Consider the following 55,000-nt stretch of genomic DNA (forward strand, 5'->3'; position numbering starts at 1 on the left):
CTTCCTCCCACGTCGTGGAAGGGGCTCCAAATCGGGGCGAGGCGCGTCTGAACTCCACCCAACTGGTCTGACCCTGAACCTCAGTTTCCCCTTTTGTAAAGTGAGAAGGATCACAAGGGACGTCCGCACTGAGCATTAAGTCTGCAAGCGCTTTTCCCGCTCAAACTTTGTGGCGCCCCCTCGGTCCCTGCCCCTCCCCCGCCTGCGCCCAGAGCGCCCTTCTCCTCACTCAGAGGGCGCCCCCCCCGCAGGGAAGGCTGGCGGAGATCCAGCCACAGTCACGCACAACCTCCGCACGGTCCCGGAGGGGGGGGGGGGGGGCGGAGGCGGAACTCCCTCCTGCAGCGGAGGGCGGGGCCACGGGCACGCGCACGCGGGGGGGCGGGGGCGGAACTCCCTCCTGCAGCGGAGGGCGGGGCCACGGGCACGCGCACGGAGGGGGGGCGCCCCGCCACTGAAGGGGAAGCGGCCGACGCGCTTATTCTCCCACGCGCACTGTCCGAGGAAGACGGGCCGCGGCTGTCACCCTCACGTGCGCTCCCCGTGCGCGTCTAACGGGTGTGTGATGTGGCTGAGCTAGACTGTGCGTAGCAGGCCCGGGCAGGCCCCGCGTGTCTCTAACATAATGTGTACTACATATAAACACATACGTGTATAGGCGTGTGTAGTACCCGTCCCCATGCACCTGCACACACACACACAGGCACATGCGTGTGTATGTAAATGTGTGCGTACCGATGCCCAGACAGGGGCACACAGAGGCCCCGCATAGAGACTCCTAAGTATGTACATGCATTGCACAGACAGCGTGGCCCTGGCGCCAGCACTTACCTACAGATACACTGATACTTAGGCACGCGTGCGCATCATGCGGGTGCGCGTTTTCCATTCATTCTAGCAGCGCGTTTACTTGTTTTTCACAATCTACCTTGACTAGTTACACCCATGCCCGATAATTAGCGTGTATAAATGTATGTGTACAGAGACACACACACTTTAAAAAATAAGTTACATTTGTTCATAATGAACAGAACTTTTTTTTTTTTTGCTCTCCTACTCCTCCTGTCTTTGGGTGGGAATCCTTGGAATCAATATGTATAATTAAGCAAGATCTGTGTCCTCCACCGGCTTTACCCAAAAGGGTCTGTTTCATTCTGCATCTTGAGCCTGTCCCCGCCCCAGTCAGGAGGTGGGGAGCATGCGCATTATCCGCCCTCTGAAATCGGCCTTAGAGATAATTTCACCCACCTGTCCAGCCCAACGCCCCTGCATACACACTCACTCTCACTCACTCACACTCACACACACTCACTCTCACTCACACACTCACACTCACACACACTCACTCTCACACACACACTCACTCTCACACACTCACACTCACACACACTCATACTCTCACATACACACATATACACTCACTCACACTCATACATACTCACACTCACACCCTCACTCACATACACTCACACTCACTCACACATTCATGCACACACTCTCTCACACACTCTCACTCACACTCACACCCTCACTCACTCACACACTCACTCTCACACACACACTCACTCTCACTCACTCTCACACTCTCACTCACTCTCACACACACACTCACTCTCACTCACACTCACACACTCACTCTCTCACACACTCACACTCCACACACTCACACACACACTCACTCTCACTCTCTCACTCACACACACTCACTCTCTCACACTCACACTCACACCCTCACTCACACACTCACTCTCACTCTCTCACACTCACATACACTCACACTCACATACACTCACTCACACTCACACACTCACACTCATTCTCTCACACACTCACACTCTCACACTCACACACTCACTCTCACACACACACTCACTCTCACACACTCACACTCACACACACTCATACTCTCACATACACACATATACACTCACTCACACTCATACATACTCACACTCACACCCTCACTCACATACACTCACACTCACTCACACATTCATGCACACACTCTCTCACACACTCACACTCACACACACACACTCATACTCTCACACACTCACACTCACACACACTCATACTCTCACATACACACATATACACTCACGCTCACTCACACTCATACATACTCACACTCACACTTACACTCTCACACACACTCATACTCTCACACACACTCATACTCACATACACTCTCACACTCACTCACACACACACATACACACTCACGCTCACTCACACACTCATACTCACATACACTCTCACACTCACTCTCACACACATACACACTCACGCTCACTCACACTCTCATACACACTCACACTCACTCACACTCTCATACACACTCACACTTACACTTACACTCTCACACACACTCATACTCACATACACACTCACACTCTCACACTCTCACATACACTCATACTCTCACATACACACATATACACTCACACTCACACTCATACATACTCACACTCACACTTACACTCTCACACACACACTCATACTCTCACTCACACTCTCATACACACTCACACTTACACTTACACTCTCACACACACTCATACTCACATACACACTCACACTCTCACACTCTCACATACACTCATACTCTCACATACACACATATACACTCACTCACACTCACACTCATACATACTCACACTCACACTTACACTCTCACACACACACTCATACTCTCACTCACACTCTCATACACACTCACACTTACACTTACACTCTCACACACACTCATACTCACATACACACTCACACTCTCACACTCACTCACACTCTCACATACACTCATACTCTCACACACACACACTCACATACACACATACTCACACACATACTCACACACACACTCTCATACACACTCACTCACACACTCACACACAGCCTGTCCCGTCAGTGACAGTCCCCTCCTGTTTCCCCACTCCCACCCCACCCCCGAGGAAGGCAGAGATGGGAGCTCCAGGCTCTCTCTGCTCATCCTCTCCCTACCCTCCTGCCCCTCTGACTGATGAATGATGCTGTTTGAAGGTATTCTTGAAATTTCTGATGGAGACAAGTTTCTTAAGTGCTTTTAGAGGAGGACTGTACTTTGTAATACTTGTCATAGCCGGGCTAGTAAACTCCAGCCCTTTAAAAGCCGGAACCTCACTCTGTTTCCTGAAGAAGAGGGAATAGGTCATTAACTGTGAATTTCAAATGAAGTAGATTTACAGTATATATCACAGAAATCTGCTCCCGCGGGCGGGCGGCCTGTACCAAGTGCTCCGAGGGCAGGCAAGCCCAGTGGGGGTCCGGCCGGTTCCAGAAGCCAGCTCGCTGATTTTCTTGGCTGAGCCGACTGAAGCCCAGGCATCCCGTCCCAGGAGTCTGAGGTGAACGTGTTGGATTTGCAGCTTAACACCGTCCCCAGAGCCAAAGCTGGCCGCCAGGAGGGCTGTCGGTGCCAGAGAGCCCACCGGCTAGGGCGCCCACCCTGTGGGCAGCTGGCGAGAGGGGCGGCGAGAGCTCTGGAGGAAGGGCGAGAGGCCAGAGGATGATGGATTTCTGTTCAACTCAATTCAATTCGACCAACATTCGCCCACTTAGACACAGACACATAGTTATACATAGAGCTTCCTTCCCTCTCCCTGATATCACAGAAGAGGGAAGCGGAACCCTGACGAGTGATGAGTTGGGAATGAATCCCAGTTCCTCTGGCTCCAGGGCCAAACTCCGGCCATGTTTGTTAGGCCCCTACTATGTGCCAGACACCAAGGATTGCTGCTATTTGTCCTTTGTTCTCGGGAAGGACCCTGACATCCGGGAGGGGACGCCCTGACGTGCAAGTGAATTAGATGTAAGTCGGGGAGGGCTGTGCAAAGTCACCTGCCTCACCTTCCCTCCAGAGCCGACGGGGTCCAGTGGCAAGATCCGGATAGCAGGAGGTGGCCCCCAGACGCGGAGAACACACACACACACACACACACACACACACACACACACACTCCCTCCCGTTTTACTAAGAGGTAGTGGTGGTGTGGGGAACACTCGTACAAGGAAGGCAAAGAACGTTTATTAAGCACTTAGCTGTCAGGAATTGTGCTGAGAGCGGGGATACAAAAACGAGCCAGAATAAGAAAGATGAGGTCTGCCCCTCAGGAAGCTCACATTTTATTGGGGAAGGACAACCTCCAGAAGGGAAGCTGGAAAGGGGAGAGGGAAACTGTCCTTGGTCCTTTCCTGAAAAGGACACCCCAAGAAACTCCCCAGTGGGATAAGGGGGGGAGACCATGAGAGAAGTAGTAGGGTGAGACTGCAGCTGAAGCATCTTACACAGGTAAGGAAACTCTCCACAAAGTAAATATGACATAGTTTTAGGGGTTTGTATCAAGAGAGACACACAGACATTATATATGTGAGTCTTGGAATAGCCTCGAAGTGGGGAAATCCTGGGCGCCTGCTCCTGACTCATGTGGGGTTCTGGGGGAGTTATTGAACTCTCAGTGCCCCAGAAATCTCTCAGACTATGATGATCTGTGATGATGGAAGGATCTTCTTCACCCTGAAATTCTCTACACAGTGAAATCACACGACAAAATGGAACAAAACCTAATTGTGGGTTTTAATCCTAGATTTATCACTTGGTAACTAGGTTACCTTAATGAATTCCTTTCTAGATACCATTTTCCTCGTCTTTTAAGTGCCTGGGAAGGAATTTGGAACCAAGGGTTAATATACAGCCCAATCCATTTCTAATATTCTTAATACCTAGAGAGGCATTGTACCCTGGGGAGTAGAATGCTTAGCTCTGAATTCAAATCCCACTTCAAACATTGATTCCTTGTGGGGCCCCGGGTAAATTACTTAGTTCTTCTGAATCTTAGTTGCTCATTTACAAAACCAGGCTGAGAATAATAGCACTAAATCACAGGGCTGCTTTGAGGATGAAAGGAGATAAGGTACACTGAGCACTTTGTAAACCATAGTGTTATTTAAATATGAGCTGTTATTACTAAGACTATGACTCCTCCTCCTCCTCCTCCTCCTCCTCTTATTCTTATTATTATCTACCTGGAATAGGAAACAGCTTTTGGCTAGGGACTGCCGTGTATAGTACTCTAACCCAAAGCCCTATGGGATCAGTAACTGAATGTGAGGGTCATGAGATTATGATTTATCATTAATAAATGTTTGCTTTATATAACTATTTTATATACCTATAGATCTAGGCCTGTGGAGAAAAAATTTCAGGTGAAAAGGAGTCATGAATGAAAAAAGTTTAAGAAGCCCTGAAAATCCTATTCCCTACATTTGATTGGTTAAAACAAACATCTGTTGACCCTCTAGATGAGGGCTAGGGAGTGAGGGGGGGAATCTTGAGCCTGAATATTAAGGTTTTGCCCAGGGGCTGTGGGGCTAAGAACACAGGGAAGAGTGGATACCAAGGAAACTGGAGAGTCAGGATGTTACTAAATAGAGCCCCAAAGAAATCTTTTGCTTGGATCTGGCCTGCAGTGTGCATGACATGAGTGGAAGCATCCTAGTACCCAGGCAAGGGAAAAATGTAGGAGATATGACATAATCAAAGGAGAGTGTACAGAGATTTCTCTGCAGCTGGGGAGAAAACGTTTGTTCCTCAAAAGATTAATGGGAATCATCTGTTTTTCAAGTCAGCCTCATCTCCTAGGACTTAAGAGCCTCAGCTGCTACGGGAGGCTCTTAGGATCAGGGATACAAGAGACATTAAGGGTCATCTTGTAGACTGAGTTTAGAGTTGGAAGAGATCCTAGTTTAACCATCCCCATTTTATGGATGAGGAAACAAAGCCAGAGAAGTCGACTTGCCACATAGTAGGACTCCATATATCCTTGTTGGTTGATTGCCCCAAACTACACAAGGAGTAAATTGGGCCAGGATGGGAAGTGAGATCCCTGATTCCAAAGCCAGCACTTTCCATTGTGTCATGAATCTGAAGCAGATAGTGTGGGAGCCTTTAACCCCAGTGCTGGATGGGGTGATGGATTGAGCCTGATTATATCTAGGGGGCTTTTTAATGTTTTTTAAACAATAATTTGGCATGAAGAGGAAAGGAGAGGGATTAGACTGTGAGAGAAGCCTGCTCCCTGGGTCATTCTCTGACTATTTCTTTAAGGAGCTCAGGGGGCAAAGTGTCTAGCTTCTTGATTTCTGACTCAGATATACCTTAAAGTAGGTGGTGAAATTCATAAGGGACTATCAGGGATTTAGCTTCTGTTGAACCACAGTTATCAAAGCATATGGATCCTGGAAGACTAGAGCACCTTGATGTGCTCATTTGTAAAATGGGAATAGTAGCATGTGCCTCAAAGGAGTGCTTCGAGAAACAAATGAGACAATGTATGGAAAAATGCTCTGTTAAATGACATTTGCAAAGCATTATAAAGACAACAATTTACAAATAAATTATTATAATTAAATGTGAATAATCCTGGTTATTGATAAATTCCGTTATTATTCTCCAAGTCCAGATATATTAGCAGTGGAGTCTGATGTACAGACAGTCCAACAGTCAGAAAGGGAAAGACTTGTACGACCTTTCCTCCTACCAATCCTGCCCAGCTGTATTGAATATCCCAGTCTCAGTTTCCCTCCTCCACACACTATAATATTCTAGAACTAGCTTCCAAATATCAGCAGAGGGTCCCCAGCTTCTCTGTTTTTAGTGTTGCCTGGAAGTAGCCCCAATATGGGAAAGGGGTTGGCGGCTTCCTTGGGGTTATACTCTTCAACTGCTTCTTTCCTACCCCTTTGGTTCAACTGCCCTGCCTTCTCTGCTATGCTAACACCACGAAGGCTCAGGCTACAAGGGCATCTTTCCTAGTCATTTTTTGTCATCTTCAACAAGGAATATTTGTTGAGCACTTTTTATTTTAGGATACCCTATATGTATGCACAGCTTACAATTTTTAAAAAAAATAAAGCTTTTTATTTTCAAAACATATGCGTAGATAATTTACAATATTCACCCTTGGAAAACCTTGTATTTCAAAAATTTCCCCTTCACTTCCACCCACCTCCTCCTCCAGATGGCAAGCAATCTAATTTATGTTAAACATGTACAATTCTTCTATATGTATTTCCACAGTTATCATCCTGGGCAAGAAAAATCTAATCAAAAAGGGAAAAAAGTGAGAAAGAAAACAAAGTGCAAGGAAACAACAATTTAAAAAGTGAAAATACTATGTTGTGATCCACACTCAGTCCCCATAATTCTCTATCTGGCTGCAGATGGCTCTCTTCATCACAAGAACATTTACAAAATGTTTCAAGACATGATTACCACCACCTTTGATTCTGTCTAGATTGTCTCGGGCAGTTTTGTTTAGATGGGAGAGAGAGGACATAAAGCTGTTAGAATTGGAGGGAGGCTGTGGAGGTCAAGTTCAAAACTTAATTGAGGTTGACACTTTTTCTCAAGACTCTCATTGTAAATAATAGATAAAGAATGGTGCAAGATGGAGTTCTGGGTATAATGTCTGGCTCTCAATCCTAGTTCTGACATTAAAGACATTAATGAGTTCAGCTGAGTTAACAACCTCTTTGGATCTAAATTTTCTATAAAATAGGGTTTTTATTTGAGGTTGACAGGAAAGATCAGCCTATTATTGCTATTTTATGCTGGATCATGAGGAAAAGCAAGTTGGCTGAGCAAGCAGAAAAGACAGGGGATATAACTTCTCTACCAACAGTGAGCTGTGTGGTGGATCCCTGGCCCTTCCTGAGCCTCAGGTGCATAGCAGCAGATGGAAGAACCCACTCTTTTTTATATTTTAATTTTTTTTTTTTTTTACAGAGAAACAAATTGAGGCCGGTTGAGGTCAGGTGACTTGTTTAAGGTCATACAGATGGAAAATAGCTGAGTTAGGAGCTAAACCCAGACCCCATCGTTTTCTCATTGATATCCTCCTCTGCTAAATGAGGGATTTGGCCCAGATAATCTCAAAAAGCCCCTTTTGTCTCTAAATTCTCTGTTCTGAGGATCCCTTTACATTCTAAATGAGATCACAGAAGAGAGAGGTCACAGAGAACTGACTGATTGAGGAATGTCTAGCTCCAGCTAAGTGTTCACCTTTAGGAACTGTCCAAGGCTCACAGGGGATCAGACATCCCTGGGGGGCTCTAGGAGCCCCTAGGGGCTTGCCACAGCTGGTGAGTACTGGCAGGCTGGCCACCTCCTAGAGTTTAAATCTGGGCTAGAAGTTGCTGTTAGAATTAAAATTTAGTTATAAGAATCTGGGCTAGAAGTTGCTGTTAGAATTAAAATTTAGTTATAAGAATCTGGGCTAGAAGTTGCTGTTAGAATTAAAATTTGGTTAGAATTCACTTCCTCCTCCTTCTCCTCGGGGAGGTCTCAGAGCCCCAGGAATGTGTAATGAGATTAGGACTTCCAGCATCTCCCCCCCTGAGGGCCTTTGGCAGTCACGGTGCCCGCCGAGAGCCAAGTTAGTCAGGAAGTCAGGTTCTGGGTCTCGGATCCCTCGCATGGGAGGTGACTTCTTTTCACCTCTCCCGCAGGCCCCAGATCTCAGCTCCAAGTATCGCTTCTCAGCACTTTTTGGGGACCTCCAGGGTCACTTACACAGCACAGGCCCTGGCCTTGTCCTGTAGATCTCCGGTGGGCCAGCTACCCAGCACATTCTGGCCTCTGGCCTTCATTTATAAAGGCCCTTCTCACTCTCTTGGTGGGGGGGGGGGGGTCCCCTGCTGTCTACTCTGGCTAGAAGAAATCTGTAGGTTTTTACAGTTGCCCCAAGGAGCTGGGGGTGGGGAACCTCCATGGGAATGAGAACTCCTGGTTCCTTTGGTGGTTGGCTCTGATTACTTCCTAGCAAGCAATTTAACTACGCTGAATTAGTCAGACAGTTGGTCCACATGAATTTTTAAAGGTTTTACTAAGTGCCATGAATTGTGTTAAGCTCCTAGAGACAGTTGTGACATAGTGGGTAAGAGCCCTGGACTTGGGAGTCAGGAAAATCTGAGCTGGAATCCTGTTTTAGACCTGCCTCTCCTAAACCCAAATCACTTGCAAGTCATGGCATCATCTTCCCAATGTCATGATCCTCTTTGAGAACAACAAAAAAAGAACAAACAATAGTCGACAATCTGTGAGTAAGACTTGATGATCCACTGGGTTCCAACAGGCTAGTTCTCTAATTGGCTAATGCAGCTCCCTCCCTCCCTCCCTCCCTTATTCCCTTCCTCCCTTCTTTCATTTCTTCTTTCATCCCTCCCTCTTTCCTTCCTTCCTTCCTTCCTCTTCTTTCCTTCCTTCCTTCCCTTCTTCCTTCTCTTCTCTGTCTCTTTCCACATATTTGAGGGTGCTATGCCCAAAGTAATATAAATTTTGATCAATGAAACCTCATAAGATATTACAAGTGAGTTTTTTTTGAAGACATACTTTAAATCCAAATCACTCAGACTCTCATTGATAGGCTAATAATAAGTCCTAGCCCAAGCCCCATTTGTTCATTGTTTAGGTCCTGTTTGACTCATAGTGAATGTAAATTTTCTGTTTTGGCTAGAAATCCTAAGGATCTTCCCTTCCCAGATTGATTTTGCTTTTGGAATAGATAAAACGATCATTCTTTGTCTCATTTCTTACCTAGTCTTAATCTGACTGAGAGTTGCCTTGACTCTTAAAGGTCAAGGTCTTTCACTACATCTGAAGCATCTCTAGTCTTTTCAAATTTACCACTGAACCTAGATGGCTCCAGAAGAAAGAGTAAGGCGGGTGACTGCCCAGCCCTACCTCACTTAAACCCAATTCACTTACAAGTCATGATACTGCCTTCCCAACATCATGATCCTCTGATTTTTTAAAATATCTTTTTATTGATAGAACGCATGCCAGGGTAATTTTTTACAGCATTATCCCTAACACTCACTTCTGTTCCGATGTTTCCCCTCCCTCCCTCCACCCCCTCCCCCAGATGACAAGCAGTCCTTTACATGTTGAATAGGTTACAGTATATCCTAGATACAATATACGTGTGCAGAACCGAACAGTTTTCTTGTTGCACAGGGAGAATTGAATTCAGAAGGTATAAATAATCCGGGAAGAAAAACAAAAATGCTAGCAGTTTATATTCATTTCCCAGTGTTCTTTCTCTGGGTGTAGCTGCTTCTGTCCATCATTTATCAATTGAAACTGAGTTAGGTCTCTTTGTCAAAGAAATCCACTTCCATCAGAATACATCCTCAAACAGTATCGTTGTTGAGGTATATAATGATCTCCTGGTTCTGCTCATTTCACTTAGCATCAGTTCATGTAAGTCTCGCCAGTCCTCTCTGTATTCATCCTGCTGGTCATTTCTTACAGAACAATAATATTCCATAACGTTCATATACATGGTCCTCTGATAACGAAGAACAAACATCTTCTCTCTCTGTCTCTCTTTTTTCCCCTCTCTTTCTCTTTCCCTATCTATGTCTGTCTTGTCTGTATTTATCTACTTGTCTATCTGTTTGTCTCCCCTTTTCTGCCTATCATCTATCTATGTCTGTCTTACTATCTGTCTGTTTAGCTATCTTTTGTCTATCTACTTATCTCTGTCTGTGTTGTTTCTTTACCTACCCACACCACATATTCATACATTTATATAACTTACATTTAGCACATAGTAATATAGTACAGCATATAATAATAAAATACTATAGTATATAGTTTAATAATTTATATAGTACTATAGTATATAATAATACTGTGCTATAGTATATAATATAGTTTATAGTATATATTAATATACTTATATTACATATACTATATATAACATACTTAATATATTTATATGCTACATATATCAATTACTATAATGATTAATCCATAGTAATATAGTACAGTATATAGTGTATTATAATAATATAGCATATAGTATAACACTAACTTCTATAGGAATATAGTAGAATAGTATATATTTATATACATGGGAGGGAAGGAAGGAAAGAAGGAAAGGAGGGAAGAGGAAGGAAGGAAGGAAGGAAAAAAGGAAAGAAGAAAGGAAGGAAGGAATGGAGGGAGGGAGGGAGGAAGAAAAGAAAGAGAGGGAGAGAGGAAAGAAGGGAGAGAGAAGAAAGGAAAACAAGAGAAGGAGGGAGAAAGAAAGGAAGGACAGAAGGAAGGAAGGAAAACAAGAGGGAGGGAGGAAGGGAAAGAGAAAGGAAAGAAGGGGTGAAGAAAGGGAAGGAAGGAGGAGGAAGGAAGAAAGTGAAGGGAGAAGGAAGAAAGGGAAACAAAGGAGAGAGGGAGAAGAAGCAAGGAAAGGAGGGGGGAAGGAGGGAAGGAGACAAGGAGGAAGGAAGGAAAAAAAGAAGGGAGGAAAGAAAAAAAATTTTAAAAGTTTTTTTTTCTATGTGCCAGGCACTATATTGGGAATATAAAGAGAGAGAGAGAGAGAGAGAGGAAGGAGAAGAGAGAAGAAGAAAGAAAAAGAGAGATCTTCTAAAAGGAAGTTGAAAGAAGGGAAGGGGGATAAAGGTACTCAGGATCAGAAGGTCAGGCCTGGAACAGGACCAGGAAGGGATTGCAGGCAGGCTGTCCTGGGCACCAGGGAGTGGAGGTGGGGCAGGTCTTTCAGGAAGATGTATTAGGGGAAGCAGAGCAGCCTCAGTGGGGTGATAGGCTGTGCTAGGGCAGGAAGATCCCAGGAGCTGAGAAAAGTTCCATGTGGAAGCTGGTGCTGTTCACTTGTTTTTCAGTCATGTCCAACTCTTCATGATCCCATTTGGGATTTTCTTGGAGTGGTTGGCCATTTCCTTCTCCAACTCATTTTAGGGGGTTATAGGTTAAGGTATCACAAGGTACCACAATAAGTAAGTATCAGATATAAGATTCAAACCTTGACTCTGTATGACCTTTTCCCCTATACCAGGTAAAGAGAGGGAAGGGGAGTAAGCATTTAGTAAAGCACCTACTCTGTGCCAGACAGTGTGCTAAGTGCTTTCCAAATAGCATTTCGTTTGACACCAATTCTGGGAAGGAGGTACTGTTATTATCTTTATTTTACAAATGAAGAAACTGAGGCAGGCAGTTCAATTTAAACTGAGATTAAGTGATTTACCACATAGTAAGTATCTGAGGCTGGATTCGAATCCAGATCTTCATGCCTCCAGGTCCAGTGCTCTATCCCTTCTACCACCAGCTGCTTCTAGAGGCACTACAGCAAATCTACTATTTCTGAATCTCTCCTGTCATTAAACCCTCAACTCTCCATTAATCTGAGATCTCTGAGTAGCTTTGTATCAGAAGAATGAGAGTTGTTACTGTTGTTGTTATCATCATCATGAGCATCATAATGATCTCTCTGATTTTTCTTGTGCAGTATGATAATTGTGGAAATACATTTAGAAGAATTGCACATGTTTAACATATATTGGATTACTTGCCATCTAGGGGAAGGGGTTGGGGGAAGGGAGAGAAAAAATCTGGAACACAAGGTTTTGTAAGGGTGAATGTTAAAAACTACATTTGCATATGTTTTGAAGATAAGAAGCTTTAATAAAAAGAAAATAAAATTAGAAAAAATCATAATCATCTCTCTGACTCCATAGAGTGCCGCCCAGTGATGGACTTAAATTCTGATAATACAGATCACTCTCCAGCCGTTGTCGTGACTATAGAGCCCACAGATCATCATTCAACAAGGAATGTAGCCTTTGACCTCACCAACTACCAGTCAGCAATGGAAGTAACGAGTGACCCCTTAGAACATCTTCTGAAGGCTATACCTTCTGATCTCTCTACCTGTTCCTCCAGCTGTTATATCTCCAGCCCTAGTTCTGCAGTGGATTTAAGTACCGATATTTCATCCTCCTCATCTGCCATGGATATAGCCACAGAACCCATAGACAATCATTTCACCATATTGCTACCCTCTACGTCCCAGCCCTCACTGATGGTTATAGAGCAAAGCATTGATCCCACAACCCTTTACTTAAAGTTTGATACAACTGAGGTCACGCCTCGGGACTCAGACATGGATGTAAATGAGATTGCAGGCCACTGCTCAGTCATGGATGTAACTAGCAGCACCAACCTACGGAAGAATTAGAGAAGAGGTGTGCTATGGGGGTAGTATGGGGTGGGTAGGAATTTGGCATTGATTGTAGGAGCTTTGTGCCTTTCTGTCTGTTTTACATCTTTTTCAATAGTATTTTATTTTTCCAAATACATGTAAATATAGTTTTCAACATTCATTTTTGTAAGACTTTGTGTTCCAAAATTTTCTCTTTCCATCCTTTATCTAATCCTTTCCCGAGACAGCAAGCAATCTGATATAGGCTGAATATGTGCAGTCCTTATAAATATAATTCCATATTTATCATGTTGTACAAAAAACCTTTGTTTTCTGCTTTCCTTTTAATTTTTGTTGCATTGGTTTTGCTTGTGCAAAAATTTTTACATTTAATTCAAGCAAAATCATCCATTTTAAATCTTGTGATCATTTCTTCTTTCTCTTTCTTTTCTCCTTCCTTTTCTCATTTCTTATTTGTTCATAAATTCTCTCACAGTCATAGATCGATGAAAATGTCCATACTCCCATAATTTGCTTATGATATTATATCTAAATCATGCAACCATGTTGACTTTTTCTTAGTATATGGTGTGAGATGCTGGTCTATTATCTAGTTTCTATCAGACTTGTTTTGCATCTTCTTAAAATCTGCTTTGAACTTTCCAGTTACAATCCAAGAGTTTTCTTGTCCTAAAGGCACTCCAGCTCAGTGCTTCAGCAATCACACTGCATTACTCCTCAGCACACTAGGAGAATAATGATAGGTCTTATCTTTACTGAGAGATCCTTCTATGGAAAAAGATAATGTCTTATTTAGAGACTTTAACATATGATCCTAGTATTTCTCTATGAGTGTTGCCCCATGATAATCCTCCATTCCACCATCCTTATTTCCATGGATAGATGAAATCAATGGAGGTCTAAAGAGTCTGTGCTTCTAAAATATTATTTATTAAGTGCCTACTGTGTATCAAGCATTGTACTAAGGCTGAGACTACAAAAAAAAAGTTAAAAAAAACACAGACCTTGCTCACAAGCATCTTATAATCTAATGGTGAGTGGGGGTGGATAGAGACAACTATATACAAGCAAACTATATACTGTATAGAATTAGTTGGAGACAGCAAGAGAAGGCACTTGCATTAAAATGGATCAATAAAGGCTTCTTGGAGAAGGGATCTGGGCTGAGACTTCATATTCCCAATTATTGGGAGATAGATGGTGTCAGCCTTATTAATCCTATTTTGCCGATGAGTAAACTGAGATTTAGATTAAATGACTGATCCATTGTTATACAGTAAATATCAGAGATCTTAAACTTGGGTCTTCTGACTCACAATACAGTGCTCTTTTCCCTATTCCACTCAGAAAACAGGTTTCGCTCCTTGAGTGGCCAATGGAATCCCAAGAGAAGTCATAAAAACTCCCACAGTAGAATAGGGTTAGGGCCTGGACATTCCTAATGTCCATTCCAACTGAACTAAGGACTTTCCAGCATTCCTTAGTTCATAGCTCCCAAATGATATTTTCTCCCTAGAGAACCTCAGTGGTCTGTCTAATTTCCAGCAATGTTGTATGGCTAAACTTTATCTTCTCTACACAAGCAATTATCACCTTTTTTCCATGGGTACCTTGGCTTAGTATCCACCTGCCCTCTCCCAGCAAGTTTTTCCTTTCATTAACAAGACATGGTCAACTCTTCTCCCTTACTGCTGGTAGAGGTCTAGAATGAGACATCTAATTATAGGGATACAATGACCTTCTATCCTCTCTTAGGGGATGGGAACACCTAACCTTGGGTCTTGAGGTGAATGTTCATTTCCCTACTGAACCCATTCCTTCCCCAAATAATCTCTTGCTTATCATGAATTTCTTACCTTGCACTTATTACCTTGTCTATAAAATGTTGTTTTGCCCATATTGATGTGTGTGTGAAAGAAAGAGACAGAGAGAAAGAGAAAGACAGAGAGAGATACAGCAACAGAGACAGACAGACATACACACAAAAAATGGTACATTTGTGAAATGGAAGAGAATACCAATAAGAAAACATCTTTCATAGCAAAAGATTTCTATGTTTAGATATTCTTGTGGACAAGATAAACTCTAGCCAAGAAACGAAGACAACATGGTATTCATACTAGCTACTTCCTAGCCCCTGCAATGCCCACCCCAATCCTGACTCAGTTTCTCTTGTTGGGAACATAATAGCTCCCCTATCTGCAACTCATGGTCTTAGAGCATTCCCTCAAGGGGCACAGGGATGTTGTGATTGGCTCATAGCTACATGTTCTTAGATCATAGATTTATAGCTGGAGGGAATAGTTCTGGGTCTTATTACCAGGAATGAGCAGCCTTGGGCTCCAGGTATGATAGAGTGGACATATTCTTATAGAGATTGGAGATCCCCCAAACCTGATTTTGAATCATGACTGCCCCTTATAAATTGTGTGACTGACTAAGAGACCCTTTCCCCTCCTAGACGCTTGTTATCATCATCTGTAAAAGGAGGAGAAGCTTGAATCCATTGACCTCTGAGGGACCCTTCCAGTTCCAGCTGTATGATGCTGTGGGCAGATGGTCCCTCAAGGGCAGTCCCCTTCTAGAATTTAGGAAGTACTTATATTGTCATTTTCTTTATATTATTTCTCCTTGTGTTGTGTCTGTCCCCTTCCAGTACTTATGAATTGTTAATTGATTAACTTCCTGGGGGCCTGGCTCCCCTAATTCACACTGCCCTCTCCTCCCATCTCTGAAAGGAACAATCACCCTCCTTGGCTCCAGAGAATGGGCTGGGCTTCCTTGTGGTCCAGCGGCGTGAAGCTTTGATACTCCTGGCTTTGATGCTCAGACCTGTGGCAGCAGGGTGGGAAGAGGGGGGGCCCATCCTGTCTGGCTGGTAGAGGAGAAGTCCTAGACAATTCTGCCTTTGTGAGCCCCACCCCAAGGCACCCTCCCACCGAAACCTGCCTCCTCTGAATGGCATGTGGGGATGGCAAAATCCCTTTGGGGAGAGGAGTAAGAGAATGCCAGATCTCGGTGGATCCAGGGGAATGTGAGAAGGTTTGAGATCCCCTTCGAGTTTTCATCTTTTAAAAAACTGCTTTTGGTCTGGATCTGTAGGGTTTTTGTTTTGTTTTGTTCTTTTGTTTTGGTGTAGGGAACTTCTAGCATGGAAATTCCCATCACCAAGCCAGAACAACTTTTCCTTAATTTAAAGTCTTATAGAATTGCTTTAGGAATTTAAAGGTTAAGGGATTTGCCCAGCTAATGTGTCTCAAAGACAGGACTTGAATTCAATTATCTGTGGGATCCTAGCTGTAGAAACCTTGGAAGCCATTGAGTCCATTCATTTAACAGATAAAGGAACCGAGGCCCACAGAGATTAAATGGCTTGCTCAAGGTTTATAGGCAATAAGCACCAGGGGCAAGATTTGAACCCAGGTCCCTGAACCATGCTCTTTTGACTGTCCACCTTGCCTTGTCTCCATCTTCCTGACTCCAAGGCCAGCCCTCCATCAACTGGAACAGAGAAGATGGAATTCAGACAGGAAGATTTTTCAAGGTTGAGAAACATGGAACGTGTTTCCAGGGAGCTGAGTTCAAATCCCACCTCTGACCCTGGCTTTGATGCCCTACTTCCCTGGTTTCTCCATCTGTAAAATGGAGGTTGGACTCGATAGTCTCTGAGGTCTACTCTTCACCTGTGATCCCGATTTTGGGTCTGAACCTTGGCTCCATATTTACAACAGGAACACAAGTGTGATCATGGGTAAGCCAACAGGCCTCAGTTTCCCCCTCTGTAAAAGGGGAAGGGAGGGGGGTACCAGATGACCTTGCAGCCCCAAAATTGGTTCTTTCAAGCCTATGAAATGGGTAGACTATTTACCTACAGTAGCTCCGGGTCCAGAGAGATGGATTAATTGATCTCTTGCTGTTGTTCTTTCCAGCTCAGGATCTCTGATCTCGGACCTGAGAAGAAAGTGAACATGAATAACAGAGAGAAAAAGAGAGAGAGGAAGGACTGGGGCTTGGCCAGTGGCCACGGTGAGTCTATGGCATGGTCATAAATGGGACCCAATTTCCAGCCTTGGTTTCTGGTCCAGATGCTGTGAAACTCCGCTAGAGATGTAAAAGACCTAAGAATCAGAACTACAAGGGAGACTAGAGACCATTCAATCCAACCCCACATCTCTTCCTCTCCTCCTACAGATGAGGAAGCTGGGGCAGACACAGGTACAGGATCACATAGCCAGTCTGGGACCAGATTCCTGGTTTCTGATGTACCTTATCAACTACACCATACTGCTCCTTGACTGAGTGACAAGATCGCTAAAGACTTCACTAACAGGTGGATCATCTTCCAACCTCCATCTTCTACCCTTTTGCTTCCCCCATTCCCTTTCTTGTCCCGCAATCCTTCCTCCTCCAACCTCAACCCACTCATACTTCTAGGGGACACAGTATGATGTATAAGTAAGAGGTGGAAGGGACACTGTTAGTTGTTATGGAAGTTTAGGGGTGAAATCTCAGGATACTCGTGTTGTTGTATTGATAGGAAGATTTTTTTTAAAGAATTAATAATATATTTTGTTTTCACCTTAATTTCTTAATTTATTCCTCCTACTCCTTGACCTAGCAAATGAACCCTTTTAACAAGTAAAAGAAAAGAAAGGGGAAAAAATAGTTCAGCTAAACAAACCAACATATTAACTGAGTCTGACAGTATGTGTGGGACTTCTCTTTTTTAGTTTATAACTTATTTATTTTTAACATTCTTTTTTTAAAAATTGAGTTTCAAATTCTCTTCCTCCTTCCTGCCCCCTCCCTTACCCACTGAAAAGGCAAGCAATATGATATCAATTATACGTGTGAAATCTTGCAAAACATATTTCTGTATTAACCATATCACAAAAAGCAAGGAAAAATAAAGAAAAGAAGAAAATTATACTACAATTTTTATCCAGTGTTCATAATTTCTCTCTCTCTAGAGGTTGAGAGCATTTCTTAAAATCATGAGTCCTTTGAAATTATCTTGGATCATTGTATTGATTGATAAGAGCAGCCAATTCTTTCACATTTGATCATCATTATAATGTTGCTGTTACCATGTACAATGATCTCTTGGTTCTGCTCATTTCACTTTGCTTCAGTTCAAATAATTCTAAACCTGACTGTGGCTCCACAGTATTTGAATTGTTTCTTTCTGGCTGCTTTCAATAGTTTCTCCTTAACCTGGGAACTATGTTTCTCCTTAACCTGGGAACTATGAAATTTGGTTATAACATTCCTGAGATTTTTCATCTTGGGATCTTTTTCAGGAGGTGATTGGTGTATTCCTTCAATTTTAATCTTACTCTTTGGATATAAAATAGCAGGATAGTGTCTTGAAATATAATATCTAGGTTTTTAGGTGGTCCAATAATTCTTAGATTAGTTCTCCTTGATCTATTTTCCAGGTAAGTTGTGTTTTTTTTTCCTGATGAGATATTTCATGTTTTCTTCTATTTTTTCCCTTCTTTTGACTTGTTTTATTGTTTCTTGATGTCTTACACAATTACTAATATCCATTTGCTCAATTTTAATATTTAAAGAATTATTTTCTTCTGTGAGCTTTTGTACTTTCTTTTTCAGTTTGGTCAATCATGCTTTTAAAGTAATTCTTTTCTTCAGTGAATTGTTGTGCCTCTTATCATTAGGCCAATTCTGTTTTAAGGTATTATTTTCTTTCTTTATTTATTTAATTTTTTATATCTCTTACCAAGATGTTGCTTCTCTTTTCACAATTTTTGAGCCATCTTATTTCTTTCTCTATTTTTTCCTCTACCACTTTTATTTCCTTCTTTAATTTTTCCAGGTATTCTTGTTGGGCCTGGTTCCAACTGGTATTTTAATTTAAGGTTTTCTTTCTAGTTGTTTTCATTCTTGTCTTCTTCTTCTTAGGTTGTTTTGGTCTTCCCAACCACTGTAGTAGATTTCATGGTCAATTTTTTTTTGTTTTTTGTTATTGTTGTTTGCTCATTTCAAATCTGTTTCTTGACTTTAAACTTTATGTTTAAAATTGGGCTCTGATCTCCTGGGGGTGGCAGCTATCCCACTATCTCAAGCTTCAGGCTTTTTAGTATTGCTGTTTTCTTCTTTTTTTTTTTTAAATAGCTTTTTATTTTCAAAATACATGCAAAGATAGTTTTCAACATTCACCCTTGGAAAACCTTGTATTTCACATTTTTTTCTCTCTCTCTTCCTTCCACTCCCTCCACTAGACAGCAAATAATCCAATATATGTTAAACATGTGAAATTCTTCTATATATATTTCCACACTTATCATGCTGCACAAGAAAAATCAGATCAAAAAATGAGAAAGAATAAAAAGCAAGCAAACAACAACAAAAAGGTAAAAATACTATATTGTGATCCATACTCAATCCCCACAGTCCTCTCTCTGGATGCAGATGGCTCTCTCCATCCCAAGTCTATTGGAATTGAATCACTTCATTGTTGAAAAGAGCCATATCCATTAGAATTGATCATTGTATAATCTTGCTGTTGCCATGAACAATGACCTCCTGGTTCTGCTTATTTCATGTAGCATCACTTCATGTAGGTCTTTCCAGGCCTCTCTGAAATCATCCTGCTGGTCATTTCTTATAGAACAATAATGTTCCATAATATTCATATGTCATAACTTATTCAACCATTCTCCAACTAATGGGCATCAATCAAATTTATTCAATTTCCAGTTCCTTGCAATTACAAAAAGGGCTGCTACAAACATTTTAGCACATGTGGGTCCCTTTCCCTTCTTTAAGATCTCTTTGGCATGTAAGCCCAGTAGAAACACTGCTGGAATTTCAGAATTTTAAAGCTGAGAAGGATCTTCATACCATAGAATGTTCTTTTCCCTTTTTTATGACCTCTTTGGGATGCATTCCCAGTAGAAACACTGCTAGACCAAGGGGTATGCACAGTTTGACAACCCTTTGAGTATAGTTCCAAATTGCTCTCCAGAATGGTTGGATCAGTTCACAACTCCACCAACAGTGCATTAGTGTCTCAGTTTTCCCACATCCCCTTCAACATTATCTTTTATTTTTTTATGATGATATCTTTTTATGATGATAACATCATCATTATCTTATCCTGTCATCTTAGCCAATCTGAGAAGTGTGAAGTGATACCTCAGAGTTGTCTTAATTTAGTTACTATTTTCTGTGTTAGTTCTAGGAATTTGCTAGTTTTCCGTGCTTACAAGGTATGATCTGAAGAGATCTGGTCTTCTGGTCTGTGTTCTGGTCTTTACCTAGGAAGGGCCCCTATTTCCCTGTATCCACAAGCCCTAACATACCTCTTGGCTTCAGAACTGGGACCAGATCCCTTGTTCTACAGCCAAAAGTTTGAGTGCTCCTTTCTGCCCTAGAACTGTGATCAGGGCCTCTCCTCCCTTGTCACCAAACAGAAACATTCCTCTCCACCCTGGAACTACAATGTAGAAGTTTGTGTAGTATGCCTATATTGGATTTAACATAAATTTTTTTTTACCATGTTTAAACATATACTGGATTACATGCCATCTAGGGGAGGTGGTGAAGGGAAAGGGGAGGAAATTAGAACATAAGATTTTTTAAGGGCCAATGTTGAAAAATTATCCTTGCATATATATGTTTTGAAAATAAAAAACTTCAATAAAAATACATGCTTATAAAAAAAGTACACATAGACAATAAATTTGGTGGTGGTACTGCACCCAGTGTCAGCAAAGGGCTCCCTTTGTTGTCCGACCCCCTTCCTGTCTTTAGGTTGAGAGCTCCCAAAGCTGCTACTGCTGCTGTTACTGTTGTGGCTGCCTCTAAGGCATTGTGTGTGTTCCAGACTGGTCCCCACCACAGTGTCACACACTCTCCTGCCAACCTCCTAAGTCATCTTGGGCTAGAATAATGTCTCATTCTGAACTTTTATTGGTTCTACTGTTCCAAAATTTGGTTTGAGAAGTTCTTTTAAAATTATTTGGAAGAAAATGTTGGGAGAGTTCAGCTGAGGTGCTGCCCTTCCTCTGCTGCTTGGTTCTACTCCAACATGGGGGACTGCTAATGAATCTGAGAGGGAAGGGGCCCCTCAACCAACTCACTTGCTGCCTAACAACCCCTTGTTTCTAGAGAATGGTGCCTGTAGGAACAATGAAGCTAGATGTCAGGACAACTCATAACAAGGGAATGGTATAGGACTAGAGTTGAGATTTCATTGATATGAGGAACCACCAAGTGAAGAATCTCCTTCTACTCATGCAAATGATACCTTCTTATACTCAATAGTCTCATGCTATACAATCTTCTCAATTTAAAGAGTTACTTAGCGTGCTGAGAGATTGTGACTTCCCACGCCTAGTCAGCATGTATTAAAGGCAAGACTTGAAAGTGGGTCTTCCTGGTTCTCTCATTTGACAACAAAACAATAATGTTCATTTCTATTACTTACAGCGATCCCATGAAATAGACAGTGAAAACATTATCATCTCCATTCAGCTGATGAGGAACATCGAGACCCAGAAAGGGAAAAGGGACATAAATATGGTCAGATGGCTAGTCAGTGCAAGAGCAAGTTGGAGTTGGATCTAGTTCAGGGCTCTCCCTACCCCACCACACAGGGATTATTAGCAGAGATGATGCCAAGCAAGGGCAGGCAGTGTTGGGCAATCCAGAGGAGGACATTATCACTTCAGAAAAAGCATTTTGGATTTGGAAGCGAGACCTACCTTGGTGTTACAGGCATTGGCTTTTGACATGGCTCAACCCCTTGAGCCCTATATTTTATGAGAGAAGTAAAAGAGAAATGGCTTGGCTTAAGTGGCATAGCAGATAGAATTCTGAGCTTAGAGCTAGTAAGACCTGAGTTCAGATCCTACCCAAGAGAGCACTTACTAGCTTATGACCCTAGGCAAATCACTCCATCTTTCTGGGCCTCTGTCTTCTCATCTGTAAAATGAAAAGATTGAAATCAATAGCTTCTAAAGTACTTTCTAGCTCTAAATCTATGATACCATGAGTAGAGAGGTCAGCATTTGAACCCAATACTTCTGATTTTTGAATCAATGCTCTTTCCATTGTTGAAAGCTGAGTTTTAAATCTGCCACTTATTAGATAATTTGACTTTGATCAAATTATTTTGTTTCTCTAAGCCTCAGTTTCCCTGGGCAAATTACTTAGCCTTTCCAAACTTCATTTTCCTCTTCTGTAAAATGGGGGATACTTTGATTAGCTCTTTCCCTGAGATTTTGTGAAGATCAACAGAGCCTTTTATTACTGTATAGAGCTGGATAAATGTGAACCGTGAACTCTTGTTCTGATTGTCTTACTTGGAATTCTAGAGCTGGAAAGACACTTTATTATTTTTAATAGTATTTTATTTTTTTCCAAACACATGCAAGGATAGTTTTCAACATTCACCTTTGAAAAACCTTGTGTTCCAATTTTTTTTTCTCCCTGTGACAGCAAGCAATATGAATCAGATTAAATATATGCAATTCTTCTAAACATATTTCCATATATTTCATGTTGCACAAAAAAAAAATTAAAAGAAAAAACATTAAAAAAGGAAAGAAAAACCAAACAAACAACAACAAAAAAGTGAAAAGACTATGCTTTGATCCATATTTAGTCTCCATAGTTCTCTCTCTGGATGTGGTTGGCATTTTCCATCCCAAACCTATTGGAATTGCCTTGAATCACTTCATTGCTGAAAAGTCCATCACAGTTGATCATTATAAAATCTTCTTGTTACTGTGTACAACAATCTCTTGGTTCTGCCCATTTCACTTAGCAATTGTGTTCAATTGTGTTCATGTTAAGTCTGGAAAGATACTTTAAAGGTTATCTAGACATAGTTTCATGGATCGACCATTTTATTTTTACAGATTAGAAAACTGAATCTTAGTAAAGGGCTCATGTTAGTGTTGAAAGGACATGTCCAACATCAAGGCGATCTTTCCTGACAGTGCTAGTATTTAAATCCCACAACCCCAATTTCATATCCAATACTCACTTCACTGCATTCATACTGAGAGGCTGAGCTGGTCTGAAGACCTTATACTAATTGTTTTCTTCCCAAATTTCTAGGACACCCTGTTCTAATGAGATGTTATGTTTTCTGTAGGACTCCAAGTAATTGTCTACAAAGTTGCTGCAGTTCTTTGCACCAATGATGGGTGGCAGAGGGTGCTACTGGATACCAAGGGAAGAAGGAAGCAGTAACATCTGGAATGGTGTCTTATGGTTGGGATGCTTGAAGCTGAAGCTGTCTCCTCTTCTGAACATCCAAAGTCTTCTGCCCACCTGTAACCCAAACTCCTCTCCTCCTTCTTGCTCCATAGAAGGATCCTTTGCCAGTGTGTCTCTTCTGTGACTCAGAAAAGAATGGGAAATCTTTCTTTCCCATTTTTCCTCCCACCTTGCAGACTTCAGAAGCCACAGGGAGGAATGTCCATCATACTAGCTGCCAAGTCCATGGATTTTCAGCCTCTTCTGGAGAGAGAGAAGCTAGGTTCTGGGTGGCCAAGCGGCAGAGAACGACCTCCAACATAATGGAATAGAGTCATATGTTGGCCTTGGGTACAGGACTTGGTTTATGAAGTCTAGAGTGCTTCATTAACAGGGGAATGGTAATTAGTCGGCTTGTTATGAAAAAGCAAAGGGGTGCCAAAGTTTGCAGGGGGGGAATCTCACTGCTGATCCATTGAGAATATAGGAACTCAGACTCAGGGGTCTCCTTGAAGGCATTCCACAGGTATGGGGAAGGCTCCCATCTGTCCAGTTGGCCATTTGGCTTTTTTCCGAAACCAGCAAAGCACATTTAATGGGGGGAGGAAAAAAGGGGGGCTGCTATTTTGTCTCAGTAATCCTGTTACACAAATCAACATTCCAATCCACCCACATGCTTTAAAACTTCCTGGTTATAATAAGAACCATCTCTAAGTTCTCGGACATTCACGGAGGGGCTTGGTGACGGCTAAGCCTAGAGGCTTGGAGTGGAGCACAAGGGCATGGGGACAGAGCAGAAGTTTGGAAATTCTGATTGCCTGGGTTCCTGATGTGGTGCCTTGTCAGCTGTTCATACTTAGGAAAGAGCCCTAGCAGTCAAGTGATGGTTCCTCCTTCAATTAAACTCAAATCCACAAGCATTTATTATGCACCTACTATGTGCCAGTCATATCTACTTTATAAAAGAGAGACAATTGATCAAAAGAAAGGTTCTTGATCTCCAGGAACTTTTAAGGGAAGAAGGTGGGAAAGAACTTCTTGATTAGAAGTCAGGGGCACCTAGTATCAAATTCAGATATTTGAGAGATGAGGTCATTTCTTGGGGCCTCAGTTTCCTCATTTGCAAAATTAAGGGGTTGAACTAGACAGTTTCTGAGATCCCTAAGGTATGATTTTCTTTGTCATGTGACATTAGGCAAGTCACTTCACTCGTAGCACTCTGGGAACTCTAAAATGTAGTCTCCCAGAAACTAAGGTGCACATTCTGTAACAGAAGTTCCTCCCTGGGAGCTTTTCCTTCCACCAATGAAGGCACAGATACAGCCCCATGCCTGCTCTAAGACTTCCTTTCAAAGTCCTCTGGGATGATGGAGAGGGCCCTGTATTTGCTGAGTGACCTTAAGTAAATCCTTTACCTCTGTGCCTCAGTTTCCTCATCTGTACAATGAGATGATTGGAATCAGGGGCTTTTAAGATCCCTTCTGCTTCTAAGAAGTGGGGAAGAGTCACGCTGAATTGTAGATTTCCCTATTTTTTAAAAAATATAACAGCTGTATTTAAATATCCCTTTAAGATTTATAAAGCGCTTTACATTTATCTCACAGTATCCTTAACAACCATCTTGGAAAATGCTATTATTCCCATTTTACAGATGATGAAACTGAGGCAGATAAAGATTTAAATGACTTGCCCAAAGTCATGCAATTTGAACTCAATTCTTCCTGATTCTAGGTCCAGTGCTCCATTCACTGCTTTATGTACCTGCCTCAAAAGCAGCATAATTTTATGAAAATAATGATAATAATTGGCACTTTATCTAGCACTTTATGGCTTGCAGAACACTGTACATATGTAATCTTTTTTTATCCTCTCAGTAATCCTGGGATTTTGGTGATATTCCCATCTTACAGATGAGGAAACAAGCCAGAGAGCAGATCTTGTCCAGGATCTCAGAATTAGTTCTGAGGCCAGATTAATAATTTTTAAAAAAAAAAAAACTCTTGTTATGGGCAGCTAGACAATGTAATGGAGTCAGTTTTGGAGTCAGACCTGAGTTCAAATGTGACATCAGCCACTTATTAGCTGCGTGATCCTATGCAAGTCACCTCACCCTGTTTGCTTTAGTTTACCCATCTGTAAAACAAACTGGAGAAAGAAATGGCAAAAAAAAAAAAAAAAAAAAACTTGCTAGGAATCTTTGCTAGGAAAACTACAAGTGGGGTCATGAAGACCCCATGAAGGGAACATGACTGAACAGTGACCAAAAAAGCCCATTTTTTATAAAATATAAAAATGTAAACTTTAATCCAGTTCAAATCCAAAGTCTGGGGTTCTGAATTTGGGATTCATAATATCTTGGGATATTATCAGTGTATTTTATTTGACCTTGAAAGACCCTTCTGGAGGTCTGGTGAGCACCAGAGGACATGTAGCCATTTGGATATTTTTCCACCATTGGCAAAGAAGAGTGTGAGGTCTCCTTGCTGAAGACCCTTGGAACCTTCGCCTTTGGTGTTCTCTTATTCCAGTTAGCAATTTGCCCCCTCCTCATCTCATTCTGGGCCTGGACAAGGCAAGTTGTTATGGCTGAAAAAACCCAAGATTTGGGTCCAGATGACCTGGGGGCATCAGATGGTGTAATGGAGAGAATGTTGGACTTCAAAGTCTTAATAGTTGTGGGATTCTAGGTAAATCTCAGTTTCTTTAGCTATAAAATGAGGAAGTTGGATTCAGTAGCCTTTAAGATCTTTTCCAACTCTACATCTATGAACCTATGACCTGGATTCAAATCCTAGCTGCTTGGCTACTTATTTATTTTTTAGGAAATTGGGGTTAAATGACTTGTCCAGAATCATACAGCTCAATAAATGTTAATTGTCCGAGAGGTCCTTCTGATTGCAGAACTAGTGCACTATCTACTGTACATACTATCTACTGCTACTTTCACTGAGTGTGTGATTTTGAGTCATAGCCTAAGCCTCTGCTGTCTCATCTGTCAAAAATAAAAGGATCTAATAAAGGCTATCTTCAGGATCCATTTAGACCCTAAATCTTGTGAGCTCCAAGTCTTGGAGATTCAGAGGCACACATTTCCTGACCCAGTGACCCATCTGAGAGATTTTTTCTCTTAGGGGTCTCCCTGCATCTAAGCCACATTCAGGTTGTGCCTTCTCCATGGAACCCTCCTTATTAGAATGGAAAAAATAAGAGTGCCTTATGTTTTTTACTACAGTAATAGCAATATTGTAGAGGGGTTTTTTGGATGGAAAGTGTTATTTTGTATATATGCATATATATATATTTTTTTTCCAGTTACATGTAAAACAATTTTAACATTTGTTTTTAAAACTTTGAGTTCCAGATTCTCTCCCTTCCTCCCTCCCTCACCCCTCATTGACAAGGCACATGTGCAATTATATAAAACATTCCCAAAAAAGTCATGGTTGTGAAGAAAACAAATTCCCCCCCTTGAAAAAAATCTGAAGAAAAAGTTTTTAAGTGTGTTTCAATCTGAAGCCAGACACAATGTTTTTTCTCTGGGTATGGATAGCGTTTTTCATAAGTCCTTCAGAGTAGAGACTGCCTCTTTAGAAAAATACCTCCTTGGATAAGATTATATAGTAGGGAAGGGGTTGGCTGATTTATTTTTTCAAGCTCCCCCATCCCATTCCTTCCATAGGTGTGAATGTCTGGATAACAGCTTCTCAAATTAAGCAAAAACAGAAAGAGAGGGGCTCTTTGGGTCAGAAGGAGTTTGAGAGGTCAGCTTGTCCAACTCCCTGTGCTACTCAGTGGACTGCGACATCAGTTCTGGGTACCACATATAAGCAATATCTCGTCGCATCCCCAGCTTGCTTGTGAGGGATATGAAAAATAAAAGGAGACATTTCTTTTGGTAATGTGGAGGACTAGAAAGCAGCTCTTGCCTGAAGTCAGGAGATCTCTTATTGTCTGGGCTGTGTCACTAATCTTGTGATCTTGGGGTGGTCCTGATCTCTGTGAGCTTTGCAAAAAGCTTTTATGGGCACGAGCAAAACAATCCTGGAAGGAAGGGTGGCCATTATCTCCATTATACAGATTAAGAAACTAAGGTTATTGTGGCACAGCCAAAGAAACAGAGCATTTATATAGCACCTACTAGGTGCCAAGTGCTTTACAATTAGTCTCATTTGATCCCCATAACAACCCTGGGAGGTAGGCACTATTACCCCCATTTTATAGATAGGAAATTAAAGTAGAGAGCAGTTAAGTGACTTGCCACAGGTTAATGTATCTGAGGTTGGATTTGAATTTGGATCTTTTTGAATCTAGACCAATACTTTAGCCACCATACCACCGAGCTGCTCCATAAATTTTACTTCCACTTTGGCAGGGGTTCTAGGTTCAAATTCCAGCTCTGCCACTTACATGACCTAGAACAAAATTCTTCCTTTTGGGACCTCAAGTTTTTTTTTTCTCTGAAAAATAAGAGATCATAAATTTGGAGCCAGAAGGGACTTGAGGGGTCATTTGGTCTGACCAGGTGCTCCTGCCTCTGACCTGTGTCATCCTGGACAAGTCACTTTTAAGCTCTCAGTGGCCCCAGGGGAGGTGCTGACTTGCTTGGAATTTCCTAAGGTGGGAGTTAAAATACTGATAAAATGTCAGACCTGATCCCTATTCCTTAATCCAACCATCACATGTTATGAATGAGAAACTGAGGTTCAGAGAAAGGAAAGGTCAATGGAAGTGAAAGTAAGTAATTGAAGTGAAATCTGAACCCAGGACTTCTGACTCCTCATCTGGCCTTTCTACTCCTCCATTGATCTTACATCTAAGTTTTCTTCTTGCTCTAAATTTGATGATCCCATCATTCATCCGAAATGATGAATTCAAACAGGACAAAGATGGTTGGCTTGGCTCTTCTTCAATTAATAATTGGAACTTTCCCCACTTTCCTGGTTCTCTGGGCTGAGGTCACCTACCCAGATCCCCAAGTCAGCTACCAGCAATATATTTATAGAACATGATTTTGTTATTTAATAATAATAAAAACACAGACAGCTCTAACCCACTTCCCTTCCCATTCTTGTTCAGGAAAACATAGAAGTTGCGGCATCAGGCCCTCACCTCCTGTTTCCTCCTCCATCCCCATCACTTCTGCTTTGGCAGCTCATGGCGTGTGTCCACCTAGGCCAGACATGTCCTTTAGACCCAGAGAACCAGGTTCCTCATCTCGGCCTGAGATCACTTCCTCTTGCATCTTTCTCATTATGGGAGATTTTCACATGCCAGGAGTTTTACCAGCTGCCAGAACAACAGTCGGGGGGGGGGGGGCAGGCGGAGTTTGCAGAAAGTCCCCCTCGTTTCCCTTGGGTAAGACAGGATGAGAGAAAATGGGCCGATCTTGCGGCTAGAAGGATTTTAGGTCAGACGCAAAGAAGAATTTCTGATCATGAATGTGAAAACACAAAAACAGCTTCTCTAGGGAGAATGAAAATTTCTTCCTTGAAAATTTTCTGTCCCTATGAAGTACTCTGAATCCTGTGACCCTCCTTCTCCCAGAAGCCCGGGGGATCACAGGATTCAGAGGACTAAAGCTCTCTCTAATTGTCTTTTTCTTTCCCTCCCCACTTTGTCTTTCCCTTCCTTCTTGAAATGTATTGATATAATTTGTTTTGATAACAATAGACACTTTCTGCCATCATCCCCTTCCCCTACAAAGTACATATGGGAATATTTAGCCCGGAGAGTAGAAGCCTCAAGGGAAACATGGTAGCTGTCTTCAAGTACTTGAAAAGCTGTCATATAGAAGAGAGATTATCTTCCTAATGCTTGGCTCAATAGGGCATTAATAGGAGTGATGGGTGGAAGATGCAGAGAGGCAGATTTCAGGCTAATGTAAGGACAGACTTCTTAACTATCGAAGCTGCCCCGAAGCAGAAGGGCCTCTCTTGGAAGCTGATGAGTTCCTGGTCCGTGGAGGTCTTCAGACAAAGAGTAGATGATGACTTGTTAGAGATGTAGTAGAAGGAATTGTTTTTCTAAATATGGGTTATGCTAGATAGCCTCTGAGCTCCCTTCCAACTCTGAAATCCTATCGTTCTATGGGATTTTATGGCCACCTTGTGTGTTCTGGCTTTCTCTTCCAGAGCCTGGATGCTATATTTACCCCTCAGAGTTGGAGAACCCTGTAAAATCTTTTCTCTACTGCCATCATTTTGAGCCCCCATTAGTTGTGTTCCCAAAACTGTTAGGGACTATTGACTAAGAGCCCAGTTCCATTTACTTAATATCCATTAGTTTTTGCAAAGTGATTTTATTTTGAAAATATAGCAAAAGTAAAATACATTTTCTGCTATCTCTATGGCATACTTTCCCTCACACCACCTTAGTGTCTGGAAGAGTAGGGTTAGACAGCTTAGTTCATGTTCACATGTGGGATAGTTGCTGGGTAGCCATCCACTGGGCTAGGGTCCCAAGATTACCCCAGAAGATCCTCAGTCCTTGATACTACAAAAGCTGGCCTGGATTCTGACTCTCAGATTCCTGCAGCTAAATCTCCAGACTTTTGAAAATCCCAAGGATGAGTCTCCTCCTTTCACCTAGAATGGAAAAGACCAGAGTCAAATGCTCATTTCTCAGGGGCCATATGGCCTTTGAGAGGGAGAGGCCCAAAGGTCTTTCCCCTTACAGTATTGGTCTTTTACTTGATGACAAGAGCCAAGAAAATCCTGAATAAAGGGGAAATGATAGCTAAAGGTAACTCAGGCATTTTGGAAGATACCAACAATCCTAGCTCCATAGTCAACCACATGGCTAACCAACCTGGAACCAGAATATTTTCCAATGTTCCATAGTCTCTCCAAGGTGTGTTTTTTTTTTTTTGCATAATATCTCAATTCTCCTGGAAGCAAGACCAGCAGTCTAATCTTGACTATCAGGCCAATGTGGGCAAGTCATAGAACTTCTCTGGCCCCGAGTTTCCCAATCTATAAAATAGGGATGGCAAAGATGCTTACAATACCAACCTTATACAGTTGTTGTGGAGATCAAATGATGTACTTTTAAAGTTCACAAAGTAGAATGTAAATATTAGTAATCATTGCTCAAGAGAGAGAATAATAAGGGAAAATCAGGGAAATTTTCAGATGTGACATTTGATTTGAATCCTGAAAGATGTGGTAACATTTCTTTTTTTTAAATTCAAGTTTTTTTTTGTTTTCAAAACATAAGTACAGATAATTTTTCAACATTGGCCCTTATATAACTTTGTGTTCCAAATTTCCCCTCCTTCTCCCCACCCCCTCCCCTAGATGGCAAGCAATCCAATATACATGTTAAAATATATGTTAAATACAATATATGTAAACATATTTATATAATTATTTTGCTGCATAAGAAAAATCAGATCAAAAAGAAAAAAAATGAGTAAGAAAAAATGCAAGTGAACAACAACAAAAAGAGTGAGAATTTTGTGTTGTGATCCAAACTCAGTTCCCACAGTCCTCTCTCTGCTTGTAGATGGCTCTCTTCATCACAAGATGATTGAAACTGGCCCCAATCATCTCATTGTTGGAGTTGTGTTCATCAGAAATGATCATCATATAATCTGGTTGTTGCCATGTATAATGATCTCTTGCTCATTTCACTTAGCATCAGTTCATGTAAGTCTCTCCAGGCCTCTCTGAAATCATTCTGCTGATTGTTTCATAAAAAACAATAAAATTCCATAAGATTCATATGCTATAATTTATTCAACCATTCTCCAATTGATGGGCATCTACTAAGTTTCCAGTTTCTGGCCACTACAAAAAGGGCTGCCATAAATATTTTTGCACAAGTGAGTCCCTTTCTCTTCTTTAGTATCCTTTGGGATATAAGCCCAGTAGTAGCACTGCTGGATCAAAGGGTCTACACAGTTTGATAACTTTTTTGGGCATAGTTTCAAATTGCTCTCCAGAATGGCTGGATCCATTCACAGTTCCACCAACAATGTATCAGTGTTCCAGTTTTCCCACATCCCCTCCAACATTCTCCATTATCTTTTCCTGTCATTCTAGCCAATCTGACAGATGTGTAATGATATCTCAGAATTCTTTTAATTTGCATTTCTCTGATCACTAGTAATTTAGAGCACCTTTTTATATGACTAGAAATGGTTTTAATTTCTTCATCTGAAAATTGTCTGTTCATAGCCTTTGACCATTTATCACTTGGAGAATGACTTGTATTCTTATAAATTTGAGTCAATTCTTTATATATTTTAGATATGAGGACTTTATCAGAACCCTTAAATGTAAAAATGTTTTCCCAGCTTATTGTTTCCCTTCTAATCTTGCTTGAATTAGTTTTGTTTGTATAAAACCTTTTTAACTTAATATAATCAAAATTATTTATTTTATGATCAGTAATGATCTCTAGTTCTTCTTTGGTCACAAATTCCTCCCTTCTCCACAGATCTCAGAGGTAAACTATCTTATGTTGTTCTAATTTGTTTATAATATCACTCTTTATGTCTAAATCATGAAGATGTGGTAGCATTTCTACAGGAATGTGTGTAGGATTGGGTATTCTTGGAATTGAGAACTGTGTGAGCAAATTTGGGGGTGGGAAATGGCAAGATGTATGTGGGGAAGAGAGAGTCATTCAGGCTGGCTAAGGTACAGCTAAGAGGGAGTTTAGGTAGTAGGGTTACCAAAGACTAGAAAGGTAGAGCACAGTCAAATTATGGGGAACCTTGAATGCCAGAGTAGGAACACACAATCGATTTATCAATCAGTTCAACCCATTTGTTTTATAAATGAAGAAACTGAGACCTAGAGATTCGCCGATTGTTCCTAATTATACTTGTAGTAAATATTCAGACTTTGAACCCACATCCTCTGATGTCAAATCTGGCATCCTTTCAGTGCTGGGTGGTGGTGCCTTATAAGAAGTGTTCTGAAAAGTAAACTTGACCTTCTGTCCTGTGAGATAAAGTCAGAGTTCCACTCTCTGCCTAGTTGGGAAGAAAGTACTCTGCAAACTGTAGCACCCCATGAAGTGTGACCCGCCCGGTCCCACAAGCCAGCGGATGTGACAGAAGGCACCAAGCTCTATTGAGTAAGAAGGTCCATTTACACTCAGCCACTTTTCTAACCACAATTACTCTTCAAGAACACTGTGGCTCTCTCTAAAGGTCCATTGATGCATGGAACCCCATCCAAACCACACTCTCTGGGGCTAACCCCAAGTGGGCTTTGAGCTTCTTCTTATTCCAGAAGCTCCTTTCTCCACACAGAAATGTCTTCTGAAGTAGAAGGGCCATGAGGAGTTATGGGAAATCCTTGCTCAGAGGAAAGTAAACTGCCATGAAGTTATTATATTTTACATCTGTTTGTCCAATAAAAATGGACAACATTCTTATGGACTGTGTCAGAATGACGGGCAGTGACTGTGAGTCTTGGGTATTCTAGAGCCTCAGTGGTCTCATTTGCAAATCTGGGATGATTGTATCCATCCTTGGAGAAGCCTTGGATCCTAGAGGTCCTGTCTCAGGACAACCCCATCAGGGCTCTCTTAGGGAAGCTGAACTGCCCTTCATCTTGGAGAAGATTCATCAGAACTGAGACTGGTCTAAGAATCTAGAACATCAGACAGAGTCATTAGTAAACACTGGAATGAGAGCGAAAGGATATGAGGGTCCCTGGTTCAGACTGCAGAAGATTTTGGTGACTAAAACAGTTCTAGTAAACAGTATTATAGGCTAGCAGAACTAGGAAAAACCTAGAAAATAGAATGTCAGCGATGGGAAAGCCTTAGAACCCAGGATGTCAGAGCTAGGAGGGCCCCTAGAACCCAGGATATCAGAGTTGGGAGGGCCCTTAGAACCCAGGAGGTCAGAGCTGGGAGGGCCCTTAGAATACAGAATGTCAGGGATGGGAGGGCCCTTAGAATACAGAATGTCAGGGATGGAGAGGATTTGAGAGCTGAAGAACTCTACTCAGAAGTAGCATTCCTTTCTACCATACTGTCCCTCAAAGTTCCTGCCTTGTTTCCACTTGTGGGTGGCCGGGCTGTCAAGGCCACTCTGAAAGTGGTGAATGTGGAGAATCAGTAAGGCAGATGGAAGCCCGGAGGACTGGTTGATTCACATTAATTCTGTTAAACTCAATAAGTGCTGTCTGAGCATCTGTTATGTGTCTCCTGTGGTTCTAGGCATTTTGGAGAAAATGTAAAACAAAGAGTTTCTTAGGGAAGATCCTTAAAGAGAATCTAAATGCCTCAAGTTGTAGATAAAGGAAGCATGACCTTAGGGAGGGAAAGGATCCTGGCCAGATTCTCCTGGGTGATAAGTCACAGATCTGGGATTTGAACTGGGTTTTCTAGCCAGAGCCAGGTTCCTACCAGTACAACAGTCCCTTCCCTCTAGGAGCTTACACTCCTAGTTGGAATGATGGTGTGTATATTCATGATCCCTGGAAACAGTACAAGGAAAGGCTTGGTTCTTGGACTTGGGACAGAGCAGAGGAATCCAGGGAAGCCTTCACATGGGAGGTGGACTTACAGAGTTAAAGATCTAAAAATCAATCTTCTTTAAATCTTTCAAAACATATTTTACCCTTTATTGAAAATGTCTTCAGTAAAGGGTAGAAAAATGATCTGGTCATCCCAATCATTGTAGATGATGATAATTGCTCTCATTTCTATATTATCTTAAGGTTTCGTTTCCTGATGATGGTCTTGCAGGGGATGCGATCAATACCACAAATACTGGAATTACAGCAAAAAGGATCACAACTTGTCAGTCGTTGTCTTTTGTGTTCTTTCTGGCTTCAGAAAGGAGAAGCGACTTACCTGTGGTCACCTGCAGAGGTCAGAGGTAGAATTTGAACTCCTGTCCTTGTGACTACAGTGGGCAGCCAAGTGGTACAGTAGGGTCTGGAGTTAAGAAGACCTGAGTTCAAATATGGCTTCAGATATGGCTGGATGATCCTGGGCAAGTCATTTAACCCTGTTCATCTCAGTTTTCTCTTCTGTAAAATGGACTGAAGAAGGAAGTGGCCAACCAGTATCTCTGCCCAGAAAACCCTAAATGGGGTCACAAAATTGGATATGTCTGAAAAACAACTGAACAACAGTCTCATGATTCCAAGTCTGGCATAGCTCTATACCAGTCTATCTCTCAAGAGATCTTAGGAAAATTAATATTATCCTTATTTTACAGATAAGCAAACTGAGACTCTGAGACATTTAGTGACTTGCTTTCTGTCACACAGCTCATGAGTGTCTGAGGCAGGATTTGATTCCATGACTTCTGAGTTAGTCAATAAACACTTCTTTTTTAAAAATAGTATTTTATTTTTCCAAATATATATAAAGATAGTTTTTAATATTTACCTTCACAATATTAAATTGTGTTCCAAATTTTTCTTTCTATCTTTTCCTTTCCTCTTCCCCTAGAGAGGAAGCAATCCAATATAAGCTAAAAATGTACCATTCTTCCAAATATATTTTCATATTCATCATGCTGTGCAAGAAAAATCAGACCAAATGGGGGAAAAAACCCAAGAAAGGATAAAAAAATGAAAATACTGTTTCAATCCACATTCAATCTTCATAGGTCTCTCTCTCTGGATGTGAATGGCACTTTCCAACCCAAATCTATTGAATATCTAATTGCTGAAAAGAGCCTTTTCCAATAGAGCTGATCATCATATAGTTTTCTTGTTGCTGTGTACAATGTTCTCCTGGTTCTGCTCACTTCACTCAGCATCATTCATGTAAGTCCCTCGAGTTCTTTCTGAAACCATCCTGCTGACACTAAGGATACAGAGATCTCAGCAAAATAATCCTAAGTACATAAACACGTACAGACAGGTGTTTACCAAATGTGGGACAAGGTAACAGCAGTTGGGGGTGGCGGGGATGGAAATTAAGAAAGGTTTCATGTTAAAGTGATATTTGAACTAAGGCTTAAAGGAAACAAGGAATACTAAGAGATAGAAGTGAGGAAGGAGGTTTTTTTTTTTAATAGGCATGAGATAATAGCCAAGGCAAAAGAGATGGAACGATGTCATGTTCCATCCACACTAAGGAGATTTTGGACTCAAACCCCTATGAAGTCAGGACATCGGTCTCACCAGATTGCCTTCTCTATAAAATTATGTTGGGGGAAGATACAAACATTGCGAAACAATCCCTGGCCCTAAGACTTCCAGTCTAGCAACATAAGATAATAAACCTTGGCCACAGATAGTAAGGAGCAGCTCAAAGCCCCTCTGCATGGAACTCTACTCATTGGTGGAGACTGATTACTCAATATTCTGCACTTTTGTGAGCTGGTAACAGAAAAGAAATCCTTGTCTTTTCATTTATAGCTTTGAGAGAGAAGTGTTGTTCTAGCTTTTCTTCTGATTCCTAAAGGAAGAGGAAGACTTTGAGAAGAAGCTGACACGTAGAGGAGCTGGCATCTTGATGATCATGTCTCTATCCCTAGTCTGCTCTTCAAAAGATTTTGAATAATTTCCTCTTGGGTGAAAGCTGAGACTCTGAGTGAGACATCTATCTGTCTGTCTGTCTGTCTGTCTATTTATCTACCTTTCTATCTATATCTGTAGATATCTATAAATCTATGTACATCTCTATCTATCCATCCATCTATTTATGTCTATCAATAGGTAGATGTCTATCTATAGATTTATGTACATCTTTTATCAATAGATAGGTAGATGTCTTTATCTTTCTATCTGTAGATAGATAGGTAGATGTCTATAAACAACAAATAGATAGATGTCTATAAATCTATGTATATCTATAACTATCCATCCATCGACCAATCTATATCTAGAAATCTATATCTATCAATAGATAGATGTCTCTCTATAAATTTATGTATATCTTTTAATTAATAGATAGGTTGATATCTATATATCTATGTATGAGAGATTGTCCCAGAACCTATCAGTAGATAGGTAGATTTCTATCTATATGTCTATCTCTTGATAAATAGATATATTGATATATTTATATAATTTATATTAATGTTTATATCTATATAAATCTTTCTATCTGTATCTGTCTATCTATCCATCCATCATCTGTCTATCTAATTATAATCTCATATCTCCTCTTCTTGAAGAAGGCAGAGTGACCAAGCTTTGGGTCTCAACCTTCTGCTTGCCCATCTGGTAGGAATCAATGTCTCCCTTGGAGAAAGAAGGTAGGGAGAAAAGATCTCGAGATAACTCTCTTATTCCCAATGAGTCATATCTAGACAGACCCAAACTCATAACCATAGCACACGTAACCTATGTAGACACACCTAAATGAGCAACCTACACTTAATACAAATAAATATGATCATTAAGAAAAGAAAATGTAATGAAAATGACTAGCATGTTGCACATATGGAGCAGTAGGAAGATTTAAAAGATCAGATAGGAGAGCTGGGAATGCTATCTGGAGAAGGTAACATTTGAGCTAAACCTGGAAAAGTGGTTGAGGATGTTAGCTAGCAGAAAACAGTGGGAAGGGCATTCTAAGCATGAAAGAAAGTGTGGAAGTGGTAAATGGGGAACATATTTAGGGAATAGTGAATGATAATGTTTTATTCTAAGAAGAAGTATACAATAAGGTTGGATTTGTTGGAGTTAGATTATAGAGGGCCTTGGATGCTAGGATATTAGACTGGTTTTCTCGGAGCAAGAACTGTGTCTTATCTAAACTTTATTCTTTCCTAGCATAGAATATAGGTTTCTCTGTTGGGTATGAGCACTAAGATTTTTTTTGAAGGATTGAATGAATCAACAGATGAATGAATGAGAGTTTGGTGCTGATGGCAGGATTTGGGGATAGCAAGAAGAGTTTGGAGTAAAAGGGTCTGGGTTTTAATCTTGATTCTGCTCCCTAAGATCTGTAGGGATTTGGGGACAACTCACAAGCCCTCTGGGTCTCAATTTCCCCATCTGTTAAATGAATGGCTTGGACTAGATGATTTTTAAGATTCTTTTCAATTATATATTATATAATCAAGCAATTTCTGTGACCCCTTCCCTGGGTCAATCCTAGTTTTCTCAGATTCTTCCCCAACCTTCTTCTTCCTTGTTTTAGACCCTTTTCTGGGTTTCAATCAGTGCATGGGAGGATGATGACCTGATTGCTGTGTCGGCTTTCCTTTCCTCGGACTCTGGCTCTCTGGGGTACTTCCCAGAAACGGGAACCCGTCCGACATCCACAGCTAACCATCAAACCCTATGGGGAGAGATTTGGGTTCGGCCGTTATGAAAACAATTTTCTCAGATCAGGGATCATATAAGACAATTCCACAGGATTCAAATTATTTTAATGAGCTGGGTCAAGCTTCAAAGGGTTCTAACTTAATAAGAGGAGGAGCTGAGGCTCTGGGGAGCTTAATTAGATTCCTTGCCTCTCTTCTCTAAGTTTTATTGTAGGAAAGCCTGGGTTGCTTCAGTAGAGCTGTGCCTGGGTGCCACGTCGAGGACTTGAAAGGCTTCTGGCTCTACTGGCCAAGGGAAAGCCATTTATCTGGCTTGGGCTTGACAACTGTGATCCTGTTCTCAGTGGGAGAGGCTGCTAATAGAGAAAGTCAACAGGATTAAGGGCAGAGGGGTGGGATGGGGACGGAGAACTAGAGAGAAGGCTTGCAGTACTGGTGGTCCCCCCTCCCCAACCCATCTTCCTTCTTTCTCTGACCGTAGAAAATGCTCAAAATGGAGAATTCAGGGGACTTTTCTAATCCCCCAAGCCGGCAATGACTTCCATAAGTGCCTTTCTTTATTTGCAATCCTACAATTTGTACCACTCATTGGACACTTTGCTGTATATGAGAAGAAGGGCTGTGAAGTTAGCCCTGGATTTGGAGGCAGAAAATGTGGGTAGGAATCCTCTATTCAGTTCCCAATGCCCTTTATAAATCAGGCAGAGATAGTCTCCAACACCTCTCTCAGCTTTGACAGCAATGTTCTAAGATCCCTTCCAGATTCAACATCCTTTGTTCTAAGGGCTCTTCCAATTTTGACATCCCACATGCTGAATGAAGTTCTTTATAACTTTGATGTTCTATGTTCTAAGAATTCTTCCAGGTCTACCATTCTAAATTCTAAGATTCTCTCCAGCTCTGGCACACTGTGAGATTCTAAAGATTCTTTCAGGTCTAATGTTCTATGTTCTAAGAACTCTTCCAGATCTAGCATTCCATATTCTAAACTCTTCCAGGTATATCATTCTATGCTCTAAGTACCTTCCAGATCTAACATTCTATGTTCTAAGAACTCTTCCAGATCTAATATTCTATGTTCTAAAATTCTTTCAGATCCATCATTCGATGTTTCAAGATTTCCTTCAAATTCTTATATTCTGTTCTAAGATTTCTCTGAACTTGGACTTTCCATGTTATGTTCTAAGTTTTCTTCCAACTAACATTTTATGTTCTGAGGCCCTTTGTAATTCTGATAGTCTATGTTCTAAGAACTCTTCCAGGTCTAACATTCTATATTTTAAAGACATTTTCAGCTGTAACATTCTAGTTCCTAAGATTCTTCCAGATCTAAACCACCTCCTAATTCTTACCTTCTGTTCTAAGATTGCTCCTAGCTCTGATGCTCTGTGTTCTAAATTCCTTCTGAGCCTAAGATTCTTGCTTTTTAGGTCTATTCTAGTGCTGATATTCTATGTATGAAGGTTCCTTCTAGTTCTGACTTTGCATTTTCTAAATTCCCTTTTGACTCTAATATAGTATTCTAAGGTTCTCTCCAGCTCTGGCACACTGTGGTTTTGCATTGACTATGTCGATCCTCTCATAGTTCTTTGTGGATATATCTAAAACCCTCAGATAGACTAGCTGCCCTTTTATTTTTGCAATCTTGCATCCCTCTTGTCAACAGGACCTTGTGCAAAGCAAATGAATATTTGGTGGATGAATGATTAATTCAGGTCTAAGTTAGACCTGCTTCTCAGGTCTATTCAATAGAACTGCACTTTGGGAATTCTATGTGGACTCTGGGGGAGAGCTGGAAAATTAACTGGGAACTCCATCTCAACAGACAGAGGGTACTGAGAGAGGGCTCAGTCTGGATACAAGTGAGAGTCAGGCAATTGATGTGTGTCTAGAAAGAAGATCAAGGAAAAAATCTGAGCTAGAAAACTCTTGCAGTTTGAAGGCAGGGACACTGTCATCCAGAACCCAGAGATCTCCAAGTTACAGACTCTAAGCAGGTATCATTAGCTTGTCTCTCTGTACTAGATAACTTCATCTGCTCATTCCCTAAAAATGCCCAGTTTCCTAATAAATGTAGCTCATAGAGTCTGTACCAGATGCTTAGCACTGAATCATAAATTGTGCTGTTAGAAAGGTCAGTTAGGTGGGCTAGCGGGCAGAGGGTTGAGCCTGGAGTCAGGAAGATTCATCTCCCTGAGTCCAAATCTGGCACCAGACATATATTAGCCGTGTGACCATGGGCAAATCATTTAACCTTCTTTGTCTCAGTTGCCTCATCTGTAAAATGGCCTAGAGAAGGAAGTGCAAACCGTCCAGTGTCTTTGCTAAGAAAACTCTAAATGGAGTCAGTTGCATCCAACTGAAATGACAGAACAACAAAAACAGCAGTAACTCCAAGGATAAGAATAATAATTAGGAATAGAAGTATAGACTATTCAAGTCCAAAGGGAATTCGGGACAGACTATAGAACATAGGGGATGTTTGTTAGAGGTGGAAGGAACCTTGGAATACAGGTTTAAATATAGACTTTTGACTTAGAGGCAGCTAGAGGGTTAAATGGGATCATATTTGTAAAGCACAGTGCCCGATACAAAGTTGGTTCCCTTCCCTTCCCTTCTCCTTTCCCCATTTCTTTCCCTCCCCTTCTTCCTTCCCTTCCCATTTCCCTTCTCCTTTCCCTTCCCTTCTCCTTCCTCTTCTCCTTCCCTTTCCTTCTCCTTTCCCTTCCCTTCTCCTTCCTCTTCTCCTTCCCTTTCCTTCTCCTTTCCCTTCCCTTCCACTTCCCTTCTTTCTCTTTGCTTCCCCCTTTGCTCCTTACATTTCCTCTTCCCCTTCCCCTTTTCCTTCCCTTCTCTTTTTTTCCTTTCCCTTCCCTTCCCTTCCTTTTCCTTCCCCTGTTACAACTAGAAAAGACCATAAAGCAGTAATGTCAAATAGAAAAGTGTTACATACGGACCTCAAGGATTTATATTGATTTAGAAAACTACATATGGATATTATCTATAATGTTTTATTCAATATTTTTGTTCATTGCATTTTTTTTACATATTTTCCAATTCTATTTTGATTCAGTTCCTGGGGCACTCACACGGGAGCACTTCCAGTCAGATGAGGCTCATTTGACTCTTCTGCCATACAACATGGAATGTTAAAGTTGGGCGAGACAATGGAAAATGGAGTGTCAGAGAAGAACCTTAGAACGTGGAATGTCAGATCTGAGGGGGCCTTTCTGATGGGAATGTCAGGAAGGAAACTTATAACATAAAGCTTCCAAGCTGGAAGGATCCTTAAAATCTGGAATATCAGAGTTGGGAAGGACATTAAAACCCAGGAAGTCAGAGCTGGGAGGGCCCTTAGAACCTGGGATGTCAGAGTTGGGAGGGTCTTTAGAACACGGAATGTCAGAGACAGGAAAGGCCCTTAGAACCCAGGAGGTCAGAGCTGGGAGGGCCCTTAGATCCCAGGATGTCAAAGCTGGGAGGGCCCTTAGAACCCAGGAGGTCAGAGCTGGGAGGGCCCTTAGAACCCAGGAGGTCAGAGCTGGGAGGGCCCTTAGAACCCAGGAGGTCAGAGCTGGAGATGGGGGCACCCTGGAGCTCATCTAGCCCAATCCCCTTAGCTGAGGAGAGGGCAGCTGTTTGCTCTGTTTCCAGTGGCTCGGTTATTTTTCGCTGCCTTCACAATAAGGTTCTTGAGAGTAGAGGTCATGCCTCGGACTTTTCTTCCATCCCAATAACACCTTTTCCAGGGCTGGGCATTTAGCAAATTTCAGATAAATTCTTGCTGACTGACTGAAGAAGCTTCTCCTGCTACCCACTCATCTGGCCTGAGGATGTAGCCCATGCCTTGCTAGTGAACAGATAAGGTATAACTAAGTTCCCAGAGCTTAGGGACCCCAAGTCTCTGGGCAGTGACCTTGGCGGAGGCCTCAGGGGCAGGGAGCCCCTCATTCAATACTAAGATGTGGCAGCTGCCAGGCAGTCGGGCGGCCGTTCAGAGCCTCCCCCCCTGGACATCAGGGCCGAGCAACTTCCCTGCTGTAGCCACTGCTCAGAATACTTTCAGACAGTCACATTGTTTGCTGCGTGTTTAACCAATCAGGGCAGGAGCACAAGCAGGCTGGACGTCAGCCGTATCTGTCAGGATCTGGTTAGCGTTTTATCAAAGGGAAATGCTGGATGCTGGCGCCCCACATACCTGGCAGAAGGGACCATGTCTCCCGCTGCCAATCTGGGGAAGTAGCATTAAAGAATTCTATTTTGAAAAAGGTTAAAAATGCTGTGGGACAATCTTTGAATGGATCTGTTTTCCTCCTCAACCACAAGCCATATACATCAGGGAAGGAGGCTCGAGGATTCTTCCGTGTTTTCTGGCCTCTGCAGAAGTTATGCTATTTTTTCTTTCTCTTTTGATTTCTTCTTTCCTTTTTCTCTTCCTCTTTTCCTCCCTCTTTCTTTTCCTTCCTCTCTCCCTCCCTCCCTCCCTTCTTTCCTTCTTTCCTTCCTCCCTCCCTCCCTTCCTTCCTTCCTTCCTCCCTCCCTCCTTCCTTCCTTCCTCCTTCTTCTCTTCCTTCCTTCCTTCCTCCCTCCTCCCTCCTTTCCTCCCTCCTCCCTCCTTTCCTTCCTTCCTTCCTCCCTTCTTCTCTTCCTTCCTTCCTTCCTTCCTTCCTTCCTTCCTTCCTTCCTTCCTTCCTCCTTCCTTCCTTCCTTTCCTCCCTCCCCTTCTTTCTCTCCTTCTCTTTTTTCACCTTTCTTTCTTTTATTATTCTCACCCTCCTTATCCTTGGAATCTTAAATTCTGTCCCTGGAACCAACTTGTTTTCTGGTAAGTGAACATTCACTTTATCTCATCCAGAACCAAAGCTCACTACATTTCTTAGTTACCATTTCTAAAACCATGATGCTCCATGTGGGGAACTTTTAGTTACCCTTTATGTATTATTTGTCCCCCTCCATTAGAATGTAAACTTCTTAAGGGCAGAGACCAGCTGGCTTGCTTGTATTTGTACCTCCTCCCTTTAACATAATGTCTGGCACATAATAAGCAATTAATAAATGCTTTATCATTCATTCATTCCACAGTTTCCTTGGTTAGTTTGGACTTCGTACATTCAGAAAAATAAACCATTGTTCTACAAAAAATTAACAGTCTCCTATTTGACTTATTTTAGGCTCTGATTTACATTTCCCTTTTCCTTCTCTGGATAATTTCCAATTTATCCATTATATATCTTGTTCGTTTGTATGTTGCCTCCTTCATTAAACTCCTTAAGGCTAGGGACTTTTTTTTTCACAGAGCCTAGAAGACAGTAGTTGCTTACTAGATGCTTATTGATAAACTAGTCAACTGACAAACATTTGGACAAGAATAAAGTTACTCCTTGGCCTCATTCCCTCCATTTATGCCCAGACTGCATGTCCACTTTCTATAAAAATATACTTACTGCCAACTTGAGCTTGTACCCTGAAAAATCCTTAATTTCCTAGTACAGAAGACCTTACATGCCATAAAATCTAGCAGGAACACTGAAATGTGGATTCAGGTAATAGAATGCCAGAGCGGGGAGGCCCTTAGAATACAGGATGTCAGACCTGGAAGAACCTTAGAACCCAGGAGGTCAGAGCTGGGAGGGCCCTTAGAACCCAGAATGTCAGAGCTGGGAGGGCCTTTAGAACCCAGGAGGTCAGAGCTGGGAGGGCCTTTAGAACCCAGGAGGTCAGAGCTGGGAAGGCCCTTAGAACCCAGGAGGTCAGAGCTGGAAGAACTTTAGAACCCAGGAGGTCAGAGCTGGAAGAACCTTAGAACCCAGGAGGTCAGAGCTGGGAGGGCCCTTAGAACACAAGATCAGGGCTGAGAGAGATCTGATAACATGAGTTAGAGATAGAAGTACTTTTAAAATCCTACATTACCTAGATTCTATCTAGTCTAATCATCACATTTTAAGGGTAAAGAAATCAGACGATGACTTGCTGAGCCCAGTATCACGGAGCCAGGACTGGAACCTCATTCTCCTCACTCCAGGCTCACTCTTTGCCTCCCCCCCACAGTGCCTAGTCATGCACACATACTGCAGAGACCATGGATTCTTGGCTTCTTACCTAAGGCCCCCAAGAACATTGGAGATGTAAGGAAGTCTCCATTGAGATGGAGAAGATAAAGACTCATAGAAGGAAGGACCTCCACAGAGGCTCCCTGGCTTCAGAGGCTGCTGCCGGCCTCCCAGCATGGTTTGTTTAATGCTTCCCCCTGCTAGGGTTTCATTATTGATCTGCTGCCTGTGGCTGGCTCTGGCCCAGTGTGCCGCGCGGACTTGTACAATCCCGTCTTCATCAAAAATGCAGGAGCTGGGGGTTCACTTGTCTGCGCGCTCTCTAGACGGTTTAAGTAGATGAGCAGTGGTTGCTCTCGAGCTGGCAGACAGGCCGGTTCTCTGGGTCTGTCGTAGAGCTCAGGAATGCTCCTCCCTGCAGAAAATATCAGAGGGGCCGCCAGATACCTACGAGGAAGGGGAGAAAGGCGGGGAAAGGGGTGAAGATCAAGCTCATTAGGGAGACAGAACCATCATGTCAGGCTATTTCCCCATCTGTCAAATGAGGTTGGACATTTTGAGTCTTCAGAACCCTCTCAGATTTCTCATTCTTTATTCTCCTTTCCTAAAGTCCTCTTCACATTTCAAATTTTAAGATCACTCTCATCTTCTTACTGTGTTCTAATGCCTCTTCCTGCCCTCATATTCCATCTTTTCTCATTTTTTGACATTTTGACATAAGAACCCCTTCCCCAGTTCTGACATCCCAGGTTCTAAGGGCCCTCCCAGCTCTGACATTCTGGGTTCTAAGGGCCTCCCAGCTCTGACATTCTGGGTTCTAAGGGCCCTCCCAGCTCTGACCTCCCGGGTTCTAAGAGCCCTCCCAGCTCTGACATCCTGGGTTTATAGGATCATATTTATAAAAATACATTTGCATTGAGAGCTTTTATTTGTGTGTCACCTATATTACCCATTATATCCTCCCACAGTCATCTCCTGTAATAAAGAATGAAGTAAACTTCAGCTAAACTAGCCAGTACCAAGCAACCACTTGACAGTTTGTACGGTACGTGGCCCTCAGGCAGCCTCATCTCTGCACACAAGTGTATGGAATTGTCTTCTCATCTCCCCTTTGTGGCCAAGCTTAATCATTTTTTGCAGGATTCAGTTTTAATTCTGTGGTTCTTTTTGTTGTTTTTCCATCTAGGCTGCGGTAGCCACTGTCTACCTTGTTCTCCTGGTTCTACTTACTTCTCTCTGTATCTGTTTTTACATCTTCCATGTTTCACTCTTATGGCACAATCATACCCCACTGCATTCATGGACCACAATGGGTTTAGCCATTCCCCAATCAATAGTCATTTATTTTCAGCTCTTTGCTGCCACAAAAAGTGCTGCTATAAATATTTTGGTATATAAGGGGACTTTTTTTTTTCTGTCTTTGACCTCCTGAGTTACATATGTAATAGTGGAGTCTCTGAGTCAAAAAGCATAAACATTTCAGTCAGGCTCTTTGCATAATTCAAAATTACTTTCCAGAATAATTAGACCATCAACAATGCATTAATGTACCAGCCTTTCCACAACACTTCCATCATTGACTATTCATATCATTGGTAATCTTTGCCAATTTGCTATGTGTGAGGTGAAACCTCAGGGTTGTTTAAATGAATATTTTCCATTTATGAGTGATTTGGAATATTCTTTTATGTTGTTGTTAACAGTTTATAATTCCTCTTTTGAGAATTATTTGTCTGTATCCTTTGACCACTTATCTAATAGGGAATGTGTTTGGATTTTATATAGTTCTACTATCTATATATCTTGGATATAAGACCCCTTATCAGAGATAGTTTTCCCCAATCACATGATTCCCTTCTTTTCCTGGCTGCATTAATTTTGTTTGTGCAAAAGCCTTTAAATTTAATTTAATCAAAATATATATTTTATCTTTTATAATCATCTCTATCCTTTGGTTAAGAACCCACTCCTTAGCCATAGCTATGAAAGGTATACTTCTATTTTTATTTTTAATGATATAATTTTTAATATTGGGCTGGGAATCCATGTTGAATTTATTGTGGTATATAGTGTAAGATGTTGATCTAAATCTAATTTCAACCAGACTTCTTTCCATTTCCCCTAGATATTATTGTCAGATAGAGAGTTCTTTTTTTGTAATTCCACATTTTGGGTTTATCAAACATGGAATAATTTACTTTAATTTTGTTAATAATTTTAGGTGTGTGTTGTATGAGCAACAAATTGGAAGATTTTGCTTTCTTATCCATTTGCTATTCTCTTTAATTGGACTGTTTAGTCTATTCATATTTAAAGTCATGAGAGTTCAGTTTGTGTTTTCTGCTACTTGTGTATTGTTTTTTAAAAGGTATTTTCAATCTTTTAAGGAAATACTTTGTTCCATGTATTAATTTTGCTTAAAGTACTTGGAAATATTTTTATTTAGCTAAATTCTTTACCTTCCTCGCTCCACTCTCATTTGTCAAACCTTTCCTTTCTATGGGAATTTTACTTAAATTAGTAATTTCTTTTTTTGTTGTTGTTGTTTTCATTTGGTTATCTATCTTTCCTTTATTTCCTCCTAGTTCAGTTAAGTGATTAGTTAAAAATCTCCCTCTTTTTAGTCTTTCCACTTTCTTGTATTTGTTAGGTTTCTTTTTTTAAAGATTTTTTTCTTTATTCTTTTCACTTATTCTTTTCCTTTCCCATCTATTCTAAAAATTTAGCCTCTAAGTAATATTCAGAAAATATTAATGACATTAATTACACCATTAAGCACTAAAAGTTAATTAATAATTAATAATAGAAAGTTTGTTCTCTGTGGTCTATATCATTATTTAGGCCTTCTTAAATCTCTTTGTATTTTTCATGAAATTCAAACTTCTGAAGTTCTAGGTTTGAGGTCCTTTATCTAACCAAAGTCTGTTATTGTTTTTGTAGATCTTGCTCCACCATCCCTTTTTTTCTATTGAGACCTACTTTCAGAAGTGTCAATTTTTGAGGGAAGTAATGTGGATAGAAACAGTCCCACACAGTTCAATTCGACTTCCTGCCTTTCCCATGATCATTCTGCTTCCCATTAATTGTTTTAGATCTCTGGATCTTTGTCTTTCCTCCCATTTCTGAAGACCAGAGTCTTCCGGGAGATCACCTATCCTTCTCTGGGAAAATGATGTGAAGACACAACACTTTGTACAGTGAAGGTTCTTTCCCAAAACACCAAGTCCAGCCAGATTAAATCAGTTCCCAAATTCTCAGATTTCATCAAAGATATACTCCTTTCCCCATTGGTAGTGCTCTCCATTATTGAGCTGACACCTTCCATTTTTTAAATTCCTGTATGGATTCTTTCCTTCCCCCATTCTCTCTAATCCTTCTTGTTGAGAGAACATAGGAGACATCATCTCTTTATTGTTTACCTATGGACTTGATATAGGCACATGACCCAATCCCCTTTAATCCCTGGCTCCCCTTCCCCAATTCATGTAACCCCTCATTCATTCTGTACCATTGTCTTACAATATCCATTCATTCAAGAGTATGAGGACTAAGGGATTTCGTCTCTGGTGCTTCATTTCAATTCTGCCCCTCTACCTTCACTTTTCCTCTTTCTTCCAATTTTGTTTACATTTTTATCCTTTTATATGCTTTTAAAAATATTTCTTGATGATCCTTCTTTATTTTTATATTTAAAATATAAAATTTCTAAACAAAGGCACACAGATAAATGAACAGTCTTTTATAAACATACAGTCTCTGAAAATTTGAAAATAAATGTCATACAAGAGGACAAAAGAAAGGGGCAGAGTGAGTATGAAAAGGCATATTAAAATTTGACTAATGTGAAGAATATCAGGACATCAACAGGTGAATGTCTAAGAAAAAGGAGATGAGCTAATCATGTGGTGAGAGAGAAAAATGAGAGATGGACAGAGCAAATTCTCCAATGTATCCTCACAAAATTGGGAGAAAAGAAGGAAGGCTCTCTTCTGATGAGCTTCTGAGAGGATATTTGCAAAAATCTCATATAATAAGCAAGTGTGCATAGTATGTGAACTATATCATTGATGTGGACAGTCAAACATCCCTGAGGTGACAGATTTGTTGTTCTATATATATATGGGTATTCAGGGAAAACTAACACCTCTGGTTTGAGGGCTGCTCATCCAGCTCTGGTATCTACCTGGCACTCGAATCTCACCTGTGGCTACAGGAAGCTGTAACATGTACAGTGGTCACACCTTAGTAAACCGTTTTGGCAGACAGGTTAAACCGGGTTGAGAGTAACGGGTCTCAAATCAGTGTTAAGTAGGGGGGGATGAACAAAACAACAGCAACATATTCCCCTATAGGTTAGCATTTGTTTTTGGTGAAGCAATTAGGCTTAAGTGGCTTATCCAGGGTCACATAACTAACTGGTAAGTCAAGTATCTGAGGTTATATTTGAACTCAGATCTTTCTGATTCCAGGGTCGGTGCTTTATCCATTGCACCATTTAGCTAGCTTCTCTCCCCCCATTTCCCTTTCTCTTTTAAAAAATATGGGAAACATGGGATAATTTCTTTTATTATTTATTTTTTCTTTGATAATTACTCTATTTACCTTACTTTTAGTTCTGCTATTTGGGGCTTTTGGCAACTTGAATATTCTTTTCATGTTTGGGAATTTAGGATTCAAATTCCTCTCCTTGATTAAAATGTCATCTTTTTTCATTGAGGATTGTGGCTTAGATTTGTAAGGCAGGTTGTTTGGGGAAGTATCTTGAGTTTCTCTGCTTTCCAGAATACACTACTCCATTCCTTTCTGTGGTTTCTAGGGACTGTGGAATACTCTTGTGTTATTCAAATTTCTTTTCCTTTATATTTGAAGACCTTTCTCCTAGCCTTTCATAGAATTTGTTGTTTGGCTCAGGAATTGTTCAATTTAACCACTATGTGGCTTGGGGTTTGAAGCAGAGGTTTTTGTTGTTGTTTTTCTGGAGGAAATATGTTGATTTTTTCCATTGCTGCTTTGTTTTCTGTATTTAGAGATTCTAGCCAGTTTTCTTCCCTTATTTCCTGCATTATAGTGTCTGGGTTTTTTTTTTTTTCTTTGTCATATTCGTCTTGGAAAACTATGATTCTTAGGTTATCTATGAACATCTTATATTTGAAGCCACTGGCCTTTGCTTCTATAAAGATTATATATGTTCTTTTAATATTATTGCTTTGTATTTCTCTTCTTCCACTTCAATATTTCTGTTTCAGATTTGTTCATCCTTCTTTCACTTCTTTGGAGAAACTCTCTATTATTTTTCCCCTAATCTGTTAATTGGGTTTTATATTTACTTTTATAATAACAAATTCTGATACACATTTATTCTAATTAATTTTCTTATATATTTCATTTATTTTTTTGAGCCATTCTGTAATTTCTCATTGTTCTATGCTCTTCTGGGATTCCACAGGATTCTGTGTTTCATCAAGTTTGTTTTGTAATATTTGTTAAGAAGGCTTTCTAAATTCTTTGAGGCTTCAGTATCCATACTAGTTTTAGGCTCCTCTGTTGATTTGTTGGTGTATATTCTGGGTTTTCATTGATCTTTCTTCCTTTTTAAATCTGGGGTGACCTTCTCTCTTTATATTTCCCTGTATACTCTCCTTCTTTTTCAGCAGATGTGTCTCTGGGACTAGACTGCAAAACTATCTCAGCCTCCCTCATGTTTGAGAATTTAGGACTTAGGTCCTAAATGGTGCAGTAGCTAGTGCACAGGCCCTGGAGTCAGGAGGATCTAAGTTCAAATTTAGCCTCAGACACTTAACACTTCCTAGCTGTGTAACCTGGTCAAGTCACTTAACCCCAATTGCTTCTAAAAAAAAAAAAAAAGAGGATTTGATTTTCTTTGGTGTTTGACCTTGCTTCTGAATATCTTTTTGGGGGAGGTGGGAAAAGGACTGGCCCTACTTGGTTTTCCTTCTTATTTCCCTGAAGTCTAGTAGAGTTTCCCGACTTGTCCATTACTCCCCTACTCTTGGCTTTCTTTCATTTCTTCACTGGCTGATGTATTGTCTGCCATTTTGTGCATAGTTAGGGGATGATGTCGGGTAGATCTTTCTGGATAGAGTCGCTATAGCCATGGAGAATCCTCAATCTGGGGGCCACTCTGGGCAGAGAGCAGCATTATTCCTGCCGCCCTCCCTATATGATGGGGGCAACGTCATTCTCTACCAGATGTTCTAGGATAGGAGTAACAAGAGGCTGAAATGCATTGGGGATCCCAATATGGGCCCCAGAGACAAGTCAATGTCTGTTTGTGCTTCTCTCTGGAGGCTGTGGAAGGGCAGAGGTTCTATATGAACATTGTAAGTATGAGCATTCTCTGAGATTTTAGATGGATAAAGTTCTCTCTTTTCTGTCCTGTATTTGACTCTAATTGCTCTCCATCCCAGCTTCTTAAACTGTAGGTCATGACCCCTTGTGAGGATATAGCTGAATGTGAAAGGTCACAAGATTATGATTTATTATCAATAAATGTTCTGTTTGCATTCCTGTTTTATATACCTATACCTATATACCTGGGGTCACATAAAAATTTCTTGGGCCAAAAGAGATAGCAAATGGAAAAAGTCTAAGAACCCTGTTCTCCATGTAGTGCAGGGTTCCACTCTTGGTGGGCTTTTGAAAATTAGTGAAAAATGTGAAAAGCTTTTTGGCCATGATTTTGTTGGTTCGATCACCCCCACGTCCTAAAATTCAGGTCTGACCACTTCATCTCCCTTTTCAATAAAATCCAGTGACTCCCTGTTAGCTCCAGAATCAAGTGGTTTTGTTGGTTCCATCATCCCCAAACCCCAAATTCTCATATTCTAAGATACTTTCTAGCACTAACATTCCGTGTTCCTAACATCAAAGGCTCGTATTTTAAGGTCTCTGCTCATGGGGCCATATTCTAAGGTGTCTTCTAGCTCTAATATCCTAGGTTTTGAGTGAAGATCCTTCACTTTTAGCCCTATATTCATAAGATCATAGGATCATGTTCTGGGTTGTGACTGTCTGTGGTCTAAGGTTCTTTCTAGCTCTGAACTTCTATATGCTAACTTCTTTTCCAGTTCTAACTACATATTAAGTTGTTTGAATTGGATGCCCCTTGGAATTAAACATGTCTAAAATCAAGATTTTCTTTTTCTTTCCAAACCCACCCTTCTTCTGAATTTCTTTCTAAGACTCATAGCTCAAGAAGAATATAACAAATAAAACCCCCAGGACACCACGATGCAGGAAATATGAGAAAAATTCTGCCCAGAACCTCTAAAAACAGAAAACAAGAATCTCCATAGACTAGAGTATCATATCTTCCAGTTATCCAGTTTTATCACCTTGATGTTATCCTTGACTTCTCACTCTCAATCATCCCACACATCTAACAAGTTGCCAGACATCCCCTTCTTTACATTGTTGCCCTGGTGTAGGCTCTCATCATCTATCTCTTGAATTACATATTACAATAAACTTTTCATTGGTTAAGCTGTATCAAGTCTCTTGCTACTCCAGCCCATCCTCCACTCAGCTGCCAAAGTGTTTTCCTAAAGTTCAGGTCTGATCACTTCACCTCCCCGCTCAATAAAGTCCGTGACTCCCTGTTAGCTGCAGAATCAGACTACGAGTGCCTCTCTTTGGCTTTTAAAGCCCGTCAGACTCTGTTCCCCTTCCTCCCCAGTCATACAGTCTATGGTCCATGGGCTCTGTTTGCTGGGTTTTGCACACAAGTCTTCATTTACCATCTCCGTGTCTTTGTACAGGCTGTTCCTCATGCCTGGAGTGCCCTCTCTTCTTGCAACCCTGCCTTCTCTCAAGACAAAGTTCAAAAGCTATCGCCTGTGGGAAGCCTTTTTTGGTTACCCCAATGACTTCAGCCTTCCCTGCTAAGGTCACCATCCATTTATTCTTTATGTATCTTTTACATATTCCTTATATCTTATAAACATCCCTATTTACATGCATGTATTATCCCTTATTAGAATGCAAGTTCCTTGAGGACAGGGCTGTCTTTACTTTTTCTTTCTATCCTCAGTGCTTAGAACATAGAGTTAATAAATGCTTATTGGTTGATTGATATCCTTTGATCTAAGTTCTTCCCAGTCCTGACATCCCATGTTCTAAGGGCCCTCCCAGCCCTGATATTCTATGTTCTAAGTTTCCTTTCAGCTCTGATATTCCATGTTCCAAAGGCCCTCTCAGCCCTCAAATTGTGGTTTCTAAGATTGCTTTCAGCTCTGACACCTGGTGTTCTAAGGTTCCTTCCAGCTCTGACATTCTGTGTTCCCAGGGCTCTCTCAGCCCTGAAATTCTGGTTCTAAGGTTGCTCTCAGCTCTGACATTCTATGTTCCAAAGGCCCTCTCAGCCCTCAAATTGTGGGTTCTAAGATTGCTTTCAGCTCTGACACCTCGTGTTCTAAGGTTCCTTCCAGCTCTGACATTCTGTGTTCCCAGGGCCCTCTCAGCCTTGAAATTGTGGGTTCTAAGGTTCTTTTCAGCTCTGACATTCTGTGTTCCCAGGGCTCTCTCAGCCCTGAAATTCTGGTTCTAAGGTTGCTCTCAACTCTGACACTATTTTAAGTCCTTCCCTGCTCTGATATTTTCTATACTAAGAGTCCTTCCAACTCTGACCTTCTCTGTTCCAAGGCTCCTCCCAGCTCTGAAATCTCTGTCCTAAGATCCTTTCCAGCTTTGAAATTTTGTGTTCTAAGATATTCTTTGTTCTGTTCTAAGCCCAGTTCTGAAATGCTAACTCTTCTGTGTAGGAGCCTTGCTTTGGAAATACTCAGTCTATTTTCTGGAGTCAACACTCCAGACTGTACAGTATAGGAGGAGAACTCACCCTCCCCATGTCCTACTTTGGGAGAACCTTGGTGGTTGGGGTTCCCAGTCTCTGCCAGTCTCCTCCCTGAGCCTACATTTATAAAGAGTACATTCTTCCTTCACCTGAACCTCGAAGGGCCTGGAGGATTTTTTAATAATGATTTCAGCATGTGCTTTGTATAAACAGAGGTTGGGTCTGTGGGGAGATGCAGGGAGTTCGGGCACCGGCCGATTGGTGGGACTAAAAATAGAAAAATGAAAGGGCTGTAATTAGGAGGCAGAAATCTTGAAACAAATTTCTTGGAAACTCCCCTCCCTCAAGCCCCAGAATTCTTTTTTTTTCCCCTCCCCATACAGATGGAGCAGGGGAAGCCAGAGGGGCGAGGGCTGGTATCACAACACAGGCTTCCTTCCTGGCTCTGAGAAGGGGGGAATGAGGAAAGCTGGGGGGGAATCAGGGGGGCCAGGAACAAAAAGTCTGTTCAGGAGGCTGATTCTGCCTGACATGCTCTTTTGAGCTCCCCGAGTGGCATTTACAGCTAAAGATATGGAAAAGAAAATAAATCTTCCAGGCCCAGCATCTTGCTTTAATTAATAACATAATCAAGTTCTTGGCCTGGTAGAATGGAATGATTTCGACACTCGCTGCTCTTCTGGCAGTTGGGGGCAAGGCAGTTGGGCCGTTAGGGGCCTGGCCCGCTCTCCGAGGGTGCCCTCAGAAGGTTCAGGTGGGACTGGGACAAGCAGTGAAAGCTGGGGCCCAGGGAACTAGCTCTTGACCATGTGGAGCAGCAGAACTGGGGAAGCCTTCAAAATTGCTTTCCTTTGACTATTCAAAGGCATGTGAATTTTAAATACCAGACAAATGCTTTCTCCTTAGTATGCAAGAGCTCATTCTGTAATCCATCGTGTCTCATTGGACAAGTAATTTTGTCTTTCTGAGGAGATTCCTTATCTATATTACAAAAGCTTCCACCAAGAAGGTCTTTCAGACCTCTTCCTGCCCATGGGATCCCACGTTGTGTATATCATAGGGAAGGTTCAAAATCTGAAGCATCAACATTATCATTAAAAAGATAATGGTGTAATACTACTGATAATGATGATAAAAATAAAGTTTCCTACAACATTAAATATGCAAAATAAGAAAGGGGCAGCAATTTGTCTCAGCGACCATTTCTATCTGAATTCCACTACGAGATACATCAAGGAGCACCTGGAATCAGGAGGATTGAGTTCAAATCCAGCCTCAGACGCTCACTAGCTGTATGATCTTGAGCAAGTCATTTAATCTCTGCATCAGTTTCCCAATATGTAAATTGGGAATAAATCATAGCACCTCCCTTCCTCCTTTTGTTGTGAGGAGAAAATGAAATCATTTGAAAATGCTATGTAAATGGTAGCTATTATTATTGATGCTGCTGGTGGAGCTGTACCAAGGATGCTTTCAGCGAACCTGCAGGTGTGCTCACATCCTCATGCATTAATGTGCCAAAAAGTCATTTTATACACTTGTATAATCACTTACACTAAATATAATATATATTATAAAGATTACTTATGTTATATATGTTTTTAAATATAAATATAATTAAATAAAAAAGAATAATAATTGGCTAGCAATTTGAACTTCATCACATATTAGAATAATAATAATAATAATAATAATAACTGACATTTGGTGCTTTAAAATTTGTGAAATGTTCTGACATCCTGTTTTCTAAGGGCCCCAGTTCTAACATTCAGGTATTCTAAGGGCCCTCCTAGTTCTGACATTGTGTTCTAAGGACCCTCCCAGCTCTGACATCCTGGGTTCTAAGGGCCCTCCCAGCTCTGACCTCCTGGGTTCTAAGGGCCCTCCCAGCTCTGACCTCCTGGGTTCTAAGGGCCCTCCCAGCTCTGACCTCCTGGGTTCTAAGGGCCCTCCTAGCACTGGCATTGTGTTCTAAGGGCCCTCCTAGCTCTGACATTGTGTTCTAAGGACCCTCCCAGCTCTGACATCCTGGGTTCTAAGGGCCCTCCCAGCTCTGACCTCCTGGGTTCTAAGGGCCCTCCCAGCTCTGACCTCCTGGGTTCTAAGGGCCCTTCCAGTTCTGACCTCCTGGGTTCTAAGGGCCCTTCCAACTTTGACATTCTGTGTTCTAAGGACTTTCCTTGCTCTGACATTCTAGGATTCAATAACAGGGCTGTTGTGAGGATCAAATAAGATTGTAAAAAGCATTTTACAAATCTAAAAGAAATATGTGATTGTATATACTTATATATTTGTATATATGTATGTGTGTGTATATATATGTGTGTGTGTGTGTGCAAGTTGATATATAAACAAGGCCTAAACTTATAGAACTTTCCTTAGCTGTGGGGATAATTAGGCCAGATGATAAAGTCCAGTTGAGGCTTTCACTTGACTGTCTTGCTGATCAGCTGAGCCATCTTAACTTTCTCTGGGTATAATAGGAGAACCTTCCCCCTGTGTACCTCTATGAGGGAGGATGAGTACGGCAAACTCTGTAAATGTTCTTGGAGGAAGAAGGAAACTGGACTTTTGCTGCTGGAAGGGACCTCTTCATTTCCACATGATGAAATTGAGACGGAGTGTGGGAAGTAACCTGCTCAGGTTC

The 55,000-nt window shown here is 41.3% G+C and overlaps 1 long non-coding RNA gene across 1 annotated transcript; it reads left to right on the top strand.

Moving 5' to 3' along the window:
* The first annotated feature begins 8,086 nt into the window (after positions 1-8,086).
* LOC127555697 (uncharacterized) lies at positions 8,087-24,211 on the top strand. Its single transcript, XR_007952261.1, has 5 exons — positions 8,087-8,178; positions 12,577-13,083; positions 16,991-17,087; positions 17,253-17,391; positions 23,188-24,211. It is a non-coding gene; the product is annotated as an uncharacterized LOC127555697 (long non-coding RNA).
* Positions 24,212-55,000: the final 30,789 nt, after the last annotated feature.

Source organism: Antechinus flavipes, chromosome 3, assembly GCF_016432865.1.
Source record: "Antechinus flavipes isolate AdamAnt ecotype Samford, QLD, Australia chromosome 3, AdamAnt_v2, whole genome shotgun sequence".
NCBI classification, from domain to species: domain Eukaryota; kingdom Metazoa; phylum Chordata; class Mammalia; order Dasyuromorphia; family Dasyuridae; genus Antechinus; species Antechinus flavipes.